Source organism: Brassica napus, chromosome C8 (genome assembly GCF_020379485.1).
Source record: "Brassica napus cultivar Da-Ae chromosome C8, Da-Ae, whole genome shotgun sequence".
NCBI lineage: Eukaryota > Viridiplantae > Streptophyta > Magnoliopsida > Brassicales > Brassicaceae > Brassica > Brassica napus.
Window position 1 is genome coordinate 5089467 of NC_063451.1, and position 63226 is coordinate 5152692.

A 63226-nucleotide genomic window follows, 5' to 3' on the forward strand; every position below is an offset into this window, starting at 1 on the left:
CTTTTCATGTGTAAGTCCTACAATTTTTTTGGTGAAATGTTCACTCTCAAACTATGAAACAACTGAGTTTAGTATTTAAGACATATTTATTCAAGATTCAGAAAGAGAGGCAAGTGAACAAATATACATATTCTTATGTACAATGTAAACAAATTAACTTGACTTAAAACATTATGATTTAACCTAGCTGAACTAAGTGCGAGCAAAAAGATTATATATAATCGTCGTTCCAATCATGAGAATACTATTAGCTGGGGTTGTTGGCAGTTGGATGTGTGGTAACAGTGAATGCGAACACACAGACCATACCCGCTTGTTTGTAGATATGGTTTTAAATGTCAAAAATCTATTATTATCATAAAAAAATTAGGTCAAAACATTATTCACAATCATGAGGAAAGGGACTGTACTGTTTGTTATCACTTAAATTAACTTTTTGTAACGGATGAGCTGACCAATGACATTTTTTTGTCAACTAACGAGTGACATTATATAGGGACCCCGGACACTTTCGTATGTCAACTTAATTTGCAAGTACTCAAGGTGTAAGAAATCGTATTTATTTGTTATACACTAGGTAAAGAGATGCGCCTTGCAGGATGAGGATATGGTATCAATAATAAATTGTAATTTTTTTGCATATATTGTGTATAAATTGGATTTTTCATTAGTTAGTAATATTCAAATATTTTAAAAATTGTGTAACGTAAAACCATACGAATTTACTTTGTAATATTGAAAAATAGAACCAATATGTAATGTACAATCTTACACATAACAATTTTTAAATATTCACAATGTGTTGGATTATTCAATTTATTTGATTTACATGGCCGTATTGAGAGGGAAAGAATATTTGGACATGATTTATTTGACTTGGACCAGGTTTGTTGTTTAATCTTTGTATTCTTAATAATTGTTGATGGGTTTATCGTCGACGACATGTTATTGGCCCTAACCTATTGAGAACGAAAAACATATCCAATTTCGTAGTTCTAATCTATCAAGCAAAATAAAATAAAACTGTTCATCTTGTCTACGTGATTAAGAAAAAAGGATTGGGATTTACAAGGTAAGAATTTAACCTGTTTGACGTTCCCAGAATCTTCTAATCAAATCTTACCCAGACGATTCTTCTATTAACAATTTTTCTTTCCTTGTTGTTGCTTCTTCATCGACATCAACCATCATCTCCTCCGATAGTCTATCAAGTGAATTAGCTTCTCCCACAATTTTTGGGTTCTAACCTTTGCTTATATAGGTTGAAGAACATATTGCGAGAATATATGCCTAAGATTTGCCAATTGTTGGCATATATTTAGCTTGTCAATCACTCATACAATTAATATTGTCATAAGGCATTAAACATTAATCCTATCAATACATTCGTCCTTGACTTTAACGCATTGTAAAGGTATATGCAATATTTAGGAATCACCCTAATATCATTGCCATATATAAAGATTACCGTTCAGTTGAATTATTTCATAGAGTTAATACTATATATATGCTTTTCTAAAATAAAAGATGGCAACTTAGACTATATTAACGGGATAAATACACAATATTAAACTATATTCATTCTTACTTTTCTTGTATACATCTGTATCAGATAGTAAACCAATTTTTATTTGGTATGTTTAACGGTTAACCACATTGTTCGAATTACAATTCGGTTTGTGATAACCGTTTGTCAAATTTATAAATGTGACATATTGTGTTGTTTACTGCATTTTTGTCTAACTTTTATGAATATAATGTTCCATTGATTTTATGTATTTACATAAAATGGTTTAATGGTCTTCTATGGTCTCAGCAGGTTCTGATATCATTGCATAGAGTATGTAAAAAAATGCTTACACTAGTTTCTTATATACTCATATTTAAGTCTATCTACGGTTTAGATAGATGCTCTTTTTACAATCTCATATGGATATGTTGCTTTAAATACATGCGAAAGAGGACGAGTAAGTATGAAAAATATGGAGTTTACGTGTTTGTAACGTGCACAATGTTGGATTTATTAGAAAATATTGTAAGATTTAATGTTTAATATTTAATTTTAATGTAAATGGGGAAACGACAATAGTAGATTGAATGGTAATAGCATATTTTGTAAATACTGTAGTAAAGAAAGGGGAGTTAATTATTTAGGTTGAGAATCATTGTGGGATTGACACCTAGGCATGTCATGGATGTAAATAAATTACAAATTAAATGTTACTCTCCCAAAATGTAAAGATATTGTTTTATCAAAACCAAAAATCCAACCAATTTAATTTTCTTTGAACAATATATACACACAATCAAATCTAACAAATGTTTCTAATAATAAAAAAATTATAAAGCTATAAATAGGGATTGTTCATGTAATCAGAGGCATAAAAAAGAGACAAACATAGAAGATACACAAAACTAAAAAAAAAACAAAAGATGGAGAAGAAGTGTATATCTATGTTGATGATTATGTTCATTGCATTGACGATGATGCCATTACAAGCAATGAGTGAATCTTATGAAGCTTGTTATGATAGGTGCATTTCCTCGTGCCAGATATTTTTTGAAGGAGTTGAAAAATGCATTCACGATTGTGTTGGTACCAAATGTCATAAAACACATGTACTCCCTCGGTATGTATAATTCATGTATCATATGTATACATGTAATATATGAGTATGTATGTATGCATGTTGAAAAGGGTTTTGGTGGCAATGGATTTACAGGATGGTGGCTAAAGGGATGTTTCAAGAAATTCATACATAGAGAGATATGTTATTAAACACACATGATGTTTAAGTTTACTACTCTTTGATTTATATAATTTTGAATAATAAAATTCCTCCATCATTTATAGAATTCAATTTTTTTCACAACATCTTCTATTGCACATTTTTAATTGTTATCTTGTATCATAGATCTTATTGGTTTGTAGTCTGAGTAAATTTACATATGGGCATGTACCATTTAGAGTTTTAGGCCATCCAAACATTAGATAATTCATTGCATCCAATCCAAGAATATAAAAGGCTAAGATTTTGATTGGTAGAATGTGACTTTATTTTTTTTTGCTTTAGAAAGAGGCTATCAGTTTTTGTGTTGTAGCTGTAATTTCTATTGCCATATTTTCTAATTTAACTTTGAGGTTGTAACTTTTAATTATTTATTTAAAGCATAATTTGTAAATTGAAGTTACAGAAAGCACTCAGATCAGTTACCAATAACCCTCAAAAAATGCGAAAACTGTTTTATTTTTTGTGATATTGGGAATCTTCTCTATTAAAAGAGAAGTACAAAAAATCTAATGTACCAAAAGCATAGGAAGACCATTTCATTAAACATTTAATATAACATATTTGATTATTTACATTAATCAATCAAATATATGTTATTTCAAAAAATATCAATAAGAATATTAATAAAAAAACAATTTTAAGTATAAATTTAAATTTTATTATAATTACAATAAAATCTTCTTGAGAAAGAATCTAACAAGATCTTACAAAAAAATTGAATATTTTGAATAAAATAATATGTTAAACCCTCTCATCCTCCAGCTACAGCAAATTCCTATTCCTTCTTATGATAATGGTCCAGACTGTACGCTGTGGAAGCAAGAGCCAGGACCTCTATGAAAACAAATTTGTAACGAAGCGAACTTGGGCTCAGATTCGTGTTGTCAGACCTAGGGTACCTTGGTACCGGATTATCTGGTTTCATGAACCCGTCCCGAGACAGTCTTACATCTTATGGCTGGTGATTCAAAACAGAGTCTCAACAGGGGAGCGTATGAGACGTTGGAGTGTTACGCAAGCTTGTGTCTTGTGCGGTGAGATTAATGAAACTAGAGATCATTTGTTCTTTGTGTGCCCTTACTCATTCATGATCTGGGCCACGCTGACGGAAAAACTGCTGGGCTCGAGATTGAATCCAGACTAGACCAGAACTCTGAATAGTTTGATGAGGAATCGACTCAACAAACATGATGCAATGCTCACTAACCTGGCTTTCCAAACTGCAATATACTGGATATGGAGAGAGCGAAATGGCAGGAGACATCAGCGACCTCCTAACTCAATTCAGTTTATGACTCACACAATCCGAGTTGAGATTCATAACCGTCTTCTTGCACTGAGACGAAACAGTAATGATGATGAGGGTGAGAAACTCTTGCTGAGATGGACGGAAGTCACGTAAAGAAACTCTGCAACTTTGTTTTGGTTTTACTAAAATGTTTCTGTTTAACCACATAGAGTTCATCTATTGGTTTACTTCATCTCTTTTGGTTTAAAACGTTTAAAACCAAAAGTTTATAATATTTTCTTTTGTTGATAAATGAATTTAATAGTTCAACAAATAAAAAAATATTATTATAAATTAATGATTTTTGTCAACTATTATAAATTAATGATAATTAGAATAAAATTTATACGCTATATTTTATAAATTTTATAACTATAAAATATTTTTTTTTAAATGTAATATTAAAACATAAACTATCATAGCAAATATAATTTCTGCAATATAAATAAATAAATTTTAAAAATGTATTGTATGCAAACTATATAAAAGTTATAAAAATATTTTATACATTATTTTCTATTTGATTAATTCAGATTCTGAATTTACGGTACCAAACTGGAAAATATATTAATATGTATTAATAATTAATAACAAATTTTAATGTATACAACAATTCATTATATATTAATAGTGTTGAATAAGAAATTTAAAACAATATGATTATAGATATATAACACTAGTATGTAAATCATATATGTAAAATGTTCACAAAATATTAAAATCATACATTTATAAAATAAAAATAATACTCGCATGTTCGGGTCAAACTCTATTATATTTGATTTCATCACTCACTGTGCATATCTTCTATCGATATTCAGCTACGAAAATGACACTTTGCCTCAAGAATATCATGTCTTTCTATATACATTTAATCATCGAAAAGTCTTTCCTAGTTTACGCCATCTCATTCATTATAAATCAGTTTACCAATAATTGTTCTGAACACTTTGTACAAATATTTATATTGAGTGAAAATGTATTCATACATGAGAATACAAACTCCCTTTTTATGAGAATACAAACTCTTTAAGGGCACACAGTATTCAAAAGAACCAAACTCAAGTTCAAAAGTATATTTACACTAAGAATTTAAGCCAGCTAGGCCAACTCCAGTGAGATACTAAAACACTAAATTTGGTGAAATTCATTTCCCATGGGACACCAAAAATTACACAATTCCAACTAATTTGGTGTAGAGTGAACAGTGTTACACCAAATTTTGTGTAACACTATTCATCACACCAAGTATTTAATATACATATTTTATTATGTTTTATTTAATAACATAAATCAATTATTATTATTAATTAGTTCAAATTTGTAACTAAACATAAATATATTACATTATTTGTATTTACAATTATTTTTACATAATTAAAATATTTTTTATTTTCAAGTAAAAATCACTAATTGATAATTCTCATTTTTATATTGTAAAAAAAAATATTTTATAACTTTTATGTCTTATTTTATTTTCAAGTAATAAATCAATAAATGATTATCATTTTCCTTTATATTGTAATATATTTATATTTTAAAAATCGAATATAATCTTTACTTAAGTTATATTTAATCAGTAATGAAAAATTAATAATATTGTTGTTCAAAAAAAGAACAATTAATAATATTAAGTTATTGTAAAGTTGGATTTAATAGTAATAAGTAAAATTTTATATAATACTATTAAACTAGGCTAAGACCTGCGCTTTGCGCAAGGTGAATTTAAAGGAAAATTACTTAAGAAATATCGTATGGAAAAATAAAATTTATATTCTTGATCGAATAAATATTTTTGGCCCTTAAACAATTTTTTAAAAACTTTTTTTTGTTAATTGCGTAATTTGTTTACTAATTAGCTAATCTCATTTTAAAAAACAATTTAGGTCAAGAAATCATTTATCGCATAAGAACCTAACGTTTTGGCCAAGAATCTGATGCCTGCTATTTGGTTAGAATGAAACTATGGCAGCTCGATTTTATATCATGATTTAGCAATTTAAAAGTTAATTACGGTTATGATAAGTTTACGTTCATGTGTCAATCCTATATATATTCAATATTTTTCTCATTTTTGTGTTGTTTTTTTTCATTTTAGTTATTGTTCGATATAAATATTGATTTTTGAGTTTATTTTCATTTCGTTATTTTGTTTTGGCCTGAGATTTAGAAAATGTTTAAGATTTAAAATATTAAAGAGATACATATTTAGGTTAAGATCCGCGCCTTGAGTAAAATAAATATTTTATATTTATTACGTATTTTATGTTTTGCTACATATTATGAAATAATAAAATAATAATTATATATTAAATAACTAAGAAATCATTTACTATTATGTAATAAATTGGCGTGCGCATATAAATCAAACGATCGCTCCTGTTTATTCGCAATTATTTTAGGATAAATAAATCAAAACAATCAATCTTATCTATCGTATATGATATATAATTAAATTTAAATGATATTAACATATATATATATAGAGTATACTTTTAATATGAATATTTATTAAATGAGGTTTCTACTCATATGATTTTATGATTATTTACATATTTGTATAACAAATTTTACATGAACAAATCTTTTTAATGTGGAATGTTTAGTGGTTTCAATAATTTATAATTATTTAAAAAAAATGGAAGATTTCAAAACTAAAATATTAACTTTTCAATATATGTTCAACGCATATATCAAAATATAAGTATGTATTTTCATATGATGATGTATATTTTAATTTAAACTATATGATATATATATATATATATATTAACATAAAAACCTATTAAAATAAAATTATTTATAAATATGATTGTATAATCATTATATCTTATTATAGAAAAAAAAATTAAACATTGATCACAAAATTTTATGTGAGACTTTTAACAGTTTTAGTAATTTATACTCGTTTTGAAAAATTCACAATACAACATATACAAGCAAATCTAAATTTTTATTATTTGATTAATATAATTGTGTAATTTATTTTAATAATAATAATTAAACAAAAATGATATAAAGTATACATATTGTTAGTAAATCTTTATTATTTAAAATCATTAATTGTCATATATATCTTGATCACATTAGGTAATTCCGTAGGTTTTATCTAAGGAAAGAATATATAATAATTTCAATTTGAAAAATGAATGATCTATAATGGAAGTACTATATAATATAACTTTTCCTAGTAATTTAATTTGGGACTAACAAAATTCTCAATTGATTCTCAAGCTGCCACGTAAGCAAAATTAGCATTCCAATTACATGACAACTCAGCAAAATCTTTTTTTAACTATTACAAACTTAAGGTTACATCTTTTCAAATGTTTATCAATTAATATATAGGGGATTGAACATGCATTAGAATAATATTTTTATCTATTTTTATTTTATAATATAGTTAAACTTGTATTACTAACTAATACAAGTTTTATTAAAATAAATATATCACTACATTTGGTCTGCGCTTCGAAAGCGCGGAGGTTTTTTGGATTATAAAGAAAGTTTGAATTGAATTAGTACTTTGATATTATTACATTATTATGCTACAAAAAAAATTGAATTTATTTTTTAAGTAATTTTCATACATTTGAGAATATTTCTTTTTTATAATTATAAAAATATTATTCTGAAGTATGTGCATCTGCAAAGAGTTGAAAAATCATAATATGTTTTGACTGTCTTTCATGCAAGTTTAATTTTTGAAAAACGGTATTCTAAAAATTGGATTAAACAAAACAATTTTTCTAGAATAACTTTAAGAAAATCTGTTTAGGCATTCAGGAAAATAATTTTTAAAAAGGTGTCTAACTACTGCATTCCGATTATTTAAACACTAAAAGATGTTTATTAACATTGTCTCCGTACCTGATATCCAAAATTATATGACATTCTCTTAGACCAAAATCTCTGTTCTAAAGTATTTCTCACACTTAAAAAGGTTATTTTCACATTATTTGAAATAAGAAAATGCTTTGCAGTAGCTTAGTAGTATCACTATCACCAACTCAATGTTTAAAACTAATATGTAACCAGAGGCATATGCACTTGGCGATGAATGATGTATAGATAATTAACTAAAATCTTGGTTGTTTTTAAGAAATGTTCTTATGATTCAATTTTTGGAACATTACTTGCTTTGATGATCTAATAAAAAGGATAAAACCTACTTAATATATATGTATATATTGATAATTTATTGTATTTTATTATTCAGCATGAACAATTTTACTTTCTTTTTAATAGATATTCTACTTTTCTCTAAAAATAGTTTTGTGAATAAATTATGAAACAATATTTAGAGATAAGTTTGGATTATAAACGTTCAGTCACCAAATTTTTCTATCTTAAAATAAAATTTCAAAGTTAATATTAATGTACTAAAATTCATTAATTTTATATGCTGCTTTTTTGGTTTATGATAAAAACTAAATGGGAAAATTTGAAGAAATACACTACAATAAGATTTTAATTTGAAAACTACACCATTGTGTAAGTTTTTTTTGAAAAATACACTTATGTATATATAAATTTACTAAAATTTCCAATCTTAATATTTCTCAATTCCTAATTTATTTTACATTTAAAGTAACGGTTTTACAAAACGTTTATCTTAAACTATTTATCTTTATCTACGCAATATATTCTTAAACTATTTATCTTTATCTACACATAATATTCTTTTAATATATCAAATTATTTATTTTTCGAGAAAAAAAAGAAAGCAACCTTCTCTGTATCCATTTCTGAAAAATAACTTTTTTTTCTATAGTTTCACAGATTATTTATCTTTCCTCTCATTTCATTAAGAAATTTGTTAATTTATGAATCAGATTTCAGTTTCTAATTCTGCTTCTATTTTATTCTGAAAATACTTATGTGTTTTTTTTTTCCTTTTAGGAAAATTATGTTGCAGATAGCTGGAGTTTTTGGAGAAGAATGAAAATATAATTTTTTATTTTTATAATATCCTTGTTATTTTAAACTCTTAAAAGATAAAATAACATATTTATCTTAACTCACAAATTTATCTCAAACATAAATAATTATGATAATCATACTATTTCTAATTTTGAATTAATATTTTAATTATTGAAATATCTAATATGGATAAAAATGTTAATTCACATTGAATAAAGAGTATTTTTCAAAAAAAAAAAAGAAGATGTAATTTTTAAATTTCAAACTATTAATAGAGTAATTTAAAAATTATCCCAAACTAAATCTGACCCTTTGTACTCATTTCAGTTTATTAAATCTATTTGAATTACACAAGTAATAACTAATATTTTATTTGCATTTCTAATAAATTTATATATTTATATATATATATATATATATTATATTTTTTTGACAACTATATATATTATAATTATTAAAATTAAATATTTAAACGTAGCAAAAATAGTCTTACTTCTCTGAGCATAAAAATAATTCTGCCTCATCACTTCAAAGACACATGTGGTATTCAACATGTTTTTCTATTGCTGAGCGGTACATCAAAATGCCATAAATAAATATGAGAATAAATTATTGCAGAAATGTTTTAAAGACACAGCTCATTAAACTTTGAAACATGGCTGGAACATTAGTAAGACTGAATGGCATCACTAAATATTTGTTATAAACTTATAATCTATGAGTTTAAAAACATGTTTTATTAATATCACTTGTATCCATCCTCACTCAGTGGTTGTTCGCTCTTAAATTAATCTTCGAATATAGTTTACAACTTCTAAACCTATCCATCATATCCTCCATTAGCTAAATTGATATTTGTTTTTCAAAAACCTTTATTAGTTTAACTATTTAATGGAACATTGGTGGTTTTAAATTATAATGAATACATTACCTCGAGTTTGGAAATCATATATGTTTTAAAATATTTTTTTAACATATATGTTTTAAATTTATGTAGTCTATATTCTTCAAATCTTGCATTATTTAAAATTTTGCATTTTAAAAAATATTTTCTGTTGATTATATTATATCATTAATTCTCAAATGTTTAGTATATATTAAAGTGAATTAGTTTTCAAAGATTTTTAATTTGTTATTGTACCTTATTTTAAATTGATATGTATTTATATACGATTCTAAATATGGACTTCAAATGATTTCAAGTATATAGACACTGACTGAACTTTCTTTTCTTGGTGATCTTCGAACACTGACTCTTGCACCACTCTCAGTCCGTAAATACCTCGGCATTCCATTAGTTTGAAATACATCTTCGGACTCGTTCAAGCTTTCTTCACATCCTAAAAGAGGTCATATAAAAGCCAACGCGCCAAACCATGAAAGATCTCAATTTAGATCGTACCAAATTCAATGGACCCACCGTATCTTCTTCTGATTTCTTGTGGCGCTAGGGAACAGAAACACGTCAGAGGAGTCTGTATAAACTTGCGGTTTAAGAAAGCTCGTTTTGTATTCATTTTTGTCAGCCAAAAGCGGTCTTAGCAAATGATATGCTCACAGATCCTGCAGGCTAATTATAAGTGAGCGTTGAATCTGCGTTGTTATCGTTTCTCTTCTTTGTCCCAGCCAATGTGAACCCGCTTGCCGGCATCGTGGTTTGAGATAAACCTGTGTACGGAAATTCGCTTCCAAGTAGTCACTTGAGATGTCTCCAATAGCGTATGGAAAATGATTTCTGTCTCGGCTTCCTTCGAAAACAATGAACCAAATCACTAATAAGGAACCGGGGTTTTGAAGCATCAGTTTATTCTGATCTATTTGTAATTGTAGCTTTAATTAGTTAAAAGTTAAGAGACGGTTTCTTATATTCCGCTAAGAACCCCAACCTAAGAACCCCCAATAAACATGCTCTAAGACCATGATTAACCCGGGCTATTAGGGTGGGGTTTTTAGCTTCGGCTAAGAACCGTTTCTTAAATTTTAACTAAGAAAAACTAAGAACCGTCTCTTAAATAAGAGATATAAGAGCCGGTTCTTAGCCGAAAAGTGTAAAAAAAAAGTGTCAAATCATGAGTTAAGAACCCTAAATTAAGAGTCCGGGTTAATCATACTCTAAGAACATGATTAATGGGGGGTTCTTAAGATGAGGTTTTTAGCGGAATATAAGAAACCGTCTCTTAACTTTTAACTAAGAAAAGAAAACTAAGAACCGGTTCTTAAATATATTTCTTAACTTTTAAAAGAAAACTAAGAACCGGTTCTTAAATATATTTCTTAACTTTTTTAGTTAAAAGTTAAGAGACGGTTTCTTATATTCCGCTAAGAACCCCACCCTAAGAACCCCCCCCCCCCCCCAATTAATCATGCTCTTAGCTCACTCTCTTCCTCCTCTGCTTTTTTTTTAAAAAACGTCCTTCTAGTTCATTTTCCCGTTGCAGTTTTCTATTGTCGATCACCGACGCTTCTCTTTTGTATGGCCTCCAATTCTAATCACACAGACTTTGGTTTGAAATTTGTTTGTGTGTTTCTTGTTTCAGTTCTTCTTCATGTCTATGCATATGAGTAATTAGCTTGATTTTTTCATGGGGATTGTCTTTCAAGTTGGTTGATCCCAGCTTAGGGTCTTTTTTTGTGTTGATATTTCCACAATTGGAAGTTTTCTTATTGAATTTAGCTTCTAAATTTGATGAGCACTGTAGCTGAATTTCATTTTTCTTGAACCTATGACTGTTTTTGTTCCCTTATGTTGTGTATTCACTGATCATTCTATTTTCTGTCATATGATATATCATGTAGTAAGTAGTTGAATTTCATTTTAAAAATAGTACCTGAATTTCATTTCTATTGAACCTATGACTGTTTTGTATATTCACTGATCATTGTATTGCTGTCATGTGATATATAGATCATGTAGATGTAGGTGCAGAACCTATTAAAATTTGATTTGGATCCTGGTCATGTTGATCAATCTGTATTGGTCTGACAGCATGAGCATTAATTGATCAGCTGCCATATGGGAAGAAGAGGTGTGTACTAGTTTTACTCATTCTTCTTTTTTCCTTTTTAGCTTATAAATATTGAATCTTTACTTTCAGGTTCCTTCTTGTGAGCTGACATGCCGGCACAAATTACTAGGCATGCGAGATTGGCCAAAGGAGCCTTTTGTGTGTCGAAACTTGATCGACGTGAAACGCATACTTTCCATCTTCCCGCTGGAGACCACTGTGACTTTACAAGACGTGAATATTCTGTTGGGTCTCCGTGTGGATGGGCCTGCGGTAACTTGTACTACGAAATACAACTGGGCTGATTTATGCGAGGACCTGCTAGGTATCAGACCAGTCTCTGGAGATCTGCATGGCTGATGGCTCTCATGTGTCCTTATCTTGGCTGTGTGATAATTTCCTGAATCTACCAGCTGAACCTGACGAAGAAACGTTGAAATGTTACACTAGGGCTTTGTGCTAGCGTTGATTGTACCGATTTTAGCGAAGTTCGAGTTGTATTTGTTTGTTGTAAAATGCCCTCTAGGTAATACTAGGTCCATGTCCGCGCTACGCGCGGATAGTATGGTTATATAATTTTCTTTTTAAATTTAGTATAAATATATTATGTCATTTGATAATTTTCTCTTAAGGAATGTATAAAGTTTGAGCTTGGAAAGTAGGTAGATTTCTAGTTCATTTTAGTAGATAAAATAATTGGTTATGAAGTTTTGTTGTAAATAAATTATGTTGTCAGAATACCAAAAATTTAGGAAGTAGACTTGTATAAAACATACAATGTGTTTTTATAGTACATGATGGTTACACGAACGTAATTTATTGTTTTTGAGTGTTTTTGAGAGTTTTAGTTGGATCCCAAGTAGAACGATGATTTCACTACAAGAAAACATAAGTTTAACGAGGGCGGTTTTTCTCGTGAGTTCGTCGTAAAAGAGGATTTACGAGGAATTAACGAGGAAACACGTTTCGTCGTTACTCGTTCGTCGTAACACATATTTCTTCGCCAATTCGTCGTAAATTAGCGAGAAAAATATTTCGTCGTAAAGACGAAGTAATAATTTCGTCGTAAAGACCACGTAAATATTCCACGTAAGGAGGTCGCTAGATTTCCTCGTAAATACCCCGAAACATGTTCTTCGTAAACTACACGTAAATATCTCGAAAGATTTTCCTCGTAAAGTACACGTAACAACCATGAAAGTATTTCCTCGTAAAGTACTCTTTTATCTTTCCTCGTAATATCCTCGTAAATGTTTCCTCGTAAAATACTCGTTTACTTTTTCTCGTCATTTCCTCGTAAAGTTTTGACGTAAATAGGTAGTAAATTAGCTACGAATTTACTTCGTTATTTTATTTTACAGAATTTAAAAATATAATTAAAAAAAATAATTAAAATTATTTAATTTATTAATAAAATTCAAATTTTTTTTAAAAAATCAATACCAAAATATTTTATATATAAATAAGTTTTGAATTTATAATTCAACAACCGAAAAAAAAAACTAAGAGTCGTTCATCGCCCGGTAGAATTCATCACTCCTCCTCTCTACATCCGCCTCGGGATGTGTGTCGGATGATGACTCGCCTGGAATGGGATTTTGTCGTCGTAAGTTCCTCAACAAGGACTCCCATTCCGGATTTGTGGCCGCTACAACGTCCAAGAAGCCCTCGAGTCCACCCATACGAGCTGTAAACGCAGATCGCGTCGAGTCCATCTCATTACGCATCTGAGCGGACTCTCTACGCAGCTGCTCGGACTCTCTACGCAGCTGCTCGGACTCTCTACGCAGCGCAGTGACTTCATCTTCCCGTGTCTGAGCATAAGACGATGTCGCTCTCAGAACATCGTTGACGGAACCAATCCCCAACGTACATCCCTTTTTCTTAGGGACCACCTTAAAAACAAAAAATAAATATTGATCGTAAAAATTTAAAGTTAAATTAAATGAATAATAAAAAAATTAAAATTTTAAAAAATGTACCTTTTCGTAAATCTTATCCACTTCATGTGTGGATAAGGTGACGGGTAATCCGTCGGTGGACTGCTGGGTCAGCTGGGTCTGACAGTCGTCAACCTGAGCAACCAAGTCGTTGAAGATTTCCTTGGACTTGCCATCTAGAAATTGGCCCGCCTTATTCTTGTGGGTCCTCTCGTAAAGTTGCATAAGAGACGGGAGTTGTCCTGTCTCTTTGGCCTAAAAACATTTAAGAAAGTTAGAATATATATATATATATTAAAAATGTAATTAAATAAAATATTTAATTACCATTTCCAAACGGACACCGGCGTGGGGTTTTTGGCCCGTAGAGTGAAGCATCGGCCCGTGGCCGTGCTCATCTACCGTGTTACGGGAGGCAGAGCAAGACTGGGCGATTCTGATGGACTCAGGATCCCGCCAATAACGGATGAGGCCATCCCACACATCCGTGGTGAGCTCAGCGGGTTTGCCACGCTCATATCCCTTCACGATCCAGTCACCCTTCCAGTTGGAGACCGTGTCCAACAAGCCAACTTTCGCCTTCGCGTAAAACTGTTTCCTCACCCTCTCAGTGGCCCCATGGACCAATGATATTTTTGCTGCAAAAAAAAAAATTAAATTAATAATTAGTTTAAAAAAATATATATAAATCATGAAAAAATAAAAGTACATATAATTAATTAAAAGTAACTTACAGCGTAAATTTTGAACCACGTCTTTCTGACGTAGATTGGCGTCTTTCTCCATTTCGGATGTGGCATGGAGAAGTAACCTTTAATCGTGTTGGTTACGTCTGATGCAAGACAATTGTCAACCCCAAACCTGAAAATAAAAATTTAAAGTATAAATTATTTATTAATGTTATAAAAGAATTGAAAAAGAATTGAAAAAAAAGTAATATAACATACCACAAAGTTCCGTCCGGTCGGTCGGGGCCTATGACTGGTAAACCTTCTCTGCCTGGCTGACGGAGAAGGTCTTCGACAGTGTACTGCGAGTAAGGAGCACTCGGAGGCACCATCAAATCGGGATGAATCTCGGCGGGCATCGGAGGAGCCATCGGAGGAGGCACATGAGGAGCCATCGGAGGAGGAGCCATCGGAAGAGGCACATGAGGTGCACTAGAAGAAGGCGACCGAGAGACTCTCTGAGAAGAATGAGTCTCGGGGACAGTCTTCGGACCCGAAGAACCGGGAGCTGAAGAAGACGGGTCTAAACGACTACCAGGCTCACCGAACATCTCTCTGTAATGGGGAGTAAGTCTGTTCTTTCGAATCGTCTGGAAAAAAAAAATTTATTTTTTAAAATTAACATGAACAGTAATTAACAAATTCTATAAACCTATCTAAATTTCCTACACTAACCACCCAATCAACACTAATTAACATAAAATCCGTAAACCTATCTAAATTCCATACACTAACCACCTAATCTATCCTAAACTAATCAAATTAGAGAGGAATTAGAGAGACTTACCATTGCTACGAAATAGAGAGAAAGTGGAGAGGAATTTGAGACGAAATAAAGAGTGAGCGCTCGGGAGTATATATAAGAGACTACATGTCCTCGTAATTTCCTCGTAAAGTTACGATGAATTACAAAGACCCGCGTTTTACAATACGAGGAAATAGCGAGGCCCTCGTTTTACTACACGAGGAAATAGCGAGGCCCGCGTTTTCATATTACGAGGTCTTTACGACGATTTTGCATTACGTGGAATTAACGAGTCCTCCCTTTACGAGGAATTAGAGAGGCCCGCCTTTCTATAAATACCCACAAGTTTCCTTCTCAAATCACACACAAACTCACAAATCACACACTATCACAAATCACACACAAACTCACAAATCACACACTATCACAAATCACACACTATCTCAAATTAGAAAGATTTTAAACAAAAAAGAGAGGAGAAGAAAGATATTGGAACACATGTGGGCTAGACTTACGTAGGTCTCGCCACATGTGATTCCAATATCTTTCTTCTCTTCTCTTTTTTCTAGTTTTTATTCTACGAGGAATTAGCAAGGCCCGTGTTTTCCGATTACGAGGTATTTACGACGATTTCCTCTTACGTGGAATTACCGAGCACCGCGTTCTTTATTTTTTTATTTCATCGTTATTTCCTCGTTAGAATACGAGTTGTTTAGGACGATTTTTACTTACGTGGAATTAACGAGTCCCGCGTTCTTTATTTTTAGGATTCGTCGTAAGTTCCTCGTTAGTATACGAGGAAATAACGAGGATTATGTTTAAATCCCTAAAATCTGAAACTCAAAACCCCAAACCCCATCTTCCTTATCTTCCTTATCTTCTACTTCATATATTCCAAACCCCAAACCCATCTTCCCTTTAACCTCAATCTATTCTTTAACCTCAATCTATTCTTTCCATTTCAAACCCCATATTCTAAAACCACAATTCCATAACTTATAATCTCAATATATATTATTTCTAAAACAAACACCCATTACCGTACAGAAAATCAAATACATCAATCGGATACATCGACATTCTCGTCATCACTAGAAACATCATCATTTTCATTAAACTCGTCTTCAACAGCTTCGTCTGTGGCATCGTCGGTAAGATCTTCGTACTCGTGATTATACGGATCAATGAGAAGGATGGCATCAATTTCTTGTTCAGGTTCCTCGACTTCATTTATCTGTTCTTCTTGCAATGGTGGTTCTTCTCCACTGATGATTCGTCCTCGAGGTGTAACTTTGATCACGGCTAACCAATTTATACATGAATCTCTCATCCGAGGGTATGGAAGGAAGCTAACTTGGTCTGCTTGTGAAGCTAAGATGAAAGGCTCGAATTTGTTGTACCTTCGTCCACCGTTGACATCAACTACACCGAATTTGTTAAACCGAACACCTCTGTTAACGACGGGGTCGAACCATTCACATTTGAAGAGGACGCATTTCAGCTTCAATATCCTTGGGAATTCGACTTCAATAATCTCCGTCAAGATACCGTAGAAATCTGTTTCCCCTTTCACACATATTCCATAGTTACTGGTTGCCCGCTGTCTACCATACTCATATGTGTGAAAAGTATAGCCTCGTGTGAAATACATCTGTGATGTGGTGACCTTTACAAGTGGAGATTGAATAGTGTAACCACTTAGGATAATCTGCATCGTCGTCATAATCAACCTGCAAAAATAAAGAGAACGTTGAAATACAGATCATGTATGAAAAAGAGTTTGAGTTAATACCTGATTCTTCAACCACTTAATAAAGTGTTGATCTTTCCTTTTGTCTACGTCACTTGTGGATATACCTTGAAATGTTTCTTCGACTTGAGAAACAAATAGGCTGTAAAATCACATTTTATATTAATTAATCTTTCGCAATTATATACTTATATGTGTTTAGAAGTATCCATATATGTTACCTTTCAAAATAATGCATCAATGGATCCTCGCAATTGAGTAGAATATAGGTGTGTGCACTATGAGCGTCTTGTTCACTCGACCACCAAACCTCTTTTGATTTCCCACCGAGTCGCCCTATCTGGCTAAAGATGTCTGGAACACCAGCAACTGCATATGTTGGCGCAACACCACCATCATCATATCTTCTTGGAGCTCTTCTCCGGGTACGTACTTTTGACGCAAAGTAGTACGATGTGAAGTGAGAAACTTCTTCCATCAAACTTCCAGCAATTATAGAACCTTCAACTTTGGCGAGGTTCTTTGCTTTTCCCTTCAAATATTTCATGGCTCGCTCATACTGATACATCCATCCGCAATGTACAGGTCCACGAAGCAATGCCTCATATGGAAGGTGGACAGCTAGATGCTCCATGACGTCAAAAAATACCGGAGGAAATATCTTCTCCAAGTTGCACAATAAGATGGGAATGTTCTCCTGAAGCTGTTCTACAACTTCTTATTTGAGAGTGTGTGTGCTCAGATCCCTGAAAAATGCTTCAATGCCTATTTTATATTCTAAAAACAATTAAACACATTATTAGTCATATATTATTGCAAACTAAACCATTATAAAATTACTGCGCTATAATATACTACCTGCAAGTGCTTCATGTACGTTTGTTGGAAGTAGCTCCGCAAATGCAAAGGGCAGTAATCGTTGCATAAAGACATGACAATCATGACTCTTCATCCCGGAGAACTTTTGATCCTTTTCAACACATCTAGAGAGATTTGAAACATACCCATCATGGAACTTCACTCTGATGCCACCCACTTGAACAACACCGACTTTTTTTCTGATGACAATCTGAATATCGGAACGGGAACTTGTCCATTGCTTTTTATATGTAACTCACTTCTTGAGCAAATATCCGGCAAGTCCAACCTCGATTTTATGTTGTCTTTTGTCTTCCCTGGGACATTCAATATTGTATTCATGATGTTCTCAAAGAAATTCTTCTCTATATGCATCACATCGAGGTTGTGGCGCAGTAGAAGATCCTTCCAATATGGCAACTCCCAAAATATACTCTTCTTGTGCCAGTTATGATGAACACCGTAAGAATCATGCATATTACGAGGGACATGCCAATTACCACCACAACGAATTGTTTCGTTAGCTCCGTAGTAGTCGATTTGCGCTTCAATTTGTTCTCCAGTTAGATATGGAGGAGGAGTGTCTCTCACAACCCTTTTGTGCCTAAACAAATTCTTGTTTCTTCGGTACGGATGGCCAATGGGAAGAAATCGACGGTGACAATTGAACCAACTTGTCTTCCTACCATTCTTCAGTTGAAACGCATCTGTCGTTCCATTACAATATGTACAAGCTAATCTCCCATGTTTAGTCCATCCAGACAACATCCAAACGCATTTGTTGTCCACAAAAGCATCGCTCGCATCGTAAAATTCGTCTTCGTTGAGCCGTCATACGTCCTCACCCATGTTGACCACAAATCATTCAACTCTTTTATCAGTGGTTGTAGGAAAACATCCAGAGACCTTTTTGGATGGTTCAGACCAGGTATTAATATGGTCAAGAATAGCAACTCCCGTTGCATGCACAGCTCCGGTGGCAGGTTGTATGGCGTAAGAAAGACTGGCCACAATGAATATTGTCTCCCTGACATTCCGAATGGACTAAATCCATCTGTGCATAATCCGAGATACACATTCCGATATTGCTAGTGAAATCCGGATGTACTTTATTAAAATGTTTCCAGGCTCTTGCATCTGATGGATGAGTCATCTCACCATCCGTCTGAGTATGCTCGGCATGCCATCTCATCTTTCCAGCTCTGATTGGTACAATCTTTTCAATCTGTCTAAAATTGGTAGGTACCACATCCTTTGGTACGGCACCCTATTACGTCCCCGTCCTTGCGGCTTGAATCGTGGCTTCTTGCAGAATCGACATTCTTCTAACTTTTCATCATCTCCCCAGTAGATTATGTAGTTGTTGATGCAAACATCTATCATCTCCGAAGGCAACCCAAGACTATAAACCAGTTTCTGAATCTCATAATAAGAATCAGCAGACACATTGTCTTCCGGCAAATACTCTTTAAACAAGTCTGCCCATTCATTCATGCAACTTTCAGGTAGATTGTGATCAGTTTTAATATTCATCATTCTAGCAGCCAACGACAATTTAGAGAGACCTTCTCTACAACCACTGTAAAGTGGCTGATTCGCCGCGTTTAAGATTTCATAAAACTTTTTTGCATCTATATTAGGTTCTTCATCTTCATCATAAGCTACGAATGCATCAGCTACCATATCATGAACCCTATCATAATCTACCATCTCCTCCTGATGGTAACTACGTTCATTATGCAAATGATGATCAACCGGTTCTTCTTGGAAATTGCTATTACTACTACTAGCTTCATTCTGATCATAATTATAACCTTCCCCATATTGAAACCAGATATAGTAATTTGGCGTGAAACCTCTATTTATTAAATGCTTCCAAACATTTTCACGGTTTGCCAATTTCGAATTGTTGCATTTCCGACAAGGACAGAACATCTTACCACTTTCTTGGGCGAGCGGTGTCGAATCTGCTTGATGTATAAATGTCTCCAGTCCCGCAAGGTATTCTTTCGTCATTCTCCTGTTAGCATCTCTATGCATATACATCCACTTCCGCAACTCGAAAATATTCCCAGAGCCCGCCATTTTTTCTTCTTTCACGTTTTTGTTTTCTGGTGTGTTTAAAATGATGTTAAAACGTCCATATTTATAGGAAACTTTTGAATCTGGTAGGTGTAATTTTCCTAGGAATTTACGACAAAAATTAGTTAGGTGGCCGAAAAAAATGTGTTACAACTATAATTTCCTCGCTAAGTACACGTAATTATTTCCTCGTAAAGACACGCTAATTTTACGTCAAATTTACTAGGAAAGCGTATTTCCTCGTAAAAGCCACGTCACTTTACACCGACTTTACGACGAAACGGTTTCGTCGTTAATTTACGAGGAAATAACGCTGATTTTACTTTTCCACGTAATTTTCTCGTAAACGCGACGTAATTTTACGAGGATTACTTTTCCTCGTTAATTTTCGTCGTTAAGCTTGTGCTTTCTTGTAGTGTTTCATGTATGGAAATTTAGTTTGTTTCTCCATATCAAGCCTTTTATGATGTTGATGTCAAAGTAGAAGCAAGTTCCTAGTGTTGTTGCGACGAAAAGTTTAGGGCAATTCTCTTTAATTGCCCTTTTTAAATTTTTTTGTCACAAAAATAGCCTTAAAAAGAAAATGACCAAAATATCTCTTTTTATTTTGAAATTTTAATATTTATTTTTTATTTTTTTAAATTTGAAACTCAATCCTCAAAACTTCACCCCTTAACTCTAAACCCTAAGTCTAGATTAGTTAACCCTAGGTTAAAATGTATTTTATCTTTTAATAAAACTATTTTGGTAATTTTTCTCATTGAACGCTATTTTTGTGACAAAAACTTAAAAAATACTATCCTAGGAAATTTCTCAAAATTCTATTTGTAATAATGAAAGAAATTTAACTAAATAGTTAGACTATATGATTTTTAAATGAGATTTCTTGTTTGAATTCTATTAGGAATCAGTCTTAAAATAAATTGTTTGTTTGTCATAGTAGAGTATTGGTACATGAAATATTTTATTTTTAAAATTTGAGTGCTACTGTGAGCTTTATTTGTTGTTTGATATAAAGCTGAAAGATGACTCTATGTATTGAGAATTTAGTTTGTTCCTACTTATGAAACCTTGTATATGATATCAGTCGTGCTGTCAAAGTAGAAAAACGTTCATGGTGTCGAAGCGGACAATAGTTTGCATGTAATAGTGTAGTAAATTTTAGAAATACAGCTTCGTCTTAAGCCCAGAAGAAACCAAAAATTACCATAATATCCATGGACGACTTGAAACCCTATTTATGTGTTTTCTAAGCCATTGTTGACGGCTACACTTTCTTTTATTCATAGTTATTAGTTAGAAGAGAAGGAAAGAACTCCTTCGGAGTCCTTCTGGAACTCCACTGGTTTTTATATTTATTCTATTGCATCTATTCATCTACGATTTTTTGTGACAACTATCATGCTTAAATTGATTCACTTTGCTAGGTTTAGGGTTCAGATAGTCATGATGGATTAGCCCAAAATATAGAACTGCTAAGTTGTTAGGATATCAATTGTTCTTTATTGCATGTGTTCTAGAGTAGCTAATTAGGAACTTGTCTATAGATAATTGGGTGCAAGCGGAAGCATGGTCATTTGTCTGATCTAGTTTACATTGTGCTAGGATTGGTAGAAACAAGCGGAAGCTGATTTAGTTTAACCTAGTGAACAAGTCAAACCCGTACGTAAAGCTTCCTGGAAGATACGTCGATTGACAACTCAGTAGTTGCATCGATCGACGGGCTGAAAGGTGTATCGATCGACAATCCTTAATCGGTATCGATCGACACTTTCTCAAGACCAACAAGCGACAGCTAAGGTCTTAGATCCGACAATAGATAGTCTAAAAATACGGAAGTTGATAGACAATTCTTTAAGTTTCAGTTCCAGAATATCCCACATACACTTAGTCTCTATATCTTTACAATCCTGATGGTCTGAAGGAAAACCCTAAGTCTAACATTTTTCATATCTGTTTCAAAAGCCCAATCAATCAATCGAGTAATTACCTTGTTCACCCCTGCTATTTACACTTAAACTATTCGACCTAGCTTAACCACATGACTACTAGATCTTTTGTGTGCCTTAGCTCTCTTTGAATTCGATCTCTAAGTGCTACAACTCTACCTCTTATTTGAGAGAGTACAAATCACTCCTTATGGTAATTCGAGTGATATCAACTTCTTCCAAATAATCATATACAATTCATATTTTTACAAATATCTACTATGCTATTTTTTTGTTCTATTCTATTTGGGTTAAGATTTATATTTGGATTTAAGGTTTAGTGATTAGGGTTTAGGTTTAGTGATTAGGGTTTATGGTTAGAGTTTAGTGATTAGGGTTTAGAGTGGAATTGAGATAAAATTTATTATTTAAGTGTTGAGAAAGGGTTCATGTCCTATATTATTTTGGTGATATAGAATATAACAATCGAGAACTTTCAAATCATGGGCTATCATGGGCTTATGCATTCTTCGACTTGCTATCTGTAGTAAATCGAATACATTTTTTAAAATGTATTCTATTTTTTTTTTTTTTTGACGTCACAAGGCTATTCTATTACTCAAACTTGAGGTGGTCTGGGTAACCAAACCGGAATAGAACAACCAACAAAATGTAACTCTCTACGAAAAGATCTAGCAGTCTTGGCTAGAAAATCTGCTGTCTGATTTTGCGCCCGTGGAACGTAAGTGATGTTGAAGTCCGGGAAACATATCTGTAACGTCTCTATTCTCTCCAATTCCGTCGCAAAGCTTGGCCACGCCTGAGGATCCTTAACCATAGAAATCAGTTCCTTACAGTCTGTCCCAAAGCTCTGGCAGGTCGAGTGCTGCAGCATACTCTCCATCGCCCACCGCAGTGCTTCTACCTCTGAATGCCTGATTCACGTCGAGGGAAGTTTTTTGTCCCCATAAGCCGACTATTCCCAGAGCTATCCATCAATGTCCATCCACATCCACTAAAGTTAGCTGAAAGTGTCCAAGAACCATCTAATAAACAAATATTTCCCAAGCATACGGCTTGGGGTTCCTCATTTATAGTGTCTTGTGATACTGCTTGTACCACTTCATTAGCCTCAAACCATGCGTGGCATTCACTTTCAGCATGTCTAACTAGTTCCAGAGGATCTCTATCTATTCCCCTGAAGAGTTTTTCATTCCTAGTTTTTTATATGGTACATTTGGAAAATGTATTCTATTTTCAACGTGATTTGATTGTAAATAATATTGATTCATCATTGACTAACAGTAAAATTTTCTTGGGTGAATAAAATGTTACGTGACTCCATCTTTTTCTTTCAAATTGAATAGTCTTAGTTTGATGTTCACCATATAATATTTTGGCCATGTCATTTCTAACAGCACAAAGTTACCGGATAATTACAGAAAAATGGTAGAACCGGATTATAATTGGCGTAGATGATAGTTATTATATTACGTCAAAATTAATGCCCCTAACTTAATTTTGATTCCAAATATGGTTATTCAATACAAAGTGCCATTTTCCATTATATTTTATACGCATATTTATATATGCAAATATAAAAGAAAAAAAATAGATGACAAAAACATGCTTGGAAATAAAAAAAAATTGATTTCAATCTTAAAACAAATCCGCGCCCGTGCGGATGTTTGTTTTTCATTTAAATTCAATGATTTTTCTATATTTTTGGTAGAATATATTTTTAACAGTTAACTAAAACATATATTTGTTTGATATAATTTCTGGTTTATAATATATTTATTCATTCTTTTCTAGTCATGAATTGCATAACTCATTTGTTTATATATTTTAGGGGGAAGGCTCAGTGATTATCGTTTGTTTATATATTTTTATTTTCATTTGTGTTTTTTTGGACGTTTGGTATTCTTTGAATTTTTGTCTTCAAATTTTATTTTGGAAATTCGAAAATTCTTTTTAAATTTTTTTATTTACAAAGCTAAGTATTTAATTATTTATTTATTAAAATAATAAATCCCATACTTCAATTCTAGTTTATTTATTTATTAAAATCATAAACCCCATACTTCATAACCTCACCCCTCAAATCTAAATCCTAAATCTATATTAGTTTAACCCTAATGTTATAATTGTATATTTATCTCTTTAAAACTCAAGGTAAATATGGTTAAAGTAAACATGAAAAATGATATTAAAAATGTGTCTTTTGAGAAATTTCTCATATTTTTATTGAATTAGATTTTCTTTGGACTAAAATTTATAAATATATATATGCAGCATAATATTTAATACATATTTTATATAAAAAATTATTTATACTTAATTTAGTTATTAGTAATATTTTGTTGTACAATATTCACGATCTGCTTAATTTGGAAGAAAATTTTCATGTTTACTATTTTCATGGTATCATTATTCATTTTTATCACTACAAAAGAGGCAAAAGACTGTTATACCATTGTTTTCTCTATATATATAAAAAATAATTATTTAAATAAATAAAAAATATTTTTTATTTTTTCGAATTATACTTTTCCAAATTTAAACTTTTTATAATTTTGTTTGAATTTTTTTTTCAAATTTTCTTTTTGAAAATCGAAAATTATTTTTGAAACTAGTTTTAATTTTTTTATGTTTTTTAAAGTATTTATTTATATATTTATTAGGATCCTAAATTTCATATTCCAAAATCCTTATAACACACTTCAACTCTAAACCCTAAATCTAGATTAGTTAACCCTAGGGTTATAATTGTCTTTTTTATCTCTTTAAAAGTAAAGGTAAAAGTGATCAGTGTAAATATGAAAATAGTACTATACTGAAGCCTGACCTCACTTCCATGCCTATGTGGATTGATCTGCGGGGGGTGCCCAGCCTTTTGTTTTCAGCAAAAGGTTTGAAGTGCCTGGCTAAGGGTGTTGGCAAGTATGTAAAGTTGCATCCTAGCACAGAGAGATGCATACGTCTGGACACTGCACGAATCCTTGTGGAAGTCAATCTTCATAAGGAGCTGGTAGAGAGGATCGATTTCCAGGATGCTAGCGGGGAGAAGGTTTCAGTCGACGTATGCTACCCTTGGTTGCCTCCTAAATGTAGTGTGTGTAAGGCGTGGGGACACAAGGGAGTGAATTGCATTTCACCACAGGTTAAGATACTGAAGGCTCAGTCAGCAAAAGGAAAAGAGATCTGTGCTTCCGAAACAAACGAAATTGCAGAGGTTGGAGAGAATCTGAATCAGAATGTGGTGGGAAAGTTATTACAGGAGTTGGAAGAACTGGCCGTGGAGAAGTCAAATGAAACTGGTTCTTCAAGCGACCGAATGTATGAGAAGTATGGTGATGGAGCAAAGCTTGGCGAAAGTAACGACATACTTTTGAATGTGCAGGGAAACGAGGAAGGGTATGTACTTGATACAACAGAGCAGAAGTGGTCACTAGTGCAAAATGGCTCTACTCACAACAAAGTTCAAAGTGGGACAGAAGAAGGAAAGAGCAAGGGCATCACGGTATCCCCTTCTCGATTCAATGTTCTGGCTATCTCAGAGGATGAGGGAGAATTAGACGACATAGAGGAAGGGGAGCTGGTACCAGTGGTGTCAAAGACCGAATTACTGAGGGAAGCTAAGAGGGGGGGGGGGCAAATCTCAGCAGTCAGGTATCCATAAAAACAACAGAAAGAAAATTGTGAATTCAAGAGACTTGAGGTTGGTGCAGGCACATTCGGCAGCAGCAAAAAAAACTTCCTTTCGGAAGTTATGACGTCTTTCTTTGCATGGAACGTGCGTGGCTTCAATATGTCACGCAAACATGGAGCTGTACATAGATGGATAATGAAGGAGAAGCCATTATTTGGCTGCTTAATGGAGACAAGAGTGAGAGAAGGGAATCATAGAAAGTGCATGAAGGCAGCTCTACCGGGTTGGTCTTCAATCACAAACTATGATCAACATCGTCTAGGAAAGATCTGGTTTTGCTGGTCTGATAGAGTACAGGTAACTATGTTGCACAAGAGTTCCCAAGTCATCACTTGTGTAGTTCAAATACCTGAGACGAAGGAGCAGTTTATTTGTTCTGCGATATACGCTTCTAACTTTGAAGCTGAGCGTAGAGAATTGTGGGAAGATATGCGAGGCACACAGGCAGCTTACAAGCATCTCGACATGCCATGGATTCTATTAGGAGATTTCAATGTAACCCTATCTTCAGGGGAACATTCTCGGGTCCGTGACTATCTTACTGACCAGAGAGGGATGCGACAGTTCCAGGAGGTGGTCAGCGATTGTGTGCTTACTGATTTGGCATATACTGGAGCGATTTTTACATGGTGGAACAAGCAAGATACAGATCCTATTGGGAAAAAGCTTGATAGGGCACTCATAAATGGGGCCTGGCTGAGCGCTTTCCCTAAGTCTTTTGCAAAGTTCGAAGCTGGTGGAATCTCTGACCATGCCCGATGTGTTATTCAGTTGTCTGAGAATAGAGAGGATGTGCGGAAGCCTTTCAGATTTTACAATTATCTGACAGAGCATGAGGAGTTTCTACCAACGGTTGCTAAGTTGTGGGAAAGCACAGAATCACTCCATCACTCCCCGGCTTCATTGGGGATGTTCCATAAAAAACTTAAGGCCTTGAAGTATGAGATGAGACTCATGAATAAAACGCATTATGGTGATCTTCCTGCTCGAACCAGGCAAGCTTACGAGGTTATGTGCGACTGTCAGAATCAGGTTTTGATGGATCCAAACCCAATGACTTTCGCGGCAGCAGCAGTAGCATCAGACAGGTGGAACAAGCTGGCTCGCATAGAAGAAAAGTTTTTCAGACAGAAATCGTGCATCCGCTGGCTAGCTGCAGGGGATCTAAATACTGCTTTCTTTCACCGGTCGGTCCAGTCAAGAGCATCTTGGAATGCAATTAGACAACTTCAAACTGAGAATGGAGAGATTCTCAATGACCCAAAAGCAATTTCCAGGGAAGCGGTCCAACATTTTCAACGCTTTCTGCAATCTCAGGACCTCGAGGTGGCAAACGACTCAACAGCCATTTTGACGGAGTTACTTACTTATAGGTGCGATCTTCACGCAGCCTCGCGGCTTGTAGCTCCAGTGCTGCCTCTTGAGATACAAGAAGCAATACACGCCTTACCCGATGATAAGGTTTCTGGTCCTGATGGATACACAAAGGAATTCTATGTCGCGGCTTGGCCAATAATAGGAAGAGACTTTATCGTTGCCGTGCAGTCATTCTTCATATATGGGTTCCTGCCCACAGGAGTAAATGCAACGATCCTCTCACTTATCCCTAAAACAGAATCGGCTGGTACACTGAAGGAGTATAGGCCAATCGCATGCTGCAACTTTCTGTACAAAGTTATTTCCAAGATACTCGCGTCTAGACTCAAAAGTATCTTACCTGAAGCTATAGAAGCAAATCAATGTGCCTTTATTAAGGATAGACTCCTGCTGGAAAATGTGCTGCTTGCTACAGAGTTGGTAAACGGATACCACAACAGGAAAAATTCTGACAGATGCACCATTAAGTTTGACATATCCAAGGCTTTCGATACAGTAAGATGGTCATTCATAACAGATGTTCTCCGAGCGATGGGCATACCGGATCTTTTTGTCCATTGGATCAACGTGTGCATCTCCACGGCAGCATTCTCAGTCTCCGTAAATGGCAGTCTAGAAGGGTTCTTCACAAGCGCAAGAGGTATAAGACAAGGATGCTCACTTTCCCCATATCTATATGTCATCATCAACAATGTGTTGTCTAAGATGCTGAATCAGGAAGCAGGCACAGGTTTATTTGAATATCACCCACAATGCCAAGGAGTGGGGCTGACACATCTGAGCTTCGCTGATGACATCTTGGTTTTCACCAAGGGGACGGCAGATTCCGTGAAGGGGGTTATGCTGACTATGGAAAAATTCGCAGCCATGTCAGGACTGCATATTAATTCCTCAAAGTCATCTATATATGCTTCGGGGCCGAGTACTGAAACTCTCCGCGAAGAAGCTCTCAGATTAGGGATTGCAGTAGGCAGCTTGCCTATTCGGTACTTGGGCTTGCCGTTAACTACAAAGGCGCTGACCAAACTCGATTATGAGCCGCTCATTGACAAAATCAGATCACGTATGCTATCATGGACTAACAAAACACTCTCTTTCGCGGGTCGCCTACAGCTGATTAAGTCAGTAGTATTCAGCATTGTGAACTTCTGGAGCTCTGCTTTCATTTTACCAATGGGCTGTTTGGATGATATAGAGAGTTTATGCAGTGCTTTCTTGTGGTCGGGTTCCCCGAACAATTCACACAAAGCTAAAGTTAAATGGGATGATTTGTGCTATCCGAAATCAGAGGGGGGACTGGGAATCAGGAGGCTTCGTGATTCGGTAAGAGTAGGTGCGCTAAAATTGATCTGGAGATTATACACGGTCTCGAAATCTCTTTGGGTATCTTGGATTCAACATTACCTCCTGCGGTACAGTTCATTTTGGGATGTTCGAGATGACACTACGGGCTCCTGGATGTGGAGGAAAATTTTAAAAATGAGAAACATGGCGTATCAGTTCATAAGGGTCGAAGTGGGGAATGGTAACCGTGCTTTCTTCTGGCACGATGACTGGCTACGAATTGGAAAGCTTATAGATATTACAGGAGCAACGGGTACGACTTATCTTGGGATTCTGCGTAATGCTAAAGTTAGTGAGGCTGTCTCTGAAGGCCGGTGGAAGATACGAGGCCAACGGAACCGCCATTTTCATGAGTTGCATCATAGAGTACAGATCGAACCGGTACCTAATGTCGCTAATGGACCTGATAAGTTCCTATGGAGATATGATGAAGGTCTTTATCAAGACAGTTTCAATGCAGCGAAAACATGGGAGCAGATAAGAAGCAAGCGACCTAAAGTAGTCTGGAGTAGAAGTGTTTGGTTCAAACAAAGGATCCCAAGGCAAGCATTCCTAGTGTGGCTTGCAATACAGAATAGGCTATCAACCGGTGATAGAATGAGAAAATGGGGAATCAACCAGGGATGTGTGTTATGTGGAGAAAGAGACGAGACACGAGATCATCTGTTTTTCGCATGCCCATACTCTTATACGGTTTGGGATCGTCTCGCTAGCAGATTGGTAGGTAGGAGGATCAACCCGGACTGGCATGATATGCTAAGGTATACACAAGAAGGCACAGCCAATGAGATGGATATGATTCTCACCCGTCTAGTGTTCCACGCTGTCGTGTACAATATATGGCGAGAAAGGAATACACGAAGGCACCAACTAGGATATCAGGGTACTCAGCAAATGATCAAAACTATCAACAGAGGTATCAAAAACAGGATCACCTCCCTTGGTTACAAGTTCGGTCACAAGTTCAATGGACTCCTTAGGAGATGGTTTGAAGTTTTCGATTAGGAAGAAATATATGGCGAGTTTAAGTCTTAATCGTTTATAGTTTTAAGTTCTAATCTAATGCTATCCTATTGTAATAAACTTTCTCTGAAGGATCAATAAATTGAAAATTTCATCAAAAAAAAAAAAAAAAAATAGTACTATAAATGTGATATTTTTGGTAATTTCCCTAATTTGGATCATTTATCTCATGAAAATTAAATAAAAGAGCTAAACAAAGTTTTTTTTCTAAATTAAAAAATTGTGAAATTTCTAAAATAAACATTTATTTAATATCGGAAGACATTCCCATAATATATGAGTTTATGTTTTATATTTTCAAATCTTGATAATTTTAAAAAAGATTTGTTGTAACTATAGAATATTTGTTAAGCTAGTTTCGTTATCACGATTAACATCCGAATTTTGGTTGTTCCAAAGAAATGATTATATTCCATTGAGTTGGTAAGGCCTGGCTGATAAAAAACGTGAAGGCCTTCTAATCTATCTATCTATATATATATATATATAAAGTTGACTTTTTCTCTTTTTATGACATGTGGAAGGAGAATTTGTTAACATTTGTTTTCATATTTGTTTTATAATTTTAAATCTTTCTTCATTTAAATTATTGCAATTTGATTCATCAACTTCTAATTATGTATTACCTAATCTTTCTCATATTTATTGGTCCCTAAAATTCAAGAAATAAATAAAAGAATATAAATATATTTTATATAATTAATTTATTCACAAATAAAAATAGCATAAACTTTCACCATTTTATTATTTTTTACTAATTTTTATTATTTCATTTACAAACTATATATTTATTTCACTATTAATATCATAAGATAATCAAACTAAGAATAAGAAACTAGAGCATCAACGCAAATAACCAAGAAAGCGGGCCAAATGAAGAATAATAATCGAAAGGCCAAAGCCACCAAGAAGCAGGAAGATATATGCCTAAAGCACCAGAATCACAACAAATACTTAAAAGGTAAGAAACACCTACAAACTAAACAAGAACATACAACACGACCATGTAAGTGCAAAACCACAAAGCACTGTATAGAAGGGACCAAAGCTCCAAAAGACTATCTCCGCACACCTATACCAAGAGAAATATAGAAAGAAAAGAAACAACTTGAGAAAGGGAGAATGAAAGACAACCACTGAGAAATCAGGGACTAAACTTGAGACCAGAAATAACCTTTCAAGCCCACATAGCATACACGAACGAAAACATTATCCAAACCTGAAGTTGCAAACATGGTGAAAGGGAGAGCCACCATAGATGCGATGAAAGCTGCAAAGAGATGCGAGAATAGAGAGGGAACGAGAGACGAAACGAAATCAGCAAACAATGGAACCGTCCTCGAGCTATAAAAGAAAGCATATAAATCAGAACACCAAAAATAGATCTTGAAAACCAAGACGAACAGAGACACTATTGACGGTAAGCCAACAACGATGAATACAACATCAAAGACGACTAAACTCTGGCCCAACCAAAGAAACACAGTTCCAAATATCAGCTGAAATCTAAGGAAAAAGAGGACCTGTCAATATTGATTGGAACATCCTACAATGCCGTGAGAATCAACCGAACAACTGAAAACTCATAAACCTGATCTACAACAAATACCATATAATCTCACAGGTGAAGAAGGCAAGGAAGAACAAGAGAAAGAGGTGAATCTTTTTCCGGTGATGGTGAGAAGTATCGCACACCAGAAAGGTAACGAAATACATAGACGGTGACAGCTCAAGGTCAAAATACGGGGATAGGGCAAAAAACACAGTTATAATTAAAAAAAAAACAATTTTGATGCTGAAACCGTTAATCTTAGAATCAACAAATGCGTAGATACAAAGTTATTAAAATTAAATATTCTTTTACGTTAGAGGCTCACTTCACTACTAACAAGTACTATACACACAAAAATAAATTATTCAAAAAAACAAACACAAAATATATTAATATATCACCTACTACTATAAAACACACTAAAAATACCAAGTAATGCTCTTAATAAATAAAAACGACAACAAAATTACATTATCCAAAAAAACATACTCTTAACAATAATAAAACAATATTCCGCGCGAAGCGCGGACATCCTCCTAGTTATTTAGTAAAGAAGTACTTTTAATCTCAATGGCATAAATCGTAAATATTAAGATGAATTAAAGATTAATTTCAATTTATACTTCAGTTTTAATAGTTTAGATAGATTTGTTGGAGAGAGATAACCAAACGGCAATAATATGCATGTGTTAAATAAAAATATTTATTTTAGCAATTTACATTCTGTTTCAATTTATATTTCTCGCAGAAAACTTCCTTAATACTTACAAAACCCCAAAAGACTTCGAAGAATATATTCGTAAAAATATGTTCTGTTTTTTGTTTGGTCATAAAGGACTATTTGTAATTTCACTAGGCTTTTGGATTAGTTTTGCATTTGATTCAAGTTGAGACATACCTTTTTGTTTAAAATAAAGTTTTGGGTAATATTTGACAATTTTCCCTAATTTTTATCCACAATTACACGAATTATAATGTAACAAATTTAGTTTTTCATTGTACTTCGGTTTACACTTGTCAAATTCTTACCAATTTTTTTTTTTGTTTTGGTGGAAAATACACAAACCTAAATTCAAAGTATCAAAATTCTTCTAAAGTCTTTCCGTTCCTAATGCTTGTAGATCAAAAAGTTTAGACCACCAAATCATATAAAATTTAGACCACATGTTTAAAATATGTCTTTGTCAAGTGGTTTGATTTGTTAGTTATATGATTTAAACTGTAGTCCAAAGTTAAAGAATAGAAATATTCTTTTTAGATATTTGAGGAATAAAATAATTATTTTCCTTACGAATAAATTCGATTCAGATTGTAGTTTGAATTTTTACTGTTGTGCACTTTTGTTGAAAAAGAAAAAATTATCATCTAATTCAAAATTTTGATTATTCGGGTTTGTGTTTCAAAAAGAAGAAGAAGATTATTCGGGTTTCTAATAAAGAGGTTTGGGAAATAACATGGATCTAGAGGTAATTGAGCAGTTATCATTTGAATTTTAAATTAAATAATATTGGTAAAAAAGTGTATTAACAGAAACAATTACAAAAAGAGAAATAGCCTATGATAGCACTAAAATTTTTTTTGTGACAAATATAGATTCTAAAGATTAAAATGACCAAAATATTTTATTAAATAGGTAAATATACATTTATACTCATAGAGTTAACTAATCTAAATCTTAGGGTTTAGAGTTAAGGGGTGAAAAATTTGGGATTGAGATTTAAAATTTTTTAAAATAAAAAATAAATATTAAAAATTTGAAAATAAAAATTTTAAAAATAGTTTCAAAAAGTATTTTCGAATTATAAAAAGAAAACTTGAAAAAAAAATTGAAAAAAAATAAAAAAAAAATTCGAAAAAAATATTTGAATAAAACAAAAATATTTTATAAAAAATTTCGAATCTGAAAACATATAATCTAAAACTAGAATTTTTTTTATTTTCTTATTTTATTTTATTTTTTTATATATCTAAGGTATAATGATTTTTTTAGCTATTAAATAAAATATTTAGGTCATTTTGGTCTATTTTTGTGAGCAAAAAAATAGTCTAGTAGAATTGCCCTTACAAAAATACAAAATAGAGATAGCCAAGGACCGGCAAGTATATTACCTGAAATTCATCCCTGAGTCTCGTTCTCACTTCTCCCTCTCTCTCTCTCTCTCACACAACCGTCTCTCTCTCTCTCTGTATCGCTCTGCCTCTTGACTCTGTTGCTCCTCTCGGTAGATCACTCGCTCTAGGGTGTCGACACACGCTCGCTTGAGTAGGAATCTGAGATCGTGCTTCCCTCTCTTCAATGTTGAATCGGTTTGTTTCTCGGATCTCTATGATCCTCGATTTTCTGAACCAAACGTGAAGATTACCTATCCCATTTTCGCTCACCAGCTAATTTCTTCTCCCGATCGTCGCCGCCATGTTCGAAGCTCATGTAAGCCCTATCTCTTTTCCATTTTTGTTAATTTCGTTTCGATGTTAATTCTATGGAAAATCGAAACGAAATGGCTCCTTACTTAGAATCGGGGAGGAGCAGTGCTGTAGAACTTATTAGTTGATAGTGCATTTAAATTAGAATATATGAACGGTTTAGCTTCGTTCCTTCTTAAGGACTCTCTAAGTTAGTGACCTGGAGAGGTAATGGCGTTAAGCAAAGATTGTTTTCCAGAAATTTTAATCTCCAGAATTTGCATTCCCTTTTGCAATTGTTCTGCAGGTCATCTTTGCTCTTATGTTGAGTTTTGTTTCACCAGCCTTATGTCCACTTTGATTGATTGAATTGGGAGTATCTATTAAATGCAAGTTTGTATTCAGGTGTTACATCTGCTTCGGAGGTATTTGGGTGAATATGTGCATGGACTCTCCACAGAGGCTCTGCGGATTAGTGTCTGGAAAGGTTAGCATGTCTTCTTTTTTCCTTCATAATTTTATATATATATGGGAAGTATTGACAATTTTTATGCGCAAAGACTGCTCATGATTTAACTATCTCCATTATGAAGTAGTTTGTACTGGTTAATGGTGAAAGTTACATATGTAATGATGTAATCCCATGGATTTCTAGTCAGTTGTTCATTAATTGCTAATGTTGAAATTTCTTGCTTTTCAGGGGATGTTGTTCTTAAAGACTTGAAGTTAAAGGCGGAGGCTTTGAATTCACTGAAACTTCCAGTCGCCGTCAAATCTGGTTTTGTCGGAACCATCACTTTGAAGGTTGCTATTTTTTTTTTCTCTTGGTGGAATTTTGATGATTTCCAGACCATTGTTACCATTTCTTTCTTGAATGTTTCCTTGCTTGAACTTGGATTGTGGATCCTTACTGGAAAAAGAGAGGATATACCACTTATTGATGACATAGCTATTAATGTTTGCATGTGTGATACTCTCTTGGTAAAAATGTTCTTTGATAGAGGGAAGTCGCATATCATTTAACTGAATATATTCTGGGCTACATTTGCTGCCAAACAAGTATTTACCGCTCTTTGAATAATGCGCGGAGTTTTGAAAAAGTAGAAACGCGAGTAATTCTGTTTGTTGCATAAATCGAATCTTTTGATACGAAGTCAATTGTCATGGAGATTGCAAGTAAGGGTGATACCCTCTCTGGTTGCTGAACTTAGACTTGTATTTAAAGAAGCAGATGCTATTTTTGTATGCAGTATCCTGTAATTATGGCTAGGTGGTATATCTTGAAAGTTACTCATACTAACCTTTGTTTCCAGGTCCCTTGGAAAAGTTTAGGAAAAGAGCCAGTCATTGTTCTGATCGACCGTGTCTTTGTTCTTGCTTATCCTGCCCCTGATGGCCGGACAGTTAAGGTATATTGTTGGATTTTTTTTTATTTGTGTGTGCGTTGTCTCGCCTGTAAGCTTTTCACTTTGGTTGGTACCGAATTGCTTACACTAATTACATACTAGGAAGAAGACAGGGAAAAGTTTCTAGAAACCAAGCTTCAGCAGATCGAGGTACTAATTTTTTCTGCCTGATGCAGCTTCATGCATACTTCTGAATACAATCGTTACATGAGACCTGATTTTTTCTCTTTTCTACAAGATAAACTTTGATGTTATTCTGGTTTATTGTTATCGTGTTTGTTCCAATAGGAAGCGGAATCAGCAACTCTAGAAGCAAGAGCAAAATCTAAGCTGGGAAGTGTATGCCTCTAAACATGATAACTTATTTTTAGTCTATATCTTTCTTATTTTCTATCCAGGGGGGTATTTATTTATAGATGCTGAAATTATCCTGATCAGATTAGAGGATTCCTTATGATCTTTTATGAAAGGAGTTCTCGCTAACTACTAGATAAAAAAAAATTTCATGTGCTAAGCATGATATAACTTGTAGCTCTTTTGTGGTTGGTTCTTTACAGTCTCCAGCAGGAAATTCATGGCTAGGTTCGCTTATTGCTACAATTATTGGTAATCTGAAAATATCCATCAGCAACGTGCATGTTAGATACGAGGATTCGACCAGGTTTGTGGCTGTTTCCCTTCTTGTTTATTTTTTCCCTTCTGCTTTTATGGCCATATCTAGCTATTGTGTTCATTATTGATGTCTTTGTTATGGTTATTTATTGGAGACGCCTCAGAAGTACTTGTGTAGCTTTTTTCTTATTTCAACAATACTTGCTCTAGTAATCCAGGGCACCCGTTTGCTTCGGGCATCACCTTGGCCAAGCTCGCAGCTGTTACAATGGATGAGGAAGGAAATGAGACATTTGACACAAGCGGTGCTTTGGATAAATTGCGTAAGGTGAGCTTTGGTTTCTTTCCTTTCTATTCTCAATTGGGAGAAGCAGTTGAATTTTTTTCAAAAGCATAGTGTTTCAAAGTAGTGTGTGATTGAACGATATGTATCTATAGTTCCATAGGGACGTTTTAGTTCTCTTGTGGTTCATCATTGGTATAGTGTATACAGTTCCCATGTCTTGAGAAATCTTCTAGTTTCGAAGATTCCCCATTTTATGGTCTCTTCATCTACGAAGTTCAAGGGTCTTTTCCAAGAGGCTTAAAACAAGATAGAAGTTAGAACATTGATTAGAGTTTTAAAAGGGAATGTCATTTGTTTTCACATGGGTTGGTGAATGAGGTAGCAGTTTTGAATTGATTCAAAGTTAATTCTTTTGTCTCTCTTCAGTTAGTTATTTTCTCTAATGTTTGTGTTCGTTTTGAGTTCTAGTTTACAAGGTCTATTGGTTGGAGACTAAAGTGTGTTGAATGCTAATTATGCTACTTATTGACTTGAAACAAAATAGTTAGGCTAACACATGGTCGCTGTAACAGTCCTTGCAGCTTCAGAGGCTTGCTTTGTATCACGATTCTAATAGCTCTCCCTGGGAAATGGAGAAGCAATGGGACGATATTAGTCCTGCGGAGTGGGTTGAGGTTTGTTCTTATCTACCTTTTTTCTTGGTTATTATTTTTTTGTGCTTTCGTCAGATCATTAGTCAATAAATGTTACTTGAGGTTTTATGTATTTAACTACCGACTGTCTTGCCTCAGATGTTTGAAGATGGCATAAAGGAGCAAACCGCGCATAATATAAAGTCGAAATGGGCCTTGAATCGTCGATACTTTTTGTCCCCTATTAATGGATCTCTTAAGTATCACCGGTTAGGAAATCAGGAGAGAAATAATCAGGAGATTCCATTTGAAAGAGCGTCAGTTAACCTAAATGATGTTAACGTCACAATCACAGAGGTACCATTTTTTCGGTACTTGGTGTAGTTGGTTCTTTTTTCTTCCAGGGTTAGCTGCAAATGTTTTCCGTGGGTTTTGATTTCTTCTCTCTGTTTTCCTACTTTCTGAGATGTTAGAGTTTAATACTGCGCCTGCTTAGCGATTTCTCTTTTCTTAAGGTTTTGGACTTAAGTCACTTGTATTTTGTGTTCGACGTTTCTCTTCCCAGGAGCAATATCACGACTGGATAAAGCTAGTCGAAGTTGTTTCAAGATACAAAACATACATGGAAATTTCACATTTAAGGCCCATGGTTCCTGTTTCAGAGGCTCCACGTTTGTGGTGGCGCTTTGCTTCTCAAGCTAGTTTGCAACAAAAGAGACTATGGTACATGTCTGTTGCATTGTACTCTCTCTCTTTCAGGATTTCACTGACAACTAGGAAAATAGCCAGCATTTATCTGGCAAAGCCATATTGTTTTTAGTCTTGCATAGTATGACCATCTTCTGGTAAAGTATGTCTGCACTCGATCTGGGGAAGATGGTGTATTTTGATCTGACTTTGCATATATTGAAACCATTTCAGCTATCGATTTTCCTGGGATAGCATTCACCATTTTTGTCGGTTACGTCGGCACTATATTCAGCTGTATGCCAACTTTCTGCAGCAGTCATCAAATGCCAACAACCCTGAGATGAGAGAAATCGAAAAGGACCTTGATTCCAAAGTGATTCTTTTGTGGAGGTAATAATCATATTCCCACATTTGTAAAGCAAAGCATGTGGTTTCTTAACATTATCAAATTCCACCTCCTGATGTACACCATTGGAATCCCATCTCGCTGACACTTGATATCTGGATTGATTTGGGAATTAACATGATCATGGTTAAGTTCTAAATATACCGAAAGTTTACAAATATATTTGAGATAATGCTTGATTACATGTAGTCTTCTCATACCACTTTTTTCATAAGAGTTCCAAGCTCTGCTATTCTTTTTCTTATTTTCACTGAGATTCTCAAAGGCTCTGTACTGTCTGTGTTCCTTTACTCCTTCCGACTTATCTCATCATGTTCTGATACGTTGTATCGGCGTAATAGGTTACTTGCACATGCAAAGGTTGAATCTGTAAAATCAAAAGAAGCTGCCGAGCAGAGAAAGCTGAAAAAGGGTGGTTGGTTCTCATTTAAATGGTTAGTGGAGTATGCCTCTTCCTTCTGAATATAGTTGTCTTGCATTTTGGCTTTTCAAATTTTGTTTTCTTATCGCAGCCATGAATGCAAAATCACCGGCAGGGTGGTTTTTTATTTTGTTTTTAAATTAACTTTTTGTGGTTGCTATCTCCATGAAGGCGGACAGAATCTGAAGATGACCCGGAGGCTGATAATGTGGCTGAGGGATCAAAATCGATGGAGGAAGGATTGACCAAGGAAGAATGGAAGGCCATAAATAAGTTACTGAGTCATCAGCCTGACGAAGAGATGAATTTATATTCAGGAAAAGACATGCAGAATATGACTCACTTTCTTGTAACTGTATCAATTGGACAAGGTGCAGCTAGGATTGTTGATATAAACCAGACTGAGGTGCTGTGTGGTAGCTTTGAGCAACTCGATGTGACAACAAAGTTCAGATATCGGAGTACTCAGTGTGATGTATCACTGAGGTTCTATGGGTTATCTGCACCAGAGGGTTCGCTTGCACAGGTTTTTTTTCAAATTTATTGCTTATGCCAGGGTCAGCAATCCCTGTTGTAAGATTATATATTCCTGCCTGTAATACTGCTGTCTTTGCAGAGTGTATCCAGTGAGAGAAAGACGAATGCCTTGATGGCTAGTTTTGTGAAGTCACCTATTGGAGAGAACATTGATTGGAGGCTATCAGCGACGATATCCCCTTGTCACGCTACGGTAATCTCTTCATATATGTATGCTCTTGAAACGTGTGTATTTACGATCTGGCTAATAGTCGCATAATACGTCTTAAGTATGACAGAGTCTATCTAATATCTAGCTGGGGCATTGAATGAGGTTTGTGGTTTCCTGAAGATTGGATAGTCAAATTTTCAGGACCTTAGAGAGAGTTTGTGGAACTTAAAGCTCCTATAGTCTGTGTCCTTCCCTTTGGAAATTATGGAGGGAATCTATGTTATATGTTGTTAATATTTGAAACTATCACTTGTAACTCGCATGGGATATGTTGGAATTCAGTTGTTGTTTACACTGAGGGACAAAATAATTTCGGTCTAGTATCGAGAGAGACACGCTTCTCAAACATATAACAGTAGCACAAGTCGTTTATATTCAAACTTGAGCACAATTGCAAGTTTTGCGTATTTGCAGATCTGGACCGAAAGTTATGATCGTGTATTGGAGTTTGTGAAGCGAAGTAACGCAATTAGCCCTACTGTTGCACTGGAAACTGCTGCTGTGCTTCAGGTACTGGTGTAATGTTCAGTAGCAATTTTCTTACATGATTTTTTTTGCTTATATGTCATGGTGACAAGTATGCCTGGGCCTAAAAACCATAACCCCAATCCGACCCCAAATAAGGGTATCGGATGGGTTACGGATCCTTCAAAAAACATGTAATTCAAATCGTTTTATGTATGCACCCTTTTCAAGTCCTTAGTCATATATTTCTGTATGTTTATTTTGCTGCAGACTTTTGGGCTGTACCTTTTATTATTTTTTGATCGTTCTTCATTACAGATGAAACTAGAGGAAGTGACTCGACGGGCTCAAGAGCAACTTCAAATAGTGTTGGAGGAGCAAAGCAGGTTAGAACAGTTTAACTTGGCATTTATACTCTTTACCATTGTCCGTAAGATAAGAATTGGACCATTTGGTAGTGAACAAAGTAAGATGTTGGTTGCATGTAACAAAAGCTTATTTCCTTGTAGTGTGTTGAAAATCTAAATATATTTTATCATTTCGTACAATTAGCAAAATTTTCACCGGGTTTCCTTTATGATTTGCCTTTGGTTTCTCAGATTTTCTCTCGACATTGATCTTGATGCTCCAAAAGTGAGAATTCCTTTGAGGGCTTCAGGATCTTCCAAGTGCAGTAGCCATTTCCTTTTGGACTTTGGTAATTTTACGCTAACCACGATGGTAAGTTTCCAGACTTTCCCTTCGACTTTAGTAGTATTTCTCTTCTGTTTTCTTATATCTCTTGTACAATTGCAGGATACTCGGTCTGAAGAGCAAAGGCAAAACTTATATTCTCGGTTTTGCATTTCCGGAAGAGATATTGCCGCTTTCTTTACGGGCTGTGGATCTGACAACCAAGGTTGCAGTTTAATCATGGAAGATTTCACTAATCAGCCAATGATGCCTCCCATTCTGGAGAAAGGGGACAGCGTTTATTCCCTTATTGATAGGTGTGGAATGGCAGTTATTGTTGATCAGGTATTACGGTGTGCGACATTTTATAAGCATGAGTCAATTGTTGAAACGAGGCATTTCTGCTTGACACGCATCTATTTCTTGTTGAAGATCAAGGTACCTCACCCAAGTCACCCAACCACAAGAATTTCTATCCAAGTGCCAAATATTGGTGTTCATTTCTCGCCAACAAGATATATGAGGATCATGCAACTGTCCGATATCTTGTATGGTGCAATGAAAACCTACAGTCAAACTCCTCTTGATGACATCCCAGATGGAATCCAACCTTGGAGTCCTGCAGATCTTGTTAGTGATGCTAGAATTTTAGTTTGGAAGGTATGTGCTTTATATATCGTACTTTTCAATCTTGATTTATTTGTATCAGCTTTGATTGTATGTAATCTATTGTTTCAGGGAATTGGCAACTCTGTTGCTACTTGGCAGCCTTGTCACCTTGTTTTGTCTGGTTTATATCTGTATACATATGAATCAGAGAAGTCACTTGATTATCAACGTTATTTATGGTATGCGCTATTCTTCATAATTTTCTTTCACGTACCTTCCTTTTCTATTTTTTCTTCTTCTCATGTTTTTTTTTGAATGAAATCTTCTTTTCTTCTTTTTCTTCTTTTCATGTTACTCTTTTCTGCTACAAAGATTTTTGTATGTTTCGATATAAGACGGTTGGATTATAAAATTTGCATGTGCAGCATGGCTGGCAGACAAGTATTTGAGGTTCCGCCCGAAAATGTTGGTGGTTCTCCTTACTGCCTTGCTGTCGGTCTAAGGGGAGCGAATCTTAAAAAGGTAGGCTAAGCTGCTTTATTGTAAATACTAGGAGGAGTCATATGAGAGCCGACAAATGTATAAGTTTTCCATCGAAAGTTATTCTCTTTTTTCTAGTTGGGTATGCTTGCTGAATCTTGAATGGCTACATACCTGAAATAAGATGATTGAGAGTGTTGGTGATTCTCTGGACTTTACTTTTTATTGAAGTTCCTTTCGAAGTTAAACTGGAGAAAAAACTAGCTCACAGATATTCCTTTACAACCACGCTTTGTATGCTGTATTTTCATTTGTGTTTTCCACTGAAGATTATTGATCTTGTGCATTCTTCAGGCCCTGGAATCTTCTAGCACCTGGATCATAGAGTTTCAGGGGGAGGAAAAGGCAGCATGGCTGAGAGGACTTGTCCAAGCAACCTATCAAGCTTCTGTATATTTACACAATCTCTTTGACTTTTTTTTTTCTGGGCTTTTCTATTTGCATTGGTTGTGTCTGGTTGACGCTGAAAAGTGTTGTCCTTTTGTAGGCTCCTCTGTCGGGGGATGTACTTGGTCATACAAGTGATGGTGATGGTAACTTCCATGAACCTCAGACTGGGAATTTGAAAGCTGCTGATCTTGTTATTAATGGTGCTTTAGTTGAGACGAAGCTGTATTTGTATGGAAAGGTTGGCTTTAACCAGCTTTCTACATATTTCTATGTGTGTGCTATCTGTATGCCATGTCGTACTAGTTAGGAACTCAGTTGCTTGAACTGAGAAACCATTTATATTCTGTGAAAGCAATTTTTCCTGATTTTTCCTTGCTTTTTGAAATCGTACTCTCCCGCAGATCAAGGATGAATGTGATGAGAAGGTTGAAGAGGTCCTGCTTCTCGAAGTTCTTGCTGCCGGAGGAAAGGTTTGTGTTTGTTGGACATAGTTCATTGCGTTAAGCTGATAGATAGTGAGTTGTATGCATGTGTTTTGCGTTGTCGGTACTAAGGATAGACCGGTAAAGGATGAGACCTGTTGGGGGTGGACAACTTATATTTAGGTTCTGGTTAAAATGATATTATTTCACCAAGTCTGGCTAAGCTAGTGATTATGGGATGGAGACTACCAACAGAGCCGTTGATTAAAAGATAAAATCCATAGCGTATCGTTTGCTATATCATGTTGCATATCTTAGGAGCACATCTTGTCAAGTTGTCCGTCGTTTGGATATTTGTATTTCTTCCATTTATAGGGTTCCCATTCTTGATATGCATGTAATGCTTTTGTCCAGCTGCTTTTATTTATCTTTGTAGGTTCTATACAATAGACTAGTTTGATAGAGGCATAGTTGTGTTTGATTTACAGGTCCACATGATAAGTTCAGAGAGTGGCTTAACCGTTAGGACGAAGTTGCACTCTCTAAAAATCAAAGATGAACTTCAGCAGTCAGGAAGTGCTCAGTATTTGGCTTACTCTGTTCTGAAGAACGAATACATACAAGACCCAAGAAGATGTGATGCTTATGACAAGGAGATGTCTGTAGGACATGCAGATGATGAAGATGCTTTCACTGATGCTTTGCCAGAGTTTCTGTCTCCTACAGAAGCAGGTACTCCTGATATGGATATGATTCAATGCAGCATGATGATGGACTCTGATGAACATGTGGGGATCGAGGATGCTGAAGGTGGATTTCATGAGAAAGACACATCTCAGGGAAAAGGCCTTTGCGATGAGGTATTTTATGAAGTGCAGGGTGGTGAATTTTCTGATTTCGTATCAGTTGTTTTCTTGACGAGGAGCTCCAGTTCCCCCGATTATAATGGAATCGACACACAGGTATGTAATCTCAGACAATGGGAGTCACCTCAGTGCGGCAAATATTCCTTCTCAGCTTTGTTAAGTTTAGCTTAAAATCAATTTCAGATGAGCATTCGCATGTCAAAACTGGAGTTCTTTTGCAGTAGACCAACTCTAGTTGCTTTAATTGGCTTTGGATTTGACTTGAGTGCTGCAACATATGTTGAAGATGATAAAGATGCCAACAATCTGGCTTTTGAGAAATCTGGTAGTGAGAAAGAAGCAAAGGATGAAGGTGGACGCATTGAAGGATTACTTGGATATGGCAAGGACCGCGTAGTGTTTTACCTGAACATGAATGTTGATAGTGTGACTGTGTTTCTTAACAAGGAGGATGGTTCTCAGCTTGCGATGTTTGTACAAGAACGATTTGTGCTGGACATTAAGGTATGAAATATTGGCGTGGGTTTCTTATTTGACGTATTTGATTTTATTTCTAGTTTACTCGTAATCTTGACCCTATAAAAAAACCAAAATTTGTTAATCATATTATTGTAACTAGGATTCTAAAATGTTGAATCTGTAGTTGGTTCTCTAATTAATGTTCTAAAGCAAAGAGAATTAGTTTCATTGAAAGTCTGTTTCAGTTAACTAGTATCTTGGTTAAACTTGTTTATTTTAAAGGTTCACCCGAGCTCTCTTTCAATAGAAGGGACTCTAGGAAATTTTAAACTCTGTGACAAGTCGTTAGACTCAGGAAACTGTTGGAGTTGGCTCTGTGACATACGTGATCCAGGTGTTGAGTCTCTTATCAAGGTATCAAATACTGGCGGCTTTATTGCAGTTTGGGCGCTATTGTTGATTCTTATTTTCTTGTGGTTCTGCATCTGCTTAATTCTTATTTTACTCTGCAGTTCAAATTCAATTCATATAGTGCTGGAGATGACGACTATGAAGGATATGATTATAGCTTATCTGGTAGACTATCAGCTGTTCGCATCGTATTCCTCTACAGATTTGTTCAAGAGGTACCATGTTCACCAACCTTTTCTTACATAGTTTATTTTATGCGCAACCGAGTCTTTATAAAAATGGTCTTCTTTGGACATCATTTTGTTGTGGACCAACCCAATGAATTGTTTTTTAGGTTACAGCGTACTTCATGGGACTTGCTACTCCTCATACCGAAGAAGTCATTAAGCTTGTTGACAAAGTTGGAGGCTTTGAGTGGCTAATCCAGAAATATGAGATAGATGGTGCTACTGCGCTGAAACTAGACCTTTCACTAGACACTCCAATAATTGTTGTCCCTAATGATTCTCTAAGTAAAAAGTAAGTATAAATGGTGTGGTAATACTTAGTACGTGCTATGCTATCATAGTTATTAGGTTTATGAACCACTTCAGTTTTACGATAATTTTTTATAGCTCTCTAACTCTAGTCTAGTAGTTGCCATCAAAATCCTTAGCGTAGAATCTAGTCTTCATCCTTTAGGTCTAAAATATTGGAACCTTAAGTTCTGCAACATGTTATTTCCTTTTTTTGCTGATTCTCCAAAGGTTTACTTCAATCTTTCTCTGAATGTTGGTAAAGCCTCAACCCCTTATATTTGTTTGTAGTTACATTCAACTTGACCTTGGTCAGCTGGAGATATCAAATGAAATAAGCTGGCATGGGTGTCCGGAGAAAGATCCAAGTGCTGTACGTGTAGATGCTCTTCATGCGAAGGTACATTGTACGAAATACCTTTATATAACGTGTGGGAGGAATACACTAGCCTGATGGTTGTTTCTATTTTTTTTTTGTAAAGATTCTTGGACTAAATATGTCAGTAGGCATAAATGGATCAATTGGTAAACCAATGATACGTGAAGGGCAGGGACTGGACATTTTTGTCCGCCGCAGCCTACGAGATGTTTTTAAGAAAGTACCAACACTTTCAGTTGAGATCAAGGTACTGGATTTCTTCTTCCCTCTACGTTTGAAGAATTTAAATTTTTGGTTCTGGTTTCAAGAACCTAAACTTTAAACTGAATCAGTTTTTTTTTTGCTTCTTGATATTGTTAGACTAGGGATGGCTTTACTTATAAACAATATTATCTTATAAGGATCGCATTGCTATCTAAGACCAAAAATGGACCAAAATACAGTCACAGATTTATTTTATTCGCTGTCTTACAGCGTTTTTATCCTTTGTTTGTTATAGATACCATAGATAGCCTTGTTACATTCTCTTTACTGGTATCAGCAGTCATTTTGGACTTAAATTTTCTCGATATCTACTGTGCAGATTGATTTCTTGCATGGTGTGATGTCTGACAAAGAATATGATATTATTGTAAGTTGCACAACCATGAATTTGTTTGAGGAGCCAAAGCTACCTCCAGATTTTCGTGGTAACAGTTCTGGTCCCAAAGATCAAATGCGTCTGCTGGTTGACAAAGTGAACTTGAATAGTCAGACGATAATGTCACGTACAGTTACAATACTTGCTGTGGATATCAACTATGCTCTTCTTGAGTTACGTAATAGTGTTAGTGAAGAGTCACCGTTAGCTCATGTTGAGGTACGTGCTTCTGAGCCTGATCCTTCTATTTCCTTGTACATTTTCCCCTAGGAACTAGGCCAAATATCTAAAATACAAATTTGTCGTTCATTTTTGTTTAACAGCTTGAAGGATTATGGGTATCCTACAGGATGACGTCACTATCTGAGACAGATTTGTATGTGTCGGTTCCTAAAGTTTCTGTTTTAGACATCCGTCCTAACACAAAGCCTGAAATGCGGCTGATGCTTGGCTCATCGGTCGATGCTTCCAAGCAAGTTTCTTCTGAATCTTTTCCATTTTCCCTTAACAAGGGAAGTTTTAAGCGGGCCAACTCCAGGGCTGTTCTTGATTTTGACGCACCATGTTCAACGATGTTGCTGATGGATTATAGATGGCGAGCGTCCTCTCAGTCATGTGTTTTACGGGTTCAACAACCTCGTATCCTTGCTGTTCCTGACTTCCTCCTTGCGGTTGGTGAATTTTTTGTTCCAGCTTTGCGTGCAATAACAGGAAGAGACGAAACAATGGATCCAACAAATGATCCAATCACTAGACGTAGTGGCATAGTTCTCTATGAGGCTCTCTATAAACAGATAGAAGAGGTGGTGTACTTTTCCCCATGTAGACAGTTGGTAGCAGATTCACTCGGGGTTGACGAGTATACATATGACGGATGTGGAAAGGTAATCTCGTTGAGTGAACAAGGAGAGAAGGATTCAAGCCCCGGAAGATTAGAACCTATCATAATCGTCGGGCATGGAAAAAAGTTGCGGTTCGTAAATGTAAAAATTAAGGTTGACACACTTTTCTCTTAATCTAATTACTTCTTTCTTATTTCAAATTAGTCACTTGGCATGCTAAGGGTAAAAATTAAGGCTTATACCGTGAAGCGAAAAAAGAACTTTCTTGTTGTATTTATTGCTTCCCATTATTTTTCCAAGATTCTTGATTTCGCTAGCTGTTTGTTTTCTTTTTTTCTTCTGTGGCAGAATGGGTCGCTCCTGAGCAAGTGCGTTTACTTGAGTAACGATAGTAGCTGCTTATTTTCCCCGGAAGATGGTGTTGCTATCTCAATGTTAGAAAACACGAAATCTAATTCTGAGAGTGTGCTTAGCAATGCGCACAAATCGTCAGATGTTTCAGATGCTTGTCAATCCGATTTGAAGGCTGGCCAGAATTTTACCTTTGAAGCTCAGGTAGGTTTCTTTGAGGTTTTCCCTTTACAGGTTTACATAGTTTTGAGCGTCTACTCTATAGCTAATTTTAATAAACTAATAACTATACCTGGTTTCTCTCTTTTACGTATTTTGAGTCATTATTCCTGATTTTGATGTTTCTGTGTCCTTTTTTCTCTAATAACATTTGTTTATGTGGAGGTCTCTTCTTCAACATTTTCTCAATAACCATCTTCCACACACTCTCAATTGCTGGCTTATCTGTTTGATGAAATGAACTGTATTTGTCAATTTCATAGCTTGTTTTGTGCAGGTTGTTTCTCCTGAATTCACATTCTTTGATGGCACAAAATCCTCCCTGGATGACTCCTCTGCTGTAGAAAAGCTTTTGCGAGTTAAGTTGGATTTTAATTTCATGTAAGTGCAGCGTTCTCGAAATCTTAGTATCACTGATTTAAGTTTATCAACATTTTGTCACACATGAAAGTTGTGGACAGTAAGGTCTGAGCGCATTCTACAACCTAAGATATCTGTTGACACAAATATGATTTGCTTGATCACCTATTTCTTTACCTGTTAAAAGCAAAGAATTGTACTAAATTAAACCCCCGTTTGACCTCATCTACATCTTTCTCATGAAGCCAGCGTTTTCTTCCTTGTTGTTAATGGATCTTAAGTTTTTGTTATATCATATTGTTGATGTATTTTTGCTATTACTTTCAACAGGTACGCCTCAAAAGAAAATGACATCTGGGTTCGAGCCTTGCTAAAGAACCTAGTGGTGGAAACTGGTTCTGGTCTTATCATTCTTGATCCAGTCGATATTTCTTTGGGATACACTTCTGTCAAAGAAAAAACAAATATGTCCTTAACGTCAACTGACATATACATCCACCTTTCTTTGAGTGCTCTTTCCCTCCTACTGAATCTGCAGAGCCAAGTGACTGGAGCTTTACAATCTGGAAATGCTATTCCTTTAGCTTCATGCACTAACTTCCACGGGATTTGGGTTTCACCAAAAGGTATGGCATCAGTTATTATGTGCACTGGCCGTATAAAGCTGTCTGAGTTTTTGGTCTAGCCACATGATCTATTTTTTTTTATCTTCTTAAGCCACTGTATCAGATAATTACACTGTTGACTCTTTTGTTTTGGGGATGTATCCAGAAAATGGACCCAGGAACAATCTCACAATTTGGAGGCCGCAAGCTCCTTCGAACTATGTTATATTGGGAGACTGTGTGACGTCGAGGTACCTTTTTCTTTGATATTTTCATCCCTACAACAAAGCTTACGATGGTTGTAGTCATCATTTTTTTCAGACTCATTAATAGCATTGAATGCGTCCTTCAAAATTCATGTCAAACCATATCCGAAACAGAAATAAGCAAGCTCTTGTCGTCTTGTAGTTGTTAACTTAACGGGTACCCTCTTTTTATTGTGCCGGTGCTTACAACTGCTTAAAAAGAGCTGAGTCCAGTGTACAGATGTTTTCTTCTTCTAGAAGATATAGCTACGTTATAACATTAATTCCCTTGAGAAAAATCCTTTCAGGGCAATTCCTCCTACACAAGCAGTGATGGCAATAAGTAATACATATGGGCGCGTGCGGAAGCCGATTGGGTTTAATTGTATTGGCCTGTTCTCTGTTATTCAAGGTTTAGGAGGGGGTAATGGTCAACATTCTATTGATAGCGATGAATGCTCCCTCTGGATGCCTGTAGCTCCTGCAGGATACACTGCTATGGGGTGTGTTGCAAATTTAGGAAGTGAGCCACCACCAGATCACATTGTTTATTGTCTAAGGTCTGACCTTGTATCTTCCAACAGTTTCTCTGAGTGCATATACACGGTGCCCTCCAATTCATTATTTGAGTCTGGATTCAGCATATGGCGTGCTGATAATGTTCTTGGATCATTTTATGCTCACTCTTCAACTGCGGCTCCTTCCAAACAATATAGTCCTGGCCTCAGTCATTGTCTTCTTTGGAATCCCCTTCAGATGAAGACATCTCCAATCTCTGACTCATCACCTACAGGTGGCTCTCAGAGTGAGCAAACAAGTGATCAGACTGGAAATTCATCAGGATGGGACATTGTCAGGTCAATTTCTAAGCCAACTAATTATCATGTTTCAACTCCTAATTTTGAGAGAATATGGTGGGACAAGGGTGGTGATCTTCGTAGACCTGTCTCAATATGGAGGCCTATACCACGTCCTGGTTTTGCCATATTGGGTGATAGCATAACTGAAGGGTTAGTAAATGCTAAATTTTATTTTATTTTCTCTAGATTAGCTACCCTGAAGGGATTGTTTCTTATACAAAGCTCTTTTCCTTCTAATTCTTCTTCGCTCATCAGGTTGGAGCCACCTGCACTTGGAATACTCTTTAAAGCAGATGACTCTGAGATTGCTGCAAAACCTGTGCAGTTCAGTAAAGTCGCACATATTGTGGGGAAGGGTTTGGATGAAGTTTTCTGCTGGTTTCCTGTTGCCCCTCCTGGCTATGTTTCTCTAGGATGCGTTCTTTCTAAATTTGATGAGGCTCCACGTGTGGATTCATTCTGTTGTCCTAGGATTGATCTTGTTAACCAGGCTAACATTTATGAAGCTTCTGTTACAAGATCCTCAAGTTCAAAGTCTTCTCAAAGTTGGAGTATTTGGAAAGTTGACAATCAGGTACGACAACTCACGTAACTTTTGGCGCTGTGTCTCTTTTTCTTTTAAGGCTACCCATTGTCATCGTTGATGTGTAGGACAGTAAAATGTATTTGCCAATCCTGATAGCTGTTGAATACTTGTGTAGGCATGCACTTTTCTTGCACGTCCTGATCTAAAAAGGCCTCCAAGTCGACTGGCTTTTGCTGTTGGAGAATCTGTAAAGCCGAAAACACAGGAAAATGTAAATGCGGAAATTAAGCTGAGATGCTTCTCTTTAACGCTACTAGATGGCTTACATGGAATGGTACGATATTGGTCAAATTTAGTACCCAATTTGTTGGAACCGTGTTTACATCTCGATCCTTTTGTGAATGCTTCCAGATGACTCCTCTCTTTGACACAACTGTCACCAATATCAAGCTAGCAACTCATGGTCGTCCAGAGGCCATGAATGCAGTACTCGTTTCCTCAATCGCTGCTTCAACATTTAACCCACAGTTGGAAGCGTGGGAGCCTCTTCTGGAGCCATTTGATGGAATATTCAAGTAAAGATAATAATGTTTTTATTTATGATGAGATCTAACTGAACTTTGATCATTGTATTTGGATCAATATTTTGATTTTACACTTTCGTGTTGAAGGTTGGAAACATACGACACTGCATTGAGTCAATCATCCAGACCAGGAAAACGGTTGCGAATTGCTGCTACTAACATTTTGAACCTAAATGGTAGTGCTGCAAACCTTGAAACTCTTGGTGATACCGTTGTTTCCTGGAGAAGGCAATTAGAACTTGAAGAAAGAGCGGCCAAAATGAAAGAGGTAACATGCTCTTTATTCTTTCTTTTCGTGAAAATTATATGTTCCCCATAATTTGTTACTTACTAGCTTGCTGTGGTACAGGAATCAGGAGTTTCTCGTGAGAGTGGAGATCTTTCAGCTTTTTCAGCTCTCGACGAAGATGATTATCAGACCATTGTGGTAGAGAATAAACTTGGCCGTGACATATATCTGAAAAAGCTGGAGGAGAACTCAGATGTAATTGTAAAATTGTGTCACGATGAAAACACTTCGGTCTGGGTTCCACCGCCAAGGTTCTCCAATAGGTTAAATGTTTCAGACAGTTCTAGAGAAGCACGCAATTACATGACTGTACAGATTCTTGAGGCTAAGGTACATATATTTTAGGTTCGATTATTTGAAATCTGTTAGGTGGCCTATTTTAGGTTACGATGGTATTTCCCTTTTTTTTGTGTGCAGGGCTTGCATATCGTCGATGATGGCAACAGTCACAATTTCTTTTGCACCCTGCGCCTCGTTGTTGAGAGTCACGGTGCTGAACCACAAAAGCTTTTTCCTCAGAGTGCTAGGACCAAGTGCGTGAAGCCTTCCACTACGGTTATCAATGACTTGATGGAGTGCACTTCCAATTGGAATGAACTATTCATTTTTGAAATCCCAAGGAAGGTAGTAAATAAGGAAACAGTTACTATTATGCTTCGTTTGTTCATTTTCTCTGTACCTTAAAACATCCGGTCTCATAAGCGATTTAGCCTAGAACTAGCATCGAATTAGAACAGTACATCGATATACATAATTTTTTTTTGGACTGGAAACACTTGTCATGATTTTGGAGTGCTATCTCATATGAAAGCTTTTCTTTTCTATTTTATTGGTGTAGGGATTGGCCAGGTTGGAGGTTGAAGTAACAAACCTTGCTGCTAAAGCTGGAAAAGGTTAGTTTCTATTACATCTTAGATTTATTTTCTTTGAGCCTTTTTTTATGCATAAGCATCAATTCAGCTGTCCTTTGTGTGTTTGATCTTTCTTTTTAGAGTGAATTGGCATTGTTTATTGTTCATTTGACTCGTGGATTGTCTGTACGCGAATAAAATACGACTGGTCAATTTTTCAAGAGTTCAATGAGTCGAGATTGCTCCTATGTTACATGAGAGTAAGCTATTAACTTGTACAGGGGAGGTCGTCGGGTCGCTTTCATTTCCTATTGGACATGGGGAAAATACATTTAGAAAGGTAGCTTCAGTAAGGTCGCTATATCAATCTAGTGATGCTGAGAATATAAGTTCCTATACGCTTCAGAGAAAGGTTAGTTGCTTTCATTTATACCAGGGTATGTTGGTAGATTTCTCAAGCTACTATAACATACATTGTCATTTCTCTTTTGATATATGAAATGTAGAATGCCGAAGATATACATGACAATGGATGCTTGCTTGTTTCAACATCTTATTTCGAGAAGACTACAATCCCCAACACACTAAGAAATATGGAAAGTAAGGATTTTGCGGACGGAGACACTGGTTTCTGGATTGGAGTTCGGCCTGATGACTCATGGCATAGCATTCGTTCGCTGCTTCCGCTTTCTGTCGCTCCAAAGTCATTACAAAACGATTTTATTGCAATGGAAGTTTCTATGAGAAACGGAAGAAAGCATGCAACATTCAGATGTTTAGCGACAGTTGTGAATGATTCAGATGTCAATTTAGAGATATCCGTATCTTCTGATCAGAATGTCTCTTCAGGGGCAAGCAATCATAATGCTTTGATTGCCTCTAGATCGTCCTATATTTTACCATGGGGATGTTTATCAAAGGATAATGAACAGTGCCTGCATGTCCGGCCAAGGGTTGATCATTCTTATGCATGGGGTAGTTGCATCGCCGTGAGCTCTGGTTGTGGAAAAGATCAACCATTTGTTGATCAAGGTTTGCTTACTCGGCAGCAAACTTTCAAGCAAAGCAGCAGACCAGCTTCTTTTGTATTGAAATTAAATCAGCTTGAGAAGAAGGATATGCTTTTTTGCTGCCAGCCCGCTACTGGGAGTAAGCCATTCTGGCTCAGCATTGGAGCAGATGCCTCAGTTCTTCATACAGACCTCAATACACCTGTTTATGATTGGAAAATTTCTATTAATTCTCCTCTGAAGCTAGAAAATAGACTTCCTTGCCCAGTCAAATTCACGGTGTGGGAAAAGACAAAAGTAGGCACATATCTTGAGAGACAACATGGTGTAGTATCTTCAAGGAAGCTTGCTCACGTATATTCAACAGATATTCAGAGACCTGTGTATCTTACATTAGCCGTCCATGGTGGTTGGGCTTTGGAAAAGGTTGGCCTTGATATTCTATAGAAGTATCTAACCACACTGGTAAAAGTTCTTAAAACATTACTGAATTCAAATTTTCCTTTGCAGGATCCCATTCCTGTTTTAGATCTATATTCAAGTGACAGTGTGACATCTTTTTGGTTCATCAATCAACAGAGCAAAAGGTTTGTCGCTCTTTTCAGTTCTCGTTCTGCCGGGAATTGTTAGTCTTGCTAGCTCCGCTTTTATTACCCCAGATATTTGAATATATGCATTTGTTTAAAAAATGTTGGTGAATAGCATTCTTGTGGCACTTGGCCATGGGATGTTATATACAAAGTTATTTGGTTCCAGTAAATAATATTTCAATAAATATCTTTTTCAAGTAAGCACTTAAGCAGTATTCCTAGGAGGAGCTGGTCCGCATCTTAAATTTTTTATAAATGAAAACTTATGATGTTGAGAATTATCACATAACCCCCATACTATATTCCATGAAATTATTTTGCCTCGTCATACTCTTTTTTTTTTTATGGAGTTTCAGGAGACTACGTGTAAGTATAGAACGTGATGTTGGAGAAACAGGGGCTGCACCAAAGACTATAAGGTTCTTTGTGCCATACTGGATTACAAATGATTCATATATTCCGCTAGGCTATAGAGTGGTGGAGATTGAACCTTCAGAAAATGTGGAAGCTGGCTCTCCCTGCCTGTCTAGGGCTCCCAGATCTTTTAAGAAAAATCCTGGATTTTCGATGGAGAGGAGACAACAGAGGAAAAATGTCGGAGTGCTCGAGGTTATTGAGGATACTAGTCCTATGCCTAGCATGCTTTCTCCACAAGAATCGGCTGGTCGGAGTGGCGTTGTGCTGTTTCCTTCTCAGAAGGATTCTTATGTTTCCCCACGAATTGGTATTGCTGTAGCAGCTCGGGATTCTGAGATCTACAGTCCTGGAATTTCTCTTCTTGAGCTTGAGAAGAAGGTGACTAGCTAAAGCCTATGGCTTGGATTTACTGCTGTGCTTTATTTTACAAACCATTTCTGTCCTCCTTTATTAACCACAAATCTATTCCAGGAACGTATAGATGTTAAGGCTTTCTGCTCAGACGCCTCGTACTACAAGCTCTCAGCAGTGTTAAATATGACGTCGGACAGAACAAAGGTCAGATATCACTTCCATGATATATTTTGTTTTCCTTTGCTTTGGCATTACTTATCTTAAATCAAATTTGTGCTCATGTATAGTGTTTTTGTTGGTGTTGGTTTACCACATTTGTTATTTGGCCGTGGAAACTCCTATGGATTAGCTTGCAATGCATCACTTAGTTCAGCCTTCGCTTTCTCTCTCGTGTTTTCTGTGAAACGTATACATGCTACTGCTATATAATATGCTTCTATTCGTGTTTTACTAAATCAAGATGATCTAGAGGCGGGTAAGTTCTTTATAGTAACATGAACACTAGCTTTTCTGGATAGGCACATATTTGGGGGTATAATATTGAGTCCCACATGGTATTATCTTACTCCCATTTAAACATTAGATGACTAAGTCTTTTGTTTTCAGGTTATTCATCTCCAGCCAAACACTTTATTCATCAACAGGGTGGGTGTCAGCATCTGTCTTCAGCAGTGCGATTGTCAGACAGAAGAATGGATCAATCCTTCTGATCCTCCAAAGCTCTTTAGATGGCAGTCTTCCACCAGGACTGAGTTGCTAAAAGTATGTGAAATACCTTCAGATTTCCATATCTTATTTTTTATCGATGATTAATAGGCTTACGCCGATGGGATATTTTCAGTTACGAGTGCAGGGATATGGATGGAGCACACCATTCAGTGTCTGTAGCGAAGGTGCAGTGCGTGTCCCTATTGGAAGAGAAGATGGGATTGATCAATTGCTGCTAAGAGTACAAGTCAGAAGCGGGACAAAGAACTCACGTTACGAAGTTATTTTCAGGCCGAACTCTGTGTCCGGTCCTTACAGGTAAATCACAGATGCCTCTACTTTTCTTCCAGATGATTTATCTGATGTTATTGTACTGTTTGCTTGGATCTAGATGGTACATTTTTTACCAATTGCCATGATTTGCATATCTGATTAAAAGTTGCTGCCAAATCTGTTCTTCTAAAGCCAATATTAGTTTGGTGGATAAAGTAATCTGTGGAGCCTGCATGAAATTATTTTGATAAAATGATGCATCCTGTTTGCTGAATCCAAGTGTGTGCGTTTATTCTTCTATATTTATGCGTTTTCTGACAATCTGACTTTATCTTTTTGTATTCGTGATAATGTCAATCCACTCTCCTAGGATCGAGAACCGTTCCATGTTTCTTCCTATTCGCTATCGCCAAGTGGATGGTGTCAGCGAGTCCTGGCAGTTTCTTCCTCCTAACGCGGCTGCTTCGTTTTATTGGGAAAATCTTGGTAGACGTCATCTATTTGAACTCCTTGTTGATGGAAACGATCCTTCTAAATCAGAAAAATACGATATTGATCAAATTGGTGATCATCCACCACGAAGTGAGACTGGACCTACCAGACCCATACGAGTTACTATTGTAAAGGAAGACAAAAGGAACGTTGTGAGAATTAGTGACTGGATGCCTGCAATTGAGCCTACTTCCAGCATAAACAGAAGACTTCCATCATCATCTTTGTCGGAGTTATCTGTAAATGAGTCTCAGCAATCTCATCTTCTGGCCTCGGAAGAGTCCGAGTTTCATGTGGTTGTTGAGCTCGCTGAGCTTGGAATCTCCGTAATCGATCATGCTCCAGAGGAAATACTGTACATGTCAGTGCAAAACCTCCTTGTGGCATATTCAACTGGCTTGGGCTCTGGGCTTAGCAGGTGAGTTTATCAGGTTCTTAAGTTAGCTTTAATTCACATATGTAAGGGTTATCATTTCTCACAACTCACAAGTGAAGTTATTCTAAATGACCATTATGAATTCATATTTGGTATGTGGTCTTTTCCCTTTGCAATTGGTGGTCATGTGTAAAAGTTCCATATATTCATTTGCTATGATCATGAATTGGCATTCACTCTTATCAGATTCTGTTAGTTATACACCCAAAGCACGCTGGGACTAATGCTGAATGCTAATTGTCCTATAGGTTCAAACTAAGGATGCAAGGAATACAAGTGGACAACCAATTGCCATTGGCTCCAATGCCGGTTCTGTTCAGACCACAGAGAACTGGAGATAAAGCTGATAACATTCTGAAGTTTTCGGTTACTTTGCAATCAAATGCCGGTCTCGATCTCCGTGTCTTCCCGTATATAGGTTTCCAGGGACGTGAAAATACTGCCTTTCTAATTAACATTCACGAACCTATAATCTGGCGCATTCATGAGATGATTCAGCAAGCCAACTTGAGTAGACTTTCAGATTCTGAGTCGACAGCTGTATCAGTTGATCCATTCATTCAAATCGGGTATGCACACAGTTCCTGATATCAATATATCAGTCTATTCACAACAATTTCTTATATGGTTACATGCCTCCAAAAATGCAGGGTTCTTAACATCTCAGAAGTTAGATTTAAAGTGTCCATGGCCATGTCCCCAAGTCAAAGGCCGAGGGGAGTTCTTGGATTTTGGTCATCCCTGATGACTGCTCTTGGGAATACCGAAAACATGCCAGTAAGTTTCGATAGTAACTCATTTCTTATAACGCAGGGTAACTAAACAATAATGACCTGTGTGTTTCACGCGATTAGCCTATTAAATTTTAAAATATTTGGCCTACTAGTATGTAAATTGACTCAGCGATTATGTAGTATTTAACGACTCTGGATGACCTGACTTTTGTGTCCATAATTTAATTTTGACCATTAGTTTTTATTCGAAGGATTACCATTGTGATTATAACGAGTTTCAAAGCGTTTAGAATTTTATTTGTCAATGTCCCAATCACTTACTTTCGATCCAACTAAGCTGAACATTCTTTTTTTTTTGCTGATCTTCTAACAGGTACGCATAAGTGAAAGATTTAGTGAGAACATATCCATGCGACAAAGTACTATGATCAATAATGCTATTAGGAACGTAAAGAAAGACCTACTTGGCCAGCCTCTTCAGTTGCTCTCAGGTGTTGACATTCTTGGCAATGCAAGCAGTGCGCTTGGACATATGAGTCAAGGCATAGCTGCATTATCAATGGACAAAAAATTCATTCAAAGTCGACAGAGACAGGTTCGTTCCTGGCTTTGATTTTGCTCCTACATATTGCTGTTTCAGTTGCTTCTCATACCCAACGAAAGTATGGGCTTGCCAGTGTTTCTTTCATGTGCCTCCTTTTGTTAGTACATGCTAATGTTTGTTCTCTCATTTGGCAGGAGAGCAAAGGTGTTGAGGACTTTGGCGACATTATCAGAGAAGGAGGTGGAGCTCTAGCGAAGGGCCTGTTTAGAGGAGTCACAGGCATATTGACAAAGCCCCTCGAAGGTGCAAAGTCTTCTGGTGTCGAAGGCTTTGTATCAGGTTTTGGGAAAGGAATTATTGGTGCTGCTGCCCAACCTGTGAGTGGAGTTCTGGATCTTTTGTCGAAAACCACTGAAGGTGCAAATGCCATGAGGATGAAGATAGCAGCAGCCATCACTTCAGATGAACAACTTCTTCGCCGGAGACTTCCAAGAGCCGTTGGTGCTGATAGCCTGCTTCGTCCATACAACGAATACAGAGCACAGGGGCAGGTACAAATTATACTTAGGAATCGATTTATACATGCATTCCACTAATCATTCCTTTCTTGGTTAGCTGATGAACCGATTATTAGTTTGATTCACCTAGAACATGATGGTACTTTATGCAAAGTTCAAACCCCTAATTTCTTGCATTTACAGGTCATATTGCAGTTGGCAGAATCTGGATCATTCCTAGGCCAGGTTGATCTGTTCAAAGTACGTGGAAAGTTTGCATTAACAGATGCTTACGAAAGTCACTTCATCCTACCGAAAGGAAAAGTTCTAATGATCACTCATCGAAGAGTGATATTACTACAAGTGAGTCTCACAATACCCTCTCGCTCTCTGTATAAGGTTTACTTCGTCTGGTGTTCGTCCTCGGTATGTATCCAAGAAAATCTTCTTGACAATTACAAATCGTTTAATTTTTATAGCAACCCTCAAACATAATGGGTCAAAGAAAGTTTATCCCGGCCAAAGATGCGTGCTCTATACAGTGGGACGTTCTATGGACTGATCTGGTAACCATGGAACTGACTGACGGGAAAAGAGACCAACCTAACTCTCCACCTTCGCGTCTTATTCTCTATCTGAGATCAAAGCTACATGATTCGAAGGATCTGAGATCAAAGCTACATGATTCGAAGGAACAGTTCCGTATTGTCAAATGCAGTCCAAACACCAAGCAGGCCTTTGAGGTTTACTCAGCCATCGATCAAACCATTAACTTGTACGGGCAAAATGCTTCAAAGGTTAGAAGAAGAGCCTCATTATCACCCCTTGTTTATTTAATGACCTAAACATGTTACAAGTGATATTACCACAATAGATATTATTATGCCAAACAAGGATCCATAGTTGAGACTATGTTTTGGTTATTGTAGGGATTGGTGAAAACCAAAGTGACAAGGCCGTACTCCCCGATGTCTGAGAGTTCTTGGGCTGAAGGAGGTTCTCAACAAATGCCAGCTTCAGTTGCACCAACTTCAACCTTTGGCACAAGCCCAACGACCAGCTCGAGTTAAGGTTTTAAGATGTTTGAATCTCCGAGCTCTGTCTCCTTCCAATGTTCCCATTTTCTTCCTGGTAAAGACCCTTTCTCGCTTCTCCTCTAATCATTTTTCCATTTGCGTTTGCACTCTGTAAATTCGTCTGATCTCTAATAGAGACATGCATTTTGTTCTTAGGTGGGCGAGAAGAAACACAGCTTTGCTCTAAAAAATACATTTCGTTTTGTTCTAATACTCATGGTGTAGGATTTTTGCAACAGTACCTTAGAAATATAAATATGTTCGTGTATATAAATGTCTGCAGTACAGACTTCTCAAACTTCAGACTCGTGTTGATCAACACATGTATACGACGCCACGGGTTGCCTTATTTAAATTTATTAATTCTTTATATATTTTTCATACAAATCAGTTTGAAATTTTCTTTTCTTTTTCGAAATTTACCAATTTATTAATTCTCTAAGCAGTAAAAACGTCCCTACTTTGTGATACTAGGGGTATAGTCTCGGATAAGTTATTGATCGTTGTGTACGGGATTTTTTCGTTTTTTTTTTCCATTTTTGTTTTTCCGTGTTGTATATAATGGTGATGAACATAGAATTTAGAAGTCACACAGTTTGATTAAGTTGATATAAGAATGACCGGCGAATTCATATGCATTATTTTCGTAATGATTTGATCGACCATTAGCGTTATTAGCGTTTTCATGTTCAAAAGATAAAGTTTATGAAGTTGTTTAGTATTTACTTTACTTAGGTAGTTGTTAGTATATAAAACAAATAGTGTAAGGAACAAAATATGAAATTTAAATTCAAAAAATTAAACAATTTTTCGAACAATAAATTAAATTATTTTCTTATTTTACCTAAATTAATTTCAAAATATAGAATTGTATTAAACTATTTTTTTAAAAAAAATTAATAACTCTAGAAAAATTTATAAAATTATACGGTTGCAAAATTATTTATTATTAGAGTTTTACTCGACTTTGTTAAAAATAGTTTATGGTGGACAAAAATGTCAGAAATAGGTAAACCACAAAAATACACCACTGACAAATCTTGTATGAGTTAGAACCCGACGTTTCATTAATAATCCAAAATAGAAATAAAATCTCTGAACAGAGAAAAAATGCAAGGAAAAAAATATTCAAAGTTTATGATGGAAAACAAAGATAATAGCAGTTTTTAAAAATGCATAGAAAAGACGTTGACGGGCTGATAGGAATATAATAGATATTTCCAATCACTCACGGCAGCGCTTGCGGTTGTTCTGAGCGTCTGAAATCTCTGGAGGATCTGCTGCAGCACATTCCTCATCGACCTTGTCTCCTAAAACAGACGGGCCCGATGATGCTGCCAATCCTACGTCACCTTCACTGCTTGGAAGAATGTTCTCACTGTGCTCCTGAAATACATGAACGTGATGACAAGTAAAATTAGACAACCTTGCCATGGTTCTCTACGATGGTATCTTCAGTGATGGTGGAGATAGTGAAGGTACGGTGATTGCTATTAATGGCTTCCATCAATTTGAGAGCTCTCCATGTTTTGGGCTGGATCTTGGCAAGTAGCTATGAATACATCAAACACTATGTTGCTGGCATGAGATTTGAATCAACCTAGAGAGCCTGCAACAACATAGACGGTGAGGTTCTTGAGTATATTGAGCTCCACCAAGCCAGACACACTCGTTTTCAACACCTTGTTCCCTATCTCTCTTCTAATTAATGCCATGTCCCTCGATGCAGTTCACCGCAGCAGGTTTGTTAATGTCGGAGAAGAAGTTATCTGACCAATAAATTTCAAGTTTTTAAGTCTCAAGATGACACTAAGCTAAAAGGCATTGTTTTAAAATCAAACCAATAACATACAAAAGGAACTCACCAGAGATTCCGATCACATCCATGTCAGGGGAATCATCGCTGACGAACTCAATAACATGATGCACACCTTTGGTTACCATGTCCATCCCCATTGCACCACACCGGTATTACAACTGAACCATACATAGCCATTTTTTCCCTGCCAATGTACAGTGAACAGTTTGTAGCCTCGTAAATCTAATTGACATGCATCCACAAAATCATTATTTCATCATCAAAAGTTTCAATTTTGAGTCGAACCACACCACAAACATTAAAAATTTTACATTTTGGTGGTACCTGTTGAAAATGACAGCCGACGTTTCGAAGTGATCTGGATTCTCCTAGGAAGGCTTAAGTTCCATAGCACGTTGGCACGACAAAAGCCGGACAATAGGCGCTCTAGTTGTACCGTCCTTCAGCTCTGCCTGAGACGTACCCAGCCTTGCAGCCTCTGTTAGTCCTAGCAACCAAATAACTTTCCGTTATAGCCCATCAGAACATAGTTTACATCATATTAGTTAATCGGACAACTTCAAAGCGATCAATCAACTTTCACGATCGACCCCCTATCGTAGCGATGGATGGTAGTGATTCACACGAACTGGGATAGAATCGTGGATCTCGGAATTCTGCCCAGAGAAACATACGCTTAAAGTATTAAAACTGACAGCTTGAATATTGATTAAACAAATATGGTATATAGTATTCCATAGAAAGTCAAATTGTCAATACCTTTTCCTAGGTACTATGTTCTAGGTGGAGAAAGGTAACGGGGAAAAAGACCGATTAAGCAACAACAACACTGGAGGCTGACATCTTCGAAGGTTGGCTAAAAGCTGCGACAGTTCAATTTAGGAGTAATTTAATAAGAGATATGGGTCTCAAGATTTGTTTGAGGAATTATATATACTGAGACGGATCGTTTCAGAGGTGAAACGGTACCATAACTGATCGTTGGAGATATAGAGAGGTGAAGATGAAAAGTTTCAGAATTTTTTTTGATAAGCTAAAAGGGAAACACTTCGGTTTATCGGTGGAGATAGAGTACAATAAAAATCCTAGATACATACAAAAGAGATTTAGCCCACTTATAAGTTTTGTTGGGCCAGAATGCGGATTTTACTAAATAGGTTTCGATGATCAAAGTTACACTTGAGTATTGAAACATTACAGTTATGTGTGGGATCCACTATAAGAAATCCTTCATAAATATATATTAGTTTTGGTAATCAATGTACAAAGTATCCTTTAGTTCAGTTGTATAAATGTTGGTGTTTATATCACAGTAATCCGGGTTCGAGCCACATATTTGACATTTTTTCACACTTTTAAAAAGTGGGGCCCACTTACCTGCTGACGTGTCGCATCAGGAGTGATGAAACTGGCTCATTATAATGTAGATTTATTTTATGAAAATAAATTAAAAAATAAAAATTAGACATTACAAAATTTTAAACCCTAAATTTTTATACCTCAGATTATGAATAATAAACTTTAAATTTGAAGATTAACACTTAACTCTATAACTTTAAACATAAACACTAAATTCTAGAGTTAATTCTAAATCTTAGACTTAACCATAAACATTAAGGTTTATAGTTTAGGGTTTAGGGTTTCGCCGACATACTTTAGGGTTTAAGAATAACTCTAGGATTTAGGGTTAACTTTAGGGTTTAGAGCTAATTTAGGGTTTAGTGTTAATAATATGATTTAGGGTTTAGTGTTAATCATATGATTTAGGTGGCGATTTTTTTAACAGAGAAAAACATCATTTAAAAATAATTTATTCATTAAAACACATATAACGAAGAAGGTAAATTCTTATAATGCATATGTTTCTCTATGTTTCACGAAGAAGGTAGTTTGGAGTTTTTACACATTTTAATAATAATAATCATACTTTAATATATAATATACATTAAATTGTTGGATAATACTTATCTATTTAGAAAGATAAGGTCTATCTTTAATTTTGTCTTTTCCTAAAGTCGGTTAGTTTTACCGACTTGAAGTCTCTATAAATAGGATCATATGAAGTGAATAATAATCATCTTTTACACTTCACAACTTCCTCTGTCACTCCACTATCTCTCTCTCTCTCTCGTAATACAACATATATATAATAAAAAACATAACAATAAAATAATATATAAGTATAAGATCAGTTCTTCACTTTGTTCACAACACGTTATCAGCACGAAACTCTGACCAACTGAGGTTTATGAATCCGAAAGTTCTTAAACCAGTCGAGGTAATGTTTAAATTCATGTGTTTCAATATATTTAATTTACTTAAATTTTATTATTGTTACGAAGTGAGAGGCTGGACCTTCTCCGTCTATTTTTCGGGATGATAGGCGATGCCTTTCCCGACTGATCGTTATGGTAGGGTATGCCTTCACGATCAGAGAAACACGTGGTAGGCTTTGCCTCCGTGAATAAAAAGAAAATGTCAAAAATGGTAGACTAAGTCTTCTCTGACCTTAAAAAAAAAAGTTAAAGTCAAAATGGTAGACCATGTCTTCTCGGACTTTGAAAAAATGATCAATATGGTAGTCTATGACTCCTCGGATCATGTGTTAGGCTAATCCTCCAAATTTTATTTATGCTATTTAAATTTCTGTAATTTAAGTTTATGCTTTTATTTTATGCCTTTAATTTCTGCATTTAAATTATGTATTTAAATTCCCGTCTTTACTATATTTATATTATTATTATATGAATACAATTATCATGTCAAATTTGACAAAGCTCAAAATAAATGCCCTTAATATTACGAGAAATAATTATAAGACTTGGACAGTGGGTGCAAAGATGCATCTGAGAGAAAGAGTTTTGAGAAATCATCGATAAGTTGAAACGATAACGGATGAGAAAAAGAAAAACCATGATATTTTTACCCCACTTTAATGATGGTTTTTAAGATGAGGTGTATCATGAGAAAGATCTAGAACATCTTTGAATAATCAAATCCTTGAAAGAAAGGATTCACCAAATGGTTGGAGTTGATGTAAATTCTCCGTGAGAATTGAAAAGAAAAGAAACTCATGATACTAAACCATCAAGTCGGTCCTTCTTGAAAAGGACGAGGGTGTGGATGCGGTTGAAACCGCTATCGTGGTCGTGGAAGAGGACGAGGAAGAAGATTCCGTCCCTATGAGAATAATGGAAACTTCCACGAAAAATGAAAGTGGTCAGGTGATAAAAGACAAACAGAAAAGGTTTGCTATAGATTCGGCCAGAAAGAAAATTGGGTACGTAGTTGTCGTACGCCAAATATTTAGCCGATATATATCGAGAATCAAAAAGAAAAAGAGAAAGGAAGTATATTAAACTTCGTCTTTTATGATCCCGAACCATTTTTCATAGCTTGAATACTCATCTTGTTGATTGGCTCTAGAAGAGCTAATGATGAAAAAAGCTTATGATGAAAAGACATGCATAAGAAAAATATGGCAAAATTATAAATGAGTGGTAAACCTAAAGTTTACTGATATAT

General features: G+C 35.6%; 1 protein-coding gene and 1 long non-coding RNA gene across 3 annotated transcripts; both read left to right on the forward strand.

Moving 5' to 3' along the window:
- The first annotated feature begins 1981 nt into the window (after window positions 1–1981).
- Window positions 1982–2875, forward strand: LOC125591659. The gene is made up of 2 exons (XR_007327765.1): window positions 1982–2630; window positions 2724–2875. It is a non-coding gene; the product is annotated as an uncharacterized LOC125591659 (long non-coding RNA).
- A 30294-nt stretch (window positions 2876–33169) lies between these two features.
- On the forward strand, window positions 33170–58269 carry LOC106425218. Of its 2 annotated transcripts, XM_048766233.1 has the most exons (63): window positions 33170–33475; window positions 33856–33937; window positions 34151–34254; window positions 34764–34859; window positions 34959–35006; window positions 35145–35195; window positions 35414–35517; window positions 35679–35796; window positions 36327–36428; window positions 36546–36743; window positions 36952–37109; window positions 37308–37466; window positions 37824–37916; window positions 38075–38429; window positions 38520–38633; window positions 39066–39161; window positions 39435–39502; window positions 39716–39836; window positions 39912–40133; window positions 40221–40448; window positions 40527–40636; window positions 40823–40919; window positions 41232–41327; window positions 41425–41565; window positions 41729–41797; window positions 42238–42711; window positions 42799–43119; window positions 43357–43488; window positions 43587–43700; window positions 43820–44004; window positions 44292–44400; window positions 44483–44626; window positions 44963–45238; window positions 45343–46014; window positions 46210–46416; window positions 46709–46812; window positions 47122–47417; window positions 47563–47647; window positions 47950–48201; window positions 48283–48651; window positions 48757–49075; window positions 49203–49361; window positions 49439–49602; window positions 49699–49879; window positions 49961–50230; window positions 50318–50524; window positions 50739–50793; window positions 51033–51163; window positions 51258–52187; window positions 52272–52348; window positions 52708–53146; window positions 53240–53326; window positions 53729–53884; window positions 53964–54148; window positions 54474–55013; window positions 55280–55600; window positions 55682–55808; window positions 56139–56360; window positions 56504–56860; window positions 57011–57169; window positions 57286–57603; window positions 57736–57937; window positions 58039–58269. In XM_048766233.1, exons 1-62 carry the CDS (start codon window positions 33461–33463, stop codon window positions 57874–57876), a joined length of 12330 nt encoding a protein of 4109 aa, XP_048622190.1. In that variant the 5' UTR covers window positions 33170–33460; the 3' UTR covers window positions 57877–57937; window positions 58039–58269. The 2 variants fall into 2 exon arrangements, with proteins under 2 accessions (XP_048622190.1, XP_048622189.1); XM_048766232.1 differs by having other exon boundaries at window positions 47950–48651.
- The last annotated feature ends 4957 nt before the right edge of the window (window positions 58270–63226 follow it).

What these genes read in the sequence shown, in the direction of transcription:
- LOC106425218 (XM_048766232.1), top strand. An exon ending in CTTTGGATAAATTGCGTAAG is followed by an intron (nt 35,797 to 36,326) that starts GTGAGCTTTGGT and finishes TCGCTGTAACAG; the next exon opens with TCCTTGCAGCTTCAGAGGCT. An exon ending in GGTGATAGCATAACTGAAGG is followed by an intron (nt 48,652 to 48,756) that starts GTTAGTAAATGC and finishes TTCGCTCATCAG; the next exon opens with GTTGGAGCCACCTGCACTTG.